A 72,089-nucleotide genomic window follows, 5' to 3' on the forward strand; every position below is an offset into this window, starting at 1 on the left:
CTAACCACTATGCTACCATGCTGCCCAAAGGGGTGCAATTGACTTTAAGGAGAGAAGCTGCAGCAGGGCTCTGTCGTGGGAGAGTTTGGGAGGACAGACAGGCTGCAGCTGTGGTTGCCGCTGTTATGGGTCTGCACAATATTTAAAGGTGCTTGAAGGATTCATAGACGCAAAGCCCCTCACCTCCCCCCCCCCTCCACCCCAGCCCAGGAGTGACCCTCGACCTGGAACGCTTCATCCCCCGACCAAGCCCAACCCCCCCCCCCCCGGACGGGTCCCCCGCAACCTCCCCACCCCCCCGCCCCAGAGCACTGGGGCAGCAGCTCCGATACCCTTGAGCTGCATGCCGAAAAATAGAAATGGCTACTCACCCCCTCACTCCCCCTCAGTAGCCATTGTGCCAGGTTTCCATTTTTGAAACAAAGTACTAAATGGCGCCCGCTTGACTTCCCGCTGGGGCGGGGGGGTGGGGGGGGGGGTCGGATAATCCCCGGGAAGCCACCGCATTCGACTTCAATCTCGTTAATGAGTTTGAAATGAATGCAAATGAGGGTTATCGATATTCTCGCAATTTTGGGGCGTGATCCGGAACTCGGCTTCGGGAGTGGGCCGGCAAATCGCAAAATGCTTCGTGCCCAGCGTGAATCTCGATTTGCCTTCTCCCAATAATCACCCGACACACCCCAATGTGCGCCAGGCTTAATGCGGTCGCTAAGTAGCGCGCTTAGTCACCCAAATGGAGAATCCCGGCCAATACGTGATGTATCTTATTAAACAAGAGGAACAGGTTGCTGATTTGAATAAATGTAATGTTAAGTACCTGAATATGGATTAGCTCCTGCACCGCTTCCTACCAGAGAAGGGAGTGGGGTGGGATTGAGGGTTGAGGGAGTGGGGCTGGGTGGGGCGGGGGCATTGGAGGAGGAAACCAAGTTATTCTTGAATGCCATCCTGTATTCCGAGCCAGGGGATGAGCATAAAAATCGTTTCCATAAGAAAGTGTGGAAAGAGAATGGAGAAGAAATGTATTCTGAATCATTCAATTAGTTCATATTAATCATAACTCTTTGTTACCAAGGCAATGAAATTTCATGTGGGTTAAATTTATATCTGATATTTTTCCCTCCAGTCTTTCTTCTTATTACTGCATCCTTGTAACCAGTAAGTCAGTGTAGAATATGATTCCAGACCCAAACAGGATCAGCAAATTTACTCATGTTAACTGCCCTTCACACCTGAGGAGTGTGAAAATTGGTGGATTGATTCTGTTCTTATTTACTGTCCATATATTTCCAGTTGGAGACCAGTTCAGGAGTGGGAACTTTGGCTTAGCTTTCTTCTTTCCCCACCATACTATTCGACTGGATCTTCAGCAATGGCCAACTATTTTAGCATAGACTGGGAAGTGAAGCCGGATCGTCCATGCCCATCAGAGCTCTCTCTGCTCTGGTGTATTCAATCTGCAAAAAACCAAATGTTCAGCACTCTGCGATAGGAGCTCATTTTCTATTTAGGATTAATTTCTTCAGGGTTCTACTCATCTCATGTCGGGAGATGATCGATGAAACTCTGGCAGAATGCCCATTTTTACCCATTCGGACAAGGGTTCTGCAAATGTGCCGCCAAAGTTCTGGCAACGCTTGAGGAGAACTCCCCATGAACATTGCAAACACATTCTTAAAATTCTCTCTGTGGGCCCCACTGGCTAGGTCAGCATTTATCGCCCATCCCTAAGTGCCCTTAAGGTGGCGGTGAGCCGCCTTCCTGAACTGTTGCAGTCCGTGTGGTGCAAGTACACCCACGGCACTGTGAGAAGGGAATTCCAGGATTTTGACCCACAAGCAGTGAAGGAATGATGATTTAGTTCCAAGTCGGGATGGAGTGTGGCTTGGAGAAGAACTTGCAGGCAGCGGTGTTCAGCAGATGCAAAGCTCACAGACGGTCTGGTGGACTAAATCCTTAACTCACAAGGTTTATGTTTTTATTTTCAACAATTTATGTTGACAAATAAATAGAAAAGATCAATCTCCACTCTCCTTTAAAATCTGTCCTTGATTTTGGCTCTTTGAGCTTTCCGGTTGATCAAGTTTACAGCGTTTCTCGAATCTCCAGTTCCACTCGTAAAGGAGCAGCACAGGGAACCACATTTCTTTCAGTGCATGGAAACTGCAGCATAAATAAAGCAACCATCGTCTCACCGTGCAAGAAGAGGACCCTTTCATTTGCGTGTGGCGGCCTGCAGAGGGCTCTGATGCACTACGGTGGAGTTCTGCCTTCACAGGGTGCGGCACCAGTCCTGCAGGTCAGGCCAGTAAAGTGCTCTCAGTGTAAATACACGCAACCTCAAAATACCTCCTATGAAATGAAGTAGAATGCCACGAGGCGTTTGTGTTTCTCCTCGGCAAATGAGCCATGCTTGCACATTTGGAAATTCTGTGCAAAGTATTCCCCTTCCTAATTTCAGTGGAAAATATGGCCGGGAGCATAATTTTGGAAAAATATTGCTTTTCACGCACATTTATTATTTAACTGAGATTCGGGGCAGGATTTTTTTCCCACAAAAATCAGGGGCTGGATTCTCCGTTTCAGGGACTGTGTCCCCACCCTGTCGTGAAAACAGTAGTCTTTTACGCCAGAAAAACTGGCGTCAAAAGGCTACAGATTCACAGCCCTGCAGGGGGCTAGCAGGCAGCTGTCATGGAGCTCACAGTGGTGCAACTGGGGACAAGCATCAATTCGGGCAATCTCTGGTGTTTCCTCACCCCAAGGCAAAAAAACCCTGATCCAGAGCAGTTTCCCAGACTTAGCCTCCATGACGCTGGTCATTATAGCTTGGCCCCCAATTGACCTTCGAGCATTCAGAATAATGGTACGTGGGGGTGGGGCGGGGGGGCGTGGTTGGAGCAGTGTGGGGTAGGTGTCTGCAGGATTTTACGTACATGCTTGTGGAGCCCACAGTACACCTGCAATCGATGCTACAGCAGCCGCTACAGAAACCCTGGATCTCAACTGTCAAGAAATAGGGACGCAACAGTGGCACAGTGGTTAGCACTGTTGCCTCACAGTGCCAGGGAACCGGGGTCAATCCCGGCCTTGGACGACTGTCTATGTGGAGTTGCATGTTCCTCCCATGTCTTCTTGGGTCTCCACCGGTTTCGACCCACAGTCCAAAGATGTGCAGGTTAGTGGATTGGCCATGCAAAATTGCCCCTTAGTGTCCAAAGGTTGGGTGGGGTTACAGAGTTACAGGGGAGTGTGCCTAGATGGGGATCTCTTTCAGAGAGTTGGTGCAGACTTGATGGGCTAAATTGCCTCCTTCTGCACTGGAGGGATTCTATGAAATAGGACAAACTCCTCACTTAGGGAATCCCACCCTTCCTCTCACCACCTGCCTGTCATTTGACTTGTAATGTTCAAATGAAAATTTTAACCTTTAGAAGTCGGTGACAAAACATCCAGAAACCTGGCAGAAAGCCTCTGGTATTTCAGCCCCAGGCAGTTTTTTTCTCTCAAAGTTTTGCTCTTTTGAGGGAGTGCCTACTGCCTCTTCAGGGTCACGTGCTAAAGATGGAAGTTGACAAATATTCGGAAAATTCAGGCCAGTGAGCCTGGCGGCAACAACAATTTGTGATTGCATTGCATTTGGATACGCAGTGTAACTCCACTGGGAATAAAGGAGTCAGCAGAATTACACAAATTAGGCCTGTTTTTGTTAGATGTTAGACGGCTAAGGGGTGATCTGATTGAAGATATTAACAGGAAAAGACAGGGTAGATGAAGATAAACTATTTCCACTGGTTGGAGATTCTAAAACTAAGGAGCATAGTCTAAGAATTAGGGCTGGACCGTTCAGGAGAGATGTTAGGGAGAACCTGTTCACTCAAAGGGTGGTGGAGGTTTGGAATTCTCTCCCACAAACAACAGTTGAAGCTCGAACAGTTAATTTAAAATCTGTGATAGATAGATTTTTGTCAAGCAAAGATATTAAGGGTTATGAAGTTGGACCACAGATCAGCCATAATCTCATTGAATGGTGGGACAGGCTCAAGGAGCTGAATGGCCTACACCTGTTGCTATGTTCCTAGAATGCCAGAATCTACATAAAGGTTGCCGATGAAGAATTTTGTGTTAATCCATCCACCTGATGAAACATATCTGGGTGTTGTTTTTAACCTTAATCTGACTAGTTTTAAAAAAGAAAACTTCATCCTCGCTTAATCTCAGGTGTCTCAGTTCCCTGCGTAATTGGAGTTTAAATCAGTTTTCTTTTGAATACTTTGGTGTTTGCTGTTATGAAATACTGATACAATGATAAAAGGCAAGAGATGTGTGACCCTACCCAAAAATTATACTTGCTAGGATAGTCCAATATATCTTCATATAAAACCTACAAAACAAAATTTCTGCAGTTATTACTACCAAATTCGAACTTACTGAGAAAAAAAGTCACAACGCTCACAGCAGACTTTCTTTTCAAGAAACTATTTGGAGATCTCATAATCATTAGGAGAACACTCATATTCCTTAATCTACCCTCTAATCATTAGGGGAGCTAATTGGTAAAAGTACCTCTTAGTGTACAGCTGGGGTTTTATAGACAAGTAAGATTTATAGTTTCTCCCTTTGAACTGTACAGAAGTCAGCATATGGATTATAGTTCAGAAAAGTTACCACCTTATAGGTCTGATCACCAACCAGTGATTCCTGTTGCACAGCAAAAATACGTTTAACAGTTTAATGAGGTCAGAGTTGGGGTTGGCGCTGATGAAGTGTGGTCAAAAAGCTACTGATACCTGCTGTCTAAAGACATATGTGAATTCTGGCCTTTGGACAAGGTATCAAATGGCGGATGGGAGTTTATTTTTAGGCTGGTGGTAGGAAGGAAATGAAATAAATTCTATCACCAGTTAATCATTAAAGTAGATTCAATTACTAATAACCCATAGTTTGTGTGACAGCTTTGCAATGCGACACAGAATAGAGGAATAGCTTGAGTCTCTAAGGGCCACGTTTTTCAAGATGATACACCGAGGGGCTCTGTAGTCTGATTACGATGTAATGTGGGTTAGTCATGTTCCCAATTATGACTGTCACTGAAACTGATCTTAGATTTTAAAAAATCTATGGAAGTTTCTGTCGCCCAGTGTCCTCAATGGTTCAAAGTACACAAAAAAAACTAGATATTTCCAGAAATAATGGTTGGATGACAGCCGGCTTAGACCTCCCAATACCATTGATTGTTGATCAATAAAAAGCTGAGGGATGAGAGGTGTCATAATATACTCCAGTATATCATGGTGCAGACACACACTGATGGACACACAGTGGGACCAACCAACACACACACAACATCGCAGCCAATCACCAGTGAGAGCACATGCACTATAAAACAGGGACACCACAGTTCCCGCTCACTCTACCAGGAGATAGCTCAGAGCACAGAGCTCACAGCGTGCCACTCAGACATACACCATGTGCTGAGTGCCTCACTAAGATAGTGCTAGGGCTGGGTCCACAGGTTAGCTGGTGAAGTACGAACCACAGCCAGAAGTTAATAGTTATTATTGTACAGAATAATAAAACAGAGTTGTACCATCTACAACCGTATTGGTTCGTTTGTGTATCGGAACACCCAACACGACAATGGCTTTGCCTGCCTTTATTTTCAATGGAGCCCTGTTCTTTGCTGATTACCCTGTTACCTTTTTTATCCCTTCATGTGTGCCCCCGACACTCCCTATGTCAAAGGACATTTGCATTTTCTGGCAAAGTTGTAACCAGTAGTCATTGGCGCAATGCCGAGTAGTCTGTGGATTTGACTTCAAGCAGCTCTTCATGCATTCAGAGTTCCCTTGTATCACAGTCAGCACTGTGGCCACTGCATGTACTGAGAATGCTGTTCAGAGAGTCACGTCTGGTGATGATCAGATCCAGCGGGTGTTAATGTCCTGACCTTGGGATATCTCCAGGGCACCCTGTGGCATGGTTTCTTCCGAAAGTTGGTGTTAGTCACACAAAGCCTGTGGTAGCAGCAAAGTTCAAGTGGTGTCTGTCCGTTCTCATTTCACTTTCCCAAGCCATGATGTCTGAGGCAGAAGGACCATGATCTGTGCCCGTGGTCAAATCCCCCAGCAGATAAAGATCTTCTGACTTTGGGGTACTATTGATAAAAGTCTCAAGCTCTGTCTTTCATCCCTATAGTAGAGCATAGTGTTAGAACATAGATACTCATGATGGGAACTGGCCCTGTCTGTGTGAGGCAGATGGAACAAACATATTCTGAAATATTTGTGAGGAGTTCAATGATTGAGAGTAGACAGTTCTGACAACAAACCTATGCTTTACTCACATGTTTCCTTGCTTCCCCTGCCAGTTGAACATGTACTTTTTTTCTTTTAGTGATCTGCTCACGATCGAGCCTTGCCTCTTGTAAGGAAACTATGTCAATTTTCAACCTTTCGCCTTTCACGATGATCCGTGTTAACGGACAGCTGCAAGTCATAGAATTCCTACAGTGCAGAAGGCGGCCATTCAGCCCATCAAGTCTGCACTGACCCTTTGAAAAAGCACCCTTACCGAGGCCCACTCACCCGTGACCCCACCTAACCTTTGAACATTAAGAGACAATTTAGCACGGTCAATAAACTGTGGAACTGTGGGAGGAAACCCACGCAGACACGGAGAGAACGTGCAAACTCCACACTGACATTGAATCTGAGTCCCTGGCTGTGAGGCAGCAGGGCTAACCACTGTGCCACCGTGCTGCCTTCATCTGTCAGTCTCATGCACATGGTCCTGACATTCCATTGAAGAGTTCTTTGTTTGATTTGTTTGTTTGCCTTGTGCAATTGATTCCATCCACTTAGAACATAAAATATAGGTGCAGAAGGAGGCCACTTGCCCTATCGATTCCGCTCTACCATTCAATGAGATCATGGCGATTCTAATATAATCCTCAACTCCAATTTCTCATCTTATTCCCATAAATCTTTATTCCCTAACTGGTTAAAAATACTTAAAGACGCCCAGCCTCTACAGCTCTCTGTAGTAAAGAATTCCACAGATTCACTATTCTCTGAGAGAATAAATTCCTCCTCATCTCTCTCTCAAAGGTTGACAAAGGTTGGTATAATGACCGGTACAGGATTGGAGAGCTGAAGAGCCTGTTCCTGTGCTGTATTGTTCTTTGTTCTTTGTTGTTCCAAATGAGTGACACCTTAATCTTTAATTACACCCTCTGGTCCCAGACATTCCTATGAGAGGGAACATCCTCTCAGCATCTACCCTGTCGACCCCCCAAGAATCCTATATGCCTCAATAAGGTTACCTCTCATTCTTCTAAACTCCAATGAGTACAGGTTCAATCTACTCAACCTCTCCTCTAAGAAAATCCCTCCATACCTGGGATCAGTTTTCTACAGTCTTCCTTCATTTAAATAATATTCAGCTCCTTTATTTTTCCTACCAAAGTGCATCACTTCACATTTTCCAACATTATATTCCATCTGCCAAGTTTTTGCCCACTCACCTAAACTGTCTATGTCCCTTTGTGGACTCTTTGTGTCATGCTCACCACTTGGCTTCCCACCTATTTTTGTGTCATCCACAAACTTGGCAATAGTGGGCTGAATTTGCTGCCGCATCAGGAACTCCACTACCGGTGGTGGGCAGTGGGAATACAGCATTGGGAAGACAATTATATTGGTGCCGAACACCCCCCCACAAGAGTCCCCCTAATTAAAGAGACCCCCTAATTGTAGAGACCCCTACCAGACACCCCAATTAAAGAGACCCCCCTCCACCAGAGCCCCCCAGAAGAGCAACTCCTGTCTGGAAGCCACTCAGAAGACAGACCTCTGTCTGCAAGCTAGACAGCAGTCCAGGCAGAGGCAGTGAAAAATATCACTGCTTTAACACACACCTGGACAATACACCTGCCGGCTCAGGTACAAGAAGCAGCGTCAATTTCCAGAAAGAGAAGACCAGTCAGCCGGGTTTAAACCCCCTCAAATCTTTGACCTGCAGGCCATTCATTCATTATGAAACTGATTGTGGTTGTGCTGTGATTGACAGCTTCCACATACACCCAGCTGTGTGCATTGTTTCATTCATCTCCCTTCATGATTGTGTGGCTTTGAAGTACTCAGTTGTGAAACTAACATAAAGCACTTAACCCTCTTTGATGTGGTCCAGGAATTGTCAATCATAGCTTGATGTTTATAAACATTGCGGTTAATTTCACAATGACTGAACAACCACCTTTCCTGCTAAATTCCTTTCCCAGTCCAATCCAGCCAACTCTGTCCACATTCCTTTATAATTACCCTTATTTAAGTGTAGCACAGTTGTTTCTGACCCCGGTTTCTCACTCTCAAAATGAATGTTAAACACTACCATGTTATCATCACAGAACCCTGGGGATCTTTTACTCTGAGATCATTTATTAAATTTGCCTTATTGCACATTACCAAATCCAAAATTGTCTGACTCCAGGGGCGACATTCTCCGACCCCCCCGCCAGGTCGGAGAATCGCCGGGGGCTGGCGTGTATCCCGCCCCCGCCGGTTGCTGAAGTCTCCGGCACCGGATATTCGGCGGGGGTTGGGAATTGCGCCGCGCCGGTTGGTGGGCCCCCCCCGCTCGATTCTCCGGCCCGGATGGGCCGAAGTCCCGCCGATAAATTGCCTGTCCCGCCGGCGTAAATTAAATCACCTACCTTACCGGCGGGACAAGGCGGCGTGGGCGGGCTCCGGGGTCCTGGGGGGGGGGGGGGGGCGCGGGGCGATCTGGCCCCAGGGGGTGCCCCCACGGTGGCCTGGCCCGCGATCGGGGCCCACCGATCCGCGGGCGGGCCTGTGCCGTGGGGGCACTCTTTCCCTTCCGCCTCCGCCACGGTCTCCACCATGGCAGAGGTGGAAGAGACTCCCTCCACTGCGCATGCATGGGAAACTGTCAGCGGCCGCTGACGCTCCCGCGCATGCACCGCCCGGAGATGTCATTTCCGCGCCAGCTGGCGGGGCAACAAAGGCCGTCCAAAACATCTTCGGTGGGATTCTCCCATCCCGCAGCAGAGTGTCCATGCCGTTGTAAACACCATCGCGTTTTACGATGGCTCCCAGGTGTAATTATGGCCTCTACAGGAGGCCAGCACGGCGCTGGAGTGGTTCATGCCACTCCAGCTGCCAATCCTGGCGCGAACTGGGCGCCGCGGGATCTGTGCATGCGCAGTGGCGCCGGCACCAACGCATGCATGCACTGTGGCCTCCTTCAACACTCCAGCCCCGATGCAACATGGCGCAGGAGTACAGGGGCCGGCGTGAAAGAAAAGAGGCCGGGGGACAGAGAGGCCGGCCTGCTGATCGGTGGGCCCAGATCGCAGGCCAGGCCGCATCGGACCCCCCCTCCCCCCCCGGGGTTGGAGCCCCCCTCTTCCCCAGCACAGGCTGCCACCCAACCCTTCCACGCAGAGTTCCCGCCAGCTGCGAGCAGGTGTGGACAGCGCCGGCGGGTCTCAGCATTTTCACTATGGCCGCTCGGCCCATCCCGGGCCGAGAATGGGCGGGCCGGCCACGTAGAGCGACCCGCGACTGGTGGCGCCGATTCTCGGCTCTGCTGAGAGAATCCCGCTCCTTATTCTACAAAACTCTCCCAAGCACACTCTATGAATTCTTGTTGATGGCCTCCTCTGCCAAATTGATTTTCCCAATCTACTGAAGATTCAAGTCACCCATGGTTAAAGTACTGCCTTTTTTAAATGCCTTTATTATCTTTGATTTATTCTCCACCCTACAGTATTGCTCCTGTTTGGGGGCCTAGAGATTACTCCCATCAGTGTCTCCTTCTTCTTGCTATCTTTTACCTCCACCCAGATGGATTCTGCATCTTCCGATCTAAGATAATTTCTTGCTATTGTTGAGAAGAGACTCTAAGCTCCACGTGCCCATTCAAGCAGCATCTCCGTGGTGGGTCAGCACCTTACTAGATGAGGGCTGTCTGACTTCAGATGGGTGGTAGCTGGCCAGCAGGCCAAACTAGTCCCTCTCACCATCGGAGCCAACCCATAGCACCCATTCTCTACGTCAATTGAGTTATGGCTATCGCTCGTAACTACTGTCCCCCATGTTGTATGAAAACTCTGCAGTGAAATTGAAGTTTCCTCTCGAGGGCGCAAGCCTACAAAAGATTTATGGCGATCCCGGGCTCCACTTGAGATTATTTTGTCAGGGTTACTCCTATAGCCTGGAACTCTCTCAGGGCATCCACAAAGCAGTGGAGCTATTTGATCATAGCTGGAAGTTTGGTGCATGAGTTCCAGGGTGTGCCCTCAATCCAGTTGCGCCCAAAGGTCAATACCTTCTTAAAATTTTCTTGAGACCTACTTTTTGATTTTCTGGGTTCTTTTATTATTCCCACTAATTGGAATCTTAGTATATGCAAAATGATTGCCTGTTTGTCTCTAAACCCCGTCACTGCGCCACAAGTACTTCACAGTAAGTGAAATGCTTTAAGATACTATAACACATAAATGTAAATCTTTATGAAATAAAACAGCTCAATATTAAATTATTCAATTAACAGTGTTCATTATATTACATTTTCCCCCATACAATAGCTCCTGGACTTAAGCCGCCTTAAGCTAGAGACTTCACATTAATTTGCAAGGAATTCATTACCTCAGTGACTTCAAATTTTCCTGGCTGCTATTTAGCTGAGTATTCCATTGAACACAGGTTTAAAATGGTTCTCTTGCCCTCATAACTCCTCTTCCCTTCGCAGCCTCTCTCATGTGCACACCATCTCTCCCCATTGCAACTTTTCTCCTCTCTCTCTTTTGAACCTGATGTGCGTCGGCCAGCAGGAGTGTTCATGAGCTGGTAGGTCCTTCAGTTGTGGTCACCTGCATCCAGCATCTCTCGTGCTGTGGAGGTTCACACCACACCCTCGCCATACTCAGCAAACAGACAATGTTGTACTAGCTGCTCAAGTAACCCAGAGCAAGCGAGTAGAATCCCTACAGAGTAAAAGGAGGCCATTTGGCTCATCGAGTCTGCACCAACCCTTCGATTGTGCACTCTACTCATGTCCACTCCACCCTCTCCCCATAACCCCGTTACCTAATCTGCACATCCCTGGACACTAAAGGACAATTTAGCATGGCCAATCCACCTAATCTGCACATCTTTGGACTGTGGGAGGAAACGGGAGCACCCGGAGGAAATCCTGCAGACATGGGGAGAATGTACAAGCTCCACAAAGACAATGACGCAAGGCCGGAATTGAACCCGGCGTTGTGAGGCAGCAGTGCTAGCCACTGCACCACCATGCCGCCCGATATGGGCAGCCTTTCCCCAATGCAGCATCTTCTCCCCACCACTCCCTGCCACCTATCTGTCCCTGTTGCAAACTCCTGCCTCCCTTTCAGTCTATCACCCCCATTGCAGCCTCTCTATTCCCCTCTGCCGCCTGTCTCCTGCTCTCCGAGCCTTTACATCTCGCATAGCCTCTCTCCAACTACATTCATCTCCCCATCACAACCTCTCTTTGCCCTCACAACCTCCCATCTTATAGCCTCTCATCCAGCAGTCTCTATCTCCTCCTTGCAGCCTCTTCACATCCCCCAAAGCCTCTCTGACCCCAACAGTTTATCTTTCCCATTAAAACCTCTCCCACCCCCACACAGAGCCTCTTTCCCCCTGAAGCTTCACTCCTTCTTGTAGCCTCTCTCACTCCCACAGCATCTCCCCACACCTGCAGCCTCTCTCCCCACCACAGACTCTCTCTCATCTGCAGCCTCTGCCCCGATGCCTTCCCCTCAAAGATTCTCAGTCATCTGTGTTTAAACCCCCTCAGATCTTTGAGCTGCAAGCCATTCATTCCTATCTCTTTAATATTAATTTTACAAGGCTGTGTTTGATAGCTTCCACCTACACATTGTTGTCAACTTTGCTCCATTCATCTCCCTTCATGGATGAGTAACTCTGAAATGCTCTAACTACAATGTTTATAAATATTACGTTCTGATTGACAACTTCAAAATCACTCAAACATGAAGGGAGCTGACTGGAAAGCACTTAATTCTGTTTGAAGTGGTCCAGGAGCTGTCAATGAAAGCTTGATGTTTATAAATGTTGAAGCAATGCTGATAACTCTGTGTGTGTTGAAGCTGTCAACCACAGCCTGGAAAAATCAATATCAAAGAGTAAGGGGTTTAAACACAGCATTGTCATAGAACATAGAACATACAGTGCAGAAGGAGGCCATTCGGCCCAACGAGTCTGCACCGACCCACTTAAGCCCTCACTTCCACCCTATCCCCATAACCCAATAACCTCTCCTAAACATTTTGGTCACTAAGGGCAATTTTATCATGGCCAATCCACCTAACCTGCACGTCTTTGGACTGTGGGAGGAAACTGGTGGACCCGGAGGAAACCCATGCAGGCACAAGGAGAACGTGCAGACCCCGCACAGACAGTGACCCAGCGGAGAATCAAACCTGGGACCCTGGCACTATGAAGCCACAGTGCTAACCGTGCTGCCCATGGTGGAGGGTGCCCCTCGAAGGCACTTTGGTGGCTACTCACTTAAAGAGATATCACCTTGGCGCCACCACAAGGTCCAGCACATCAGGGCCACGCTTGTCAAGACCTGTTGTGATTCTTGTCCAGAGTATCCCGGGCCAGAGAACTGGAGAATCATGCGGGCCCAGAGGATACGTTTCCCGGCCTACTAAATGGATGCAAATGGGTCTAAATGACCCGTTTGAATGTCCCATTTGCATCCTTCCGATGGTCCGTGATGTACACCTTGATCCCAACACCAGTGGAGGCCGGAGCATTGGAAACGGATTGGTATCCAGTTGGATTCTCCACCTCATTGGGAACTCCACTACCAGTGCCACGAGGCGGAAACTTTTGCCTATTAAATGGGACAGGATTATTCCTTTGGGAAACTATATTCGACCGCTGCATTTGAATTGCACCTGATTTGTCTTCATGATGGGAGCGCAAATCAGGAAGTGATTACCAATCCTTTGCCATGCAACTTTTTGCATGGCGAGAATTGTGTGGGATTCCCTGGAGAATCCCGCTAATGCGCTGCCATTTTGAGCGGATGGCCAGGTAGCAAAGACCGGCGGCTGGGACTCCCGCCACAGCACAATTCAGCCTCCCCCCCCCCCGAATTTTCTAGGTCACCTCCCACCCCCTCTCCCTTCCAGTAGGGGGTGACCCCGCCCCATCTACCAGAGAACCCCTAATTAAACAGACCCCATAATTAAAGAGACCCGCAGACACCGACAGAGATTCTCCAATTAAAGAGCCCCTCACTAGTGACCCCTGACTGCAAGGCCCTCCCACCCAGAAGAGACACACCTGTCTGGAAGTTAGAGAGCAGTCCAGACAGAAGCAGTAGAAAAAAATCACTGCCTTAAAAGTCATTTCTGCAATACACCTGCTGGCTCAGGCAGAGGGAGCAGCACCTGCCAATTCCCAGAAAGAGAAAACCAATCAGGTGGGTTTAAATGTTCTCAGATCTGGGGCTGGATTCTCTGACCCCCCGCCGGGTCGGAGAATCGGCGGAGGGGGGGGGGGGCGGCGTGAGTCCCGCTCCACCGCTCCGATGCCGTCTGCCAAATACTCCGGCACCGGTCTTCGGGCCACGTCGGTCGTGGGCCGTTGGCAGCAGCCCCCCCGGCAATTCTCCGGGCCCCGATGGGCCGAGCGGCCACCCATTCCTGGCCAGTCCCGCCGGTGTGAAATGGACATGGTCCATCCCGGCGGGACCTGGCTTGTGGGCCGTCTAGCGGGGTCCTTGGGGGGGAGGGTGTGCGGACGGATCTGGCCCGCGATCGGGGCCCACCGATCTGCGGGTGGGCCTGGGCCATCCATGAAACTAACAGAAAGCACTTAACCCGACTTGATGTGGTCCAGGAGCTGAAAGTCAAAGCTTGATGTTTGTAAACATTGCATTCGTTTCACAGCAGTTTTAAGGCAGTTATTTCTTTTCACTGCCTCACTCTGGACTGCTTGCAGCCAGGGTTCTCTCTTCTGGGGTGTCTCTGGGGGCTCTCTTTAATTACGGGGTCGCTGGGAGTGGTTTCTTTAATCAGGGGGTCCCAGATGTGGTTCTCTTTAATTAGTCGGTCTCTTAAATTAGGGGGTCTCTGGTGGGGGCGGTGTGGAGAGGTTTGGTGTGGGTGGCAGGTTTTGCATTGTTGGGGGCGAGTTGCCTTCCGATGGACTTTGGGGGCAACCCTCTTAAAGAGGTACTTCCTTGGCCCACTGCGAGGTCCACCGTGTCAGGTACACGCTTGCCAAGACCATCAATTCTTGCCCATGTCATTCCTGCCACAGAGGATCGGAGAATATGGTCCCCCGCCCGTTAAGAGGATGTAAATGGGTCTCACTGAGCCATTTTCATCCTCCTGCTGGCGCAAGGCATCAACCTCGATCCCGATGCCGGCTGGGGACTGGACCATCGGAACGGGTTCAGCACCCTGCGCCAATCCCGTTTTCTGCCCGATGCTGGATTCTCACCTGCCGCACCACTGGTAGTGGAGTTCCCGATGCAGCGGAGAATCCAGACTATGGACTCAAAACGTTAATTCTGTTTCTCTCTCCACCAATGCTATTAAACCGGCTGAATTTTCCCAGCATTTTCTGTTTTTTATTTCATGTAGAATAGAGATTGAAACCATTCCACAACCTTCTAGTTCAGAAGCAAGAGTACTCTTAGCTACAACAGACTGATGGTCAAAGTGAGAAAGGTGAGAGAAGGAAGAGTGGTTGCGACTGCATATTTTGGACCTTCGGATGAACAACAGGAGAAGGTTCTGAGGATTGAAGATGTGAGTAAGCTAAGGATATTCTATCTTAAGAACTTTTTCTCCCCCCTCTTTAATGGAAAAAAAACAAGACTTACCAAGTAGGCTTTTAGAGTCTGACAGCACTGTGGGTGTACCTGCACCATTTGAATTGAGTGATTCAAGAAGGTAGCTCACCACCACCTTCTCAAGGGAACTTTAATTTGGATGGGCAATAAATGCTGGCCTGGCCAGCAATGCTCACATCCCACGAATAAATATTAAAAAACTTTTAAGATTGAAAGCGCAGGTTTGTTACGTGGTGTAACTCAGGTTTAACATTATAGCTATTGCACTGAGAATCACACAAGTTATTCCCAGCATGTAAACCTCTTACAGAGGACAGGACAGTATTCTAAAACTATAGAGTGAATTCCAGAGTACTTTGTCTACCAGTCATCTCGTAAAATCAAAAGGTTCTTTAACTGTTGGATGCAAATTGAAGACTGGTCATAATCAAGCTTACTGACTGGTTTTTGTAGGTAATAACGTTTACATTGGCCACTTTGGTTAAGTACCTGCTGCACTAATCAATAAGAGGTTAATGTTGAAAGTCAAAAGACAAGTGCTTTCAGTTTTGCTTCAACGTACTAACGCAACAAGACCAAACAGCATAAAAGCATTCAAATGCATCAATACTTGTTTTTAACTAATGAACTACTAAAGTAGATTGATGACCTGTGTTCTATGCAAATGACTCTGAATCAGTTTTGATGAAACAAAATTCTGAACAAGTTTTCCAAATTATAACGTTGGTACACAATACCATTTTCTTGCTTAGCGAAAGCTGATCTTAGTTCTTATTGAATGTATTGTCCTAGATATTGATAATATCCCTTTGAAAATGTTTTAGGACCATTTTATACAGGCTACCTGCTAAAGCGACAATGCACAGATTTATCTAAAAGCATAAGCAGTGGAAATGAGATCAGGATGATAAAGTGAGTATTAAGATGCAGTGAGCACATAATCCAGACTCCATGACTTACAGCCACTGTATAGTTTCTTTATTTGCCTATAAAAGGCATACACACAAACACAAAGACAGACATTACACTTACCCGGTGTCTGAATAAGACATGTTGTCACTGAGTATAAATAGATATTTTTCCTACCATACCAGAAAACTATGTGAAAACCTCAATATTTTGGCTTGTTTCAAAACTTTTGGCCCTCTTGTTTTGAAACGATCATTATAATTCTTCACAGTGCCTGCATATAATTCTTTACTGTGGCTTGAATGAGACAATCAAATCTAAATCCTTTAAGCCAGCTGTTTAATTTGCTGGTAACCATATACAGAAAGTAACCAAATGTTTAAGGGAAATGCAATCTGCTATTAAAACCCACAGCTTTTTGTTGAAGTTGTATTCATCTGGAACAGAAAACTAAATGCATTTAGGAATACTGAATTCAATTAAAAGGTGATTTTGTTTTTCATTTTCCTATTCCGCTATCAATATTTAAAATCGATTGAACTGCCAATTGTGCAAAGAAAAAATGCCTTGCGCATCAACTCAACAATACCGATTTCTTTTCAGTTGCTGTCTGTTGTGTTATGCTGCTTCGGATAACACAGGCGGCTACTAGATGCAGTCTTAATTAAAGGATGCTCCAGACTCTGAAATGAGTGCAACGTGTTTATTGAACTATTAACACAGTTCTCAAATGAGTTTGACTCTCTGCTAATCTAACTGTAGTAACTCAGTCTAACTGTACCAGCTTGCTCTAAGCCACGTGCTGGGGTGTGATGCTGCTGATCAACCCTGTCGAACTCTCTAGATGTCTGTCTGTGGAAAGAGGCAGGGTGTGAGTGCCTCATCCCTTTTATAGTGTTTATGTCATGCCCCCTTGTGGTGATGCCACCTCTGAGTGTCCTGACTGCCCATTGGTTGTGTCCTGTTCTGAGTGTTCATTGGTTGCATGTTTGCATATCATGACATCTCCCCTTTTATTTTTAGATGTATATACATGTGAATGTGTCTGTCTAATGTGACTGACTGAGGAATACAGAACAGAACAAACAAAACAAATGCTCGTAAGTCCAGTCTCTGAGGCTTGCGCCTGATCCTCGTCGACCGCCGGAGAGGTGGTGGAGGGGATGGCGGTGTCTTGACAGGTGAGTGGGAGGCATGACTGGTGGCCTCATGGTTTGAGGTGTCTGGAGGTGGCAATTCGACATGTGGAAATGGAGGGGAAAGTGGTTGTGGGCAAGCAACTTTTCGTAGTGCCCTTCGATTCCTTCGCACAATGGAGCCATCAGCCATACGTATGACATAGGATCTGGGGGCCTGTCGAACAACGACAGCTGGAGCAGACGACCCATCATCTGGTATCTTGATCCTGACCGTGTCTGCCGGGGATAGCACGTCCAGATCGGTGGCATGTGCTGTCGCGAAGCTGCTGCATCTTCTGCAGCACCGCTAGGTGATCAAGCTTGGGTAGGTGTATGGCTGGAAGCGTCGTCCGCAGGTCCCTGCTCATCAGCAGTTGAGCTGGCGACAAGCCAGTGGACAAGGTAGTCGCCCGGTACGCAAGTAGTGCAAGGTGTATGTCGGAAGTGGAGTCAGAGGCCTTGTGGATGAGCTGCTTAACGATGTGCACCCCCTTTTTCAACTTTGCCATTGGACGGCGGATAGTGCGGACTGGAGGTGACATGCCTGAAATTGTAGCTCTTGGCAAACGTGGACCATTCTCGACTGTGGAAGCACGGGCCATTGTCGCTCATGACGGTGTTCGGGATGCCATGCCGTGAGAATATCTCTTTACACGCTTTGATGACGGTCTGTGAGGTGAGATCTGGCAGCTTCAGCACCTCAGGATAGTTCGAAAAGTAATCGATGATTAAGATATAGTCGCGACCATTCGCGTGGAATAGGTCAATGCCAACCTTGGACCAGGGAGAGGTCTCTAGGTCATGTGGTTGGAGCGTCTCCTTGCTCTGCACTGGCTGGAACCTCTGACAGGTTTTGCAGTTCAGGACCATGTCCGTGATGTCCTGGTTGATGCCGGGCAAGTAGACAGCTTGCCGGGCCCTGCGTTTGCACTTTTCTACGCCCAGGTGTCCTTTATGAATCTGCCACAGCACCATGCTCTGCAGATGTAGCGGGATGACTATCCTGTCCAGCTTGAGCAGGATGCCGTCGATCAGCGTCAGGTCATCCTTGATGTTGTAGAATTGAGGGCATTACTCTTTCTGCCAGCCATTGCTGAGGTTGTGGATGACTCGCTGCAACAGGGGGTCTTTGGCAGCCTCTTCTCGGATGAGAACGATTTTCTCATCTGTTGCCGGGAGAGTGCTTGCACACAGTTGTACCTGCAATTCAATGTGCTGGATGATCTCCAGTGGTTCACTGGGCGAGGTGACGGAACAGGACAATGCATCGGCGATGATGAGCTCCTTGCCAGGTGTGTACACCAAATTGAAATCATACCTTGGAGTTTGAGCAGAATTCTCTGCAAACGAGGCGCCATGTCATTCAGATCCTTTTGGATGATGTGGACCAGAGGCCTATGATCCGTCTCAACAGTAAATGTTGGCAAGCCGTAGACATAATCATGAAATTTGAGGATGCTGGTGAGAAGACCTAAACACTCCTTCTCAATCTGCGCATATCTGGTCTCAGTGGGTGTTGCCCGTGACGCATATGGTACTGGTACCCAGGATGACGTGTCGTCTCTTTGAAGCAACACCGCTCCAATGCCATCCTGACTCGCATCTGTGGATATCTTGGTCTCTCGGTCTAGGTCAAAGAATGCAAGGACTGGTGCAGTGGTGAACTTGGCTTTCAGCTCCAGCCACTCTGTTCGGTGCTCCGCCTTCCATCAAAGGCGGTTGATTTTATCACCAGGTTGCGTCGGGCCGTGGTGTGGCCAAATTCTGGATGAACTTGACAAGGAAATTGACCATTCCCAGGTAATGCAGTACTGCCTTCTTGTCCTTGGGGACTTTCATTGCCTCGATGGCTTTAATTTTGTCTGTGTCCAGCGCACACCGTATCACAAAATCTGATCGCCCAGGAACTTCAGCGTGGATGTCCCAAAACAGCACTTGGACCTGTTTAGCTTGAGGCCATTTTCATGTATGCGTCGGAATACTTTCTTGAGTCGTGATACATGTTCCTCTGGGGTTGTGGACCAGATTATGATATCGTCAACGTAGACACGAACCCCTTCTATTCCCTCCATCATCTGTTCCATGATGCGATGGAAAATCTCTGATGCCGAGATGATTTCAAATGGAATTCAGTTGTAGCAGAATCTGCCAAAAGGCGTGTTGAAGGTGCAGAGCCTTCTGCTGGATTCTTCAAGTTGGATTTGCCAAAATCCTTGGGATGCGTCCAATTTTGTGAAGAAACGCGCGTGTGCCATCTCACTCGTGATTTTCTCCCTCTTCGGGATGGGTAATGTTCCCGCGTAATGTTTTTGTTTAGATCCTTGGGGTCAATGCAGATGCATGGGTCCCCTGAAGGCTTCTTTACCATCGAGCTTACCCAGTCGGTTGGTTCAGTGACCTTGGAGATGATGCCTTTTTGTTGTAGATTCGTGAGCTCTGCCTTCAGGCGCTCTCTCAGTGGAGCAGAGACACGTCGTGGTGCGTGGACCATTGGCTTGGCATCAGGCCGCAGTAGAATCTTGTACTCGTACGGCAGCGTGCCCATCCCGCTAAATTCATCTGGGTATTGGGTTAGGATGTCGTCAATGCTGGCCTGAAGATCTGAATGGGACGGCGTCATGGTGTAGACCCTTTGAATGAGGTTCAGTTGCTTGCAGGCGTGCGCACCTAGCAGGGACGCCCTGTCTGGTTTAACAATCTAGAGGGCGTAAGCTTGCTTGTGTGTGTTGGCTAGACACCTGCAGATGGCAGGACCCCAGTGCCTTGATTGCGTTTCGATTGTAGTCCAGGAGTTTGCAGGCAGCTGGAAAGACTGTGGGGGGCTTCTTGATTCGCTTGAAGTCCACCTGCGAAATCAGGTTGGCGGAGGCACCTGTGTCCAGTTTGAACTGGATGGGGCAGTTGTTGACCTTCATCACTGCATGCCATTCGTCCTCGGAATCCACGGGCAGGATTGATTGGACGCGCGATGTGTCCGGTGTGGCATATTCGCACTTCGTAATAATGCCCACTCGGTAAGTGTTGTCCAGATATTCATCATCTGGATCCATCGCACTGCCTGGATCAGAGTCATGCATTCGGTGTTGCACACTTCTGATGCGCCGCTGTCGGAATTGGGAGCACTGGCTCTTGACTGGTGGTGCAGATCTGCACAGAGCTGCATAGTGGTTTGGTTTCCCACAGTTTAAACAGCGTTTGCCTCTTGCAGGGCAGTTTAAAGAAAAATGGGCGGTGCCGCAGTTCGCACATGTCATGACGTCGGCGTCATGACGCTCAGTGCGTCGTTGCGCATGCGCGGTGCGGTTCTCGGATGTCCGCACCTGCGCAGTGCGGTTTCCGGCCGCTTCTTGTTCCTGATCGCATTGCGCATGCTTTGGGCCCCGGGAAGAGCACGCGAAAAGGCCGCTTTCATCAATGTGGAGGCGCTGCATCCGGGAGTTGGCCTGAACATTCCACCTCGTGGGAGACTTGTTTTTCGCTTTCTGCCGTTTTGTACTGTGAATAGCGATTTTCTGAGTGCTCATGCACAGTACACGTTTCAATCGCGACTGGCAGGGTCATGTGCTTGATTTTCAACACTTGCTCTCGCAGAGGATCAGAGCGGACTCCAAAAACGATTTGGTCTCTGATCATGGAGTCAGTGATATAACCGAAGTTGCAGGATTGCGCTAGCAGTCTAAGGTTAGTTAATTAGGAGTTGAAGGATTCGTCTTTACCTTGCATCCTCTGCTTGAAGATGTAGCGCTCGAAGATTTTGTTGGTGTCCACCTCGCAGTGGCTGTCGAATTTGTCCAGGATGGTTTGGTACTTCGTTTTGTCCTGCCCTTCGGAAAAGTGAAAGGAGTTGAAGATCTCTATCGCATGGTCACCCGCTGTGGTGAGTAGAGGAGCTATCTTCCGCGCATCAGTCACACCATTGAGGTCGGATGCTTCCACGTATAGTTGAAATTTCTGCTTGAATGATCGCCAGTTGGCACTAAGAGTGCCGGTGAGGAGCCTGAATCTTGTCCATTGTGCCTGTATTCAGTAGCTGGTTGTTACGGATCTTGCTGAGTTGAACTAAATAGATTGAACAGTCACTCCAGGTATCATGTTGTGTTATGCTGCTTCGGATAACACAGGCTGCTACTTGATGCAGTCTTAAGTAAAGGATGCTCCTGAATCTGAAATGAGTTCAACGTGTTTATTGAACTATTAACACAGTTCTCAAATGAGTTCGACTCTCTGCTAATCTAACTGTAGCAACTCAGTCTAACTGTACCAGCCTGCTCTAAGCCACGTGCTGGGGTGTGATGCTGCTGATCAACCCTGTCTAACTCTCTAGATGTTTGTCTGTGGAAAGAGACAGGGTGTGAGTGCCGCATCCCTTTTATAGTGTTTATGTCATGCCCCCTTGTGGTGATGCCACCTCTGAGTCCCCTGACTGCCCATTGGTTGTGTCCTGTTCTGAGTGTTCATTGGTTGCATGTTTGCATATCATGATACTGTCAGCTCTCACTCGCTTCCCTCTTCCTTTGGAGGTGTCGATGGACATTGGGACATGATACTGTAAGTGCAAACCACCTCTTATAGTTCACGTATTCTTAATAAATAAGTTTGGACAGTTGGTCTTGTCAGGATATCTGGCCAGGAGTTGCACAGTTGGAGTCTGCATTTGGCCTCATTTAACACCTATGTTGGATCCCTTTCCGTCTGAGGCTACTAGATAGTAATTGGAGTTGGGGTCATCGACTAATGGTTCCCTTCCCTACTTCTGATGTTAATTAGTGCAGTTCAGAAGTTTATTGCAGTGGCCTTAGTACAGCATCATTATATATTGATTAAAACTGAGTTGTGGAAAGACAAATGTAACATGCAATGAAAATTGAAGTAACTTAGCTCATCATTTTTTTATCCCACATAAATTCAGATATACTGATTGAATCACTATTTTTGGACTGAGTTGCTTTGCAGATTTCAGGATGTAGCACCTCCCGGTTTTAAAGGGTTTTTGAAAGTAATAGGTTAATCAGATATGCCTCTTTTGAGTGGGAATGCTGTGTTTCCTTGCATCGCGTTACACAAATCACCAAGCCTGGCAGGCATTGGACTGGATTCTTCGTTTTGAAGGCTAAGTATACTCGCTGGAACTGAATGGCGTGCGATTCGAGTTCCCAATGGGGTGCTATTTGTGAATTGGAAGCAATTCCCAGACCAGTGGGTGGTGTAACCGCTGGAGGCGGAATTAGTGCGAAAGACCCTGACAAGCTGGAGCTGCTTACAAACGCTCCACTCACTATTGGTACTGATCCGCACAAACGTGGACCAGGCTTCACAGGACCTGAGGGGACCCCCAGGCCATTGGAGATCCCTGGATGGTCAGAGACAGGGCAGGGTGGAACCCTAGCTCTCCCTCTTGCACCCAGGAACCTTGACACTGCCAGACTGGCACCTTGGCTCTGTCACCCTAGCACTGCCAATGTGCCTGGCTGGCAGTGATAGGCTGGCAGGGGCTCTGCCAGGATGCCATTGTGGCAGTGCCATGGAACCCGGTGCGAGGGTGGCCCTGCCAAGAGCCAGGACCTGAGAGGGGCCATGCCCATGAAAGGAGGAAAGGGATGGGGGTATTTCGGGTGTGGGGGTGAAGGGCTGCTATGAATGGGCCTCCAGAAGGTTTGAAGAGCGGGAGGTGAAGGGGGGTGCTGGTGGTGAAGGATGGTGTCCTGAACCAGAAGGGGGGTGAAAGGGAATGTGGGAAAGCCTGAAAAGGGGAGGCACTCAGTGACCCCATAGTGTGGTGTCCCCACATGGGGGTCTTGTAGTGTAATGGCCATGTGTGTGTGTGGGGGTGACATTGCATGGGTGGGGGCTGTGGGGAACCCTCAAGCTCACTTAGAGATCAGGACACCCTTTCAAACTGGTGGTCCGATATCTGAGGAGCCGGCCTGGCCAGTGGGTTCAGCTCCCAGTGATGAAAATAATTCTAAGTGTGGGCTAGCCCGGAGGGGAATGCCCCAGGGCGCAGAGAATTTACTAAGTGTGATTGGATAGCAGTGTGGAACTCGCCGATAGAGCCAGGGAGAAATTCCCAGACAAGCACGCCTGAAATGACAATTAGAAACTTTTCTGTTGGATCGCGCATAGCATCTCAGATAACATAGTTCTTTCTCATTTCAACACTATGGGCGGGATTCTCAAGCGTAGGGTGAGGGTGGTGTGGGTGCGGGGGGGTGGGGGGGGGGGGGGGGTTGACACACGTTTCATGGGCAACCGCAACTAAGTGGGGTCTCACTTGCTCGCCCGCAGCCGAGCTCCACCTCGGCGAATTCCCTTTCTTCCATGTGGTGACCACGTCCAGAGCCCTCGGCTCCGTCACAGTGAGGGGCCATCGGTCCCCCTCCTGTATTCTCCCACTCCCAGCAGTTGTGCGCGGTCTTCTCCTGCGGGGTGGGGGATGGAGCAGAAAATGCACAGTTCAATGCATGCAGCCCAGAGGGTAGGCAGCTGGTGGCCTCAGTGGCCAGGTCACCCATCCATGGGGGGCGGTTTGGGTGACGGCATGTGGGGCAGGGTGGGGTTCGGCCACCCTCCGGGTAGGGGTGGGGTTGGGATATGGATGTGTGGGACATGGGCTAATGCCAGGGGCCACAGTGTTGTCTACTCACCCTGGCTACCCTGAGGAGATCATGCAGTTTCTTCCGGCACTCCTGTCCGGTCCAGGCGGTGTTGCTGCTGGCGCTGCCACCTGCGCCCAGGCACGATGAATGGCAGCAGCTGGCGGCCTTTTCCCTGGGTTGGGATACAGGGTCACCCTCCTCTCCTCCATGGTGTCCAGGAGGGTCTCCAGCTCACTGTTGATGAAACGGGGTGCCTCTCTCCTTGCTGCCATCTTGTTGGCCGGGATAGTGTGTGTGGGAGTGAAGTGTGTATATGTGGCTACAACTTGTCAGCCTCATGAGTGTCAATTGCGAAACCGGCGAATCAAGCAACATTTCTCATTCAAATCGATTGTGTTCCATGTGCCGCCGGTGCTTACCTCTGAGCGGTAGCGGAATTGGACCAGGTGTGGCACAAGGTTTTCTGTTGTGAAAGTCCACAGATTCTGCATTGACGTCAGCACTTAGTCTCAAAAATGGAAAATCCCACCCAATGTTTGGGATCTTTTCTCCTTTCAGCTGGAGACCTGTGTCCATTTCCCTTGTCTTGTGAAATGATATATGGCTGAGGAGAAGGCAGCTCTTGTTGCTGGTGCTCCTGCTGTGTTGGCGTTGATGCTGCACTCCTCTTGTTCCTCATTGGAGGTCTAAGATAGCGATGTGTTAGCTTCTCCCATGTTATAGTGAAGTTAACAGTGGGGCAAGATCAGGGGCGAAATTCTCCGGTATCAGCGCGATGTCCGCCGACTGGCGCCCAAAACGGCGCAAATCAGTCGGGCATCGTGCCGCCCCAAAGGTGCGGAATGCTCCGCATCTTGGGGGGCTGAGCCCCAACCGTATGGGGCTAGGCCCACGCCGGACGAATCTCCGCCCCGCCAGCTGGCGGAAAAGGCCTTTGGTGCCCCGCCAGCTGGCGAAGAAATGACATCTCCGGGCAGCGCATGCGCGGGAGTGTTAGCGGCCGCTGACGGAGTGCCCCCACGGCACGGATCGGTGGGCCCCGATCGCGGGCCAGGCCACCGTGGGGGCACCCCCCCGGGGCCAGATCGCCCCGCGTCCCCCCCCCAGGACCCCGGAGCCCGCCCGCGCCGCCTTGTCCCGCCGATAAGGTAGGTGGTTTAATCTATGCCGGCGGGGCAGGCATTTTAGCAGCAGGACTTCGGCCCATCCGGGCCGGAGGATCTCGCGGGGGGGCCCGCCAACCGGCGCAGCGCGATTCCCGCCCCCGCCGAATATCCGGTGCCGGAGAATTCGGCAACCGGCGGGGGCGGGATTCACGCCAGCCCCCGGCGATTCTCCGACCCGGCGGGGGGTCGGAGAACCTCGCCCCAGATAGTGAAGCACCAGACGAGTGAACTGACTTCCAAGATGTTGAAAACCACCTGTCAATCAATGAGAACAGAAGAAATATTGTGAGCCTCAGCCTCTCACCTGGACATAGCTGCAGCTCTTCAAATTCATACTTTGAAGGCTTCCCAACCTGTCAGTTTTGTTGCATACACACTCCCCATTAGCTCTCATCTAGTTGAATATGGTGCGTTTCACACAGTTCAGGAAACCTTGCGCTTGGCTGGTGAAGCCAGATTGCTGGGTTAGATCTTGAGTTAATTCGATATTTAAATGTTTCAAGTTACCTCAGGGGTTTCCCCCCTCACCTGTAAACCCCGGCCCTACCCCACGCCCTCCCGCCAGTTAAAACCCAAAAGTGTGCCGAATTATATTAAGCTCTTGATGTGATGTTACTTTTCAAGGCTCAAGCTCCTGCCATCCAAAATATTCAGGCCCAAGGTTGTGATTCAACCCGTCCAGGTGGAGAAAATGATCAAGTCTCACAGCTGTTCTTTTTAATGGTTTATTTTAACATTCATAAACTCCCGTTTTGGCAGCAGAGAGAGCCAGACTGAAATTCTTCTACCTTTCTATCTGTAATCAGTGTAGTTTTGTGTGTGATCCATTTTTACAAAGTCACAAGCAGCAGACTTTCATGGATTTTTAAACCAGGGGCATTATTTATTCACACATACTTTTCCCCAGAAAGATTGATCACCACTTCACACACTCCGCATATACACTAGAAAAATACAGTAAAAGAAAGGAGTTTCACTTTTACTGATAATAAAACCAAGCGGAATAGCTAACAGGCCACGTATTCGTAAGAGTTCAGCGAGCGGTGCTTTTCCACTGTCCTGCTGATGTTCAGATGAGTCCAGATAGCTGAAGACAGGATTTTGAGGAGTTTCTTTGGAATAAGAGGTATGCAGCAAGCAGAGTAGACAGCCTTGATGCTAATTGTAGCCAAAGGACCAGTTTCTCTTTTCCAGGCAAACTTGGGATCTTTCAGAATTAGGCTCTCAAGGAAACTTTAAAACTTTAAGCCTCGTGGTTTAGTAGAAGGCTGGATGTTATAGCTTGATTTCAGCAGTGATATTTCTTCTGATGTCACCCCTGCATTCTGTTGCCTCCTGTCTAAATTAACAAGCACGACTTAGAATAAAAGGCTTTCAAAAATCAAAGAGTTTTGGTGATGTGATGATTATCCATTGATACATGATGGAAAACAATTGATTGTCTATTCCTGTTAGCAAAGGAGTTCCCACCTCACACGGTCCAAAGACACTGACATATTTTAGAAACAAATACGGGTCCTTAGCACTTTCCTTGTGCAAAGTTGTGAGTTTTCCTTAGTTAACAGGTAGTCATGGAGACAGGTCATCTGAGGCTTTATTGTCAAGACTGTCGTGGTGTAAGTGTGACATTCCACAAAGGTGTGGTCAGAGCATGTTCATTGTAATCCACTCTTAGAAGCTTCCAGAAGCTTAATCAATTTGCAGTTCCAAAAGTCAGTTGGCCTATGGCAGCCATCTTAAAGATCGGCAGTGTCCTTTTTAAAACAAGATTTTAAGATTTTTAAAGTCAGAAGGTCCACATATCTGCTCGGCATGGCACTTAAAAACGTCACCACCCTCCTCCTCTTAAATTAGATCAATACTTACAAATGCTGCTTTCCATCTATAACTTAACATCAGTACCCTGCTCCCCTTTAAAGTTAAATCAGTATCATGCTCATAAACATTGTTCTCATAACTTCTGAGATGCACCCACACTGTTAACCCTTGAATTCCTGTATCTAAAATGATATTGATTCTGTTCCTTTAGCTTAGTTGATCTGTTTTAGTTCATCCAATTCCCATATTTTCTGTTCTATACTGTACAGTACTGCCACTGATGTCAGCTGTTGCCTTTTCACTTGCCTGCTACATGCCACTACCGACACCGTATTTACTATGAATTACTTATGTGTTATCTTACATATTGTAACAATCCTGGTTCATGAACTGTCTATTAACATATGAAGGGGATTTTAATGGGGAACAGCCTTGTTAGCATACTAAGTTGGCTTTGCTTTAATCAGAAATTTTCTCTGGATTTAGCATTTCCAAATAATTAGGGGTGCTTTCAAACGCAGTGACTCCAAATCTGAAGTATTATTTACAGTTCTATGGTTTGTAAATGCATACCCATTGCATTGTCTGATGGCTTGGTTCTAATAATAATCTTTATTATTGTCACAAGTAGGCTTACATTAACACTGCAATGATGTTACTGTGAAAAAACCACCAAGAAAGCACAACAGCGCCTATACTTCCTCAGGAAACTAAGGAAATTCGGCATATCCACATTGACTCTTACCAACTTTTACAGATGCACCATAGAAAACATCCTATCAGGCTGCATCACAGCCTGGTATGGCAACTGCTCTGCCCAGGACCGCAAGAAACTTCAGAGAGTCGTGAACACCGCCCAGTCCATCACACGAACCTGCCTCCCATCCATTGACTCCATCTACACCTCCCGCTGCCTGGGGAAAGCGGGCAGTATAATCAAAGATCCCTCCCACCCGGCTTACTCACTCTTCCAACTTCTTCCATCGGGCAGGAGATACAGAAGTCTGAGAACACACACGAACAGACTCAAAAACAACTTCTTCCCCACTGTCACCAGACTCCTAAATGACCCTCTTATAGACTGACTTCATTAACCCTACACCCTGTATGCTTCTTATGTAGTTACATTGTATATGTTGTGTTGCCCTATTATGTATTTTCTTTTATTCCTTTTTCTTCTCATGTACTTAATGATCTGTTGAGCTGCTCGCAGAAAAATACTTTTCACTGTACCTCGGTACACGTGACAATAAACAAATCCAATCCAAATACCCTCGTCGCCACATTCCAGCACCTGTTCGGGTACACTGGGGTAGAATTCAGATTGTCCAATTCACCAAACAAGCACATCTTTCAGGACTTGTGGGAGGAAACCGGAGCACCCGGAGGAAACCCAAGCAGACACGGGTAGAACATGCAGACTCCACACAGACAGTGATCCAAGCAGAAATTAAACCTGGGACCCTGATGCTGTGAAGCAACAGTGCTACCCACTGTGCTGTCTCTTGACTAGTATATCAGAAAAATATCACTCATAGGCCGTAATTCTCCAGCCATTCTTGCTGGAAGGATCTTCCCGTCCCGCCAACAGCAAACCTCCACCTTGGACCAAGCTGAAGATCCCACCGCCGGCCATAACGGCTGTCTCCACTTCCACGAAAAATGCCATGGGGGTGGGGGGCATGGTAAATCCCCCCACTGTGTCTATGTCAGGTTTTCATCCTGTGGAATGCTGAGAGGTAGAGTTTGGCCAATTTCTGAAAATTGTCCACCACAAACAGCCTTTTTGCAGCACCTTTTTCTTGATTTTACATGTTAGCTTCTTTGAAGTTGAACGTGTTCTTGCTGAAGGACCAGCTAGCTACATAACCTTGGCTGCAATCAACTAAATCTGTACAAATCAGGGATTGATTCAGTTAGTCCCCAAATAAGCTCTATTTAATGGGTTCTATTTATCTGTATCAAACCTTGCTTTTTTTTATTGCCGGTCCTTTCCTGGTTTCTTTTGAAGAAAAATTAATGCCTGCATTTGCTTTCTTTAATTGTGTTACTTCTACACACTAAGGAACAAATTTGCAAACGGCTCCTTCGAAACAAAGAATGAAATCTAAACTTTCATGAAATGGGAACATCAGTTAAGGCGAACAGTAGCAATCTGTTTAATGGTCATATTATTGTAAAATAGCTCATTTTGGTATTTAATGAAGAAACATTATATCAAGCTAAAAGCCTGCCAAAGTCATTTAGCGTACGTTGGGACATTGTTTTTAGCAGTAACAGAAAGTAACACAATCAAGAGCTTCCTATCTATATTTAAAAAAAACAATGGACAACCTCATATGTTCCATTATTAAAATTACAATGTGCCAGACATTCATATGTGTTGAAGACTACACATTGAAGGGCTACCATTAGTATTAGAGTTCTTTACAGTATCACATTTAAATTATGTCTAATCAAACACTTCCTTAAATCACCCTATTTTACTGATTCACATAAAGATTTTCTTTGCAATTTTAATGCTTTTCATGCGGGATTTGTTAAATATTGTACAGTTTTGTTTTTAAATGAGCTGCCACCTAGTTATGCCTCTTCTAAAAATCAATAAAATGTAATGGTTCACGATAATAATTTGCAAGAAGAAAATTCAACAGAAGTTAATGGGAGTTGCACTTGAATAAGGGAGCTTTTTATTCCATTAGTAAAACTAAGTTCAAATATGTTTTTAAAATGACCAGCAGAGATTTTTTGTAGCAGTTAGAAAGTGACGACATGCCCAGCATTGCTTTGCCCAACCCTAGTTGCGGTGGGTCTTCATGTTAAATAGCAATAGTGAGTGTGGTGAAGATACTCCCATTGTGGGCGGGATTCTCTGATCCTGAGGCTAAGTGTTGACGCCGTCGTAAATGCCGTCGCGTTTCACGACGACGTCAACAGGCCCCGAGGAGCAGCGATCCTGCGCCGCACAGGGGGCGAGCAAGGCACTGGAGCGCTTCACGCAGCTCCAGCTGCCGATACCGCCATCAGATCAGGCGCCGTGGTTCCACACATGCGCGCCATGGTCGGCGCGAATTCGCGCATGTGCATGGGCTGCCTTCTCCGCGCCGGCCCCAACGTAACATGGCGGAGAGCTACAGGGGCCCGGCGCAGAGGAACATAGGCCCCCACCAGGACAAGCCGCCCCCTGATCGGTAGGCCCCGATCGCCGGCCAGGCCACCGTGGAGGTCCCCCTGGGGTCAGATCCCCCTCCATCTCACCAGGCCGCCCCCTGCAGGATGAACGCCGAGGTCCCGCCGGGTAGGACCATACGTGAACGGTGCTGGCGGGACTTGGCCTATCTCGATTGCCACTCGGCCCATCACGCACGGAGAATCGCTGGGTGGGGCCGCGTTGAGCCCCACGCCGACCGCTCCGGCGCCAATGGCACCGATTCTCTGGTCACCGGAGAATCGGCGGACCGGCATCGGAGCGGCGTCGTGTGAATCGCGCCCCCCCCCCCCGCGATTCTCTGACCTTCTTCAGTAAGAAGTTCCAGGATTCTGAGCCATCAAGGTACATACCTCTTCATTCACCTGAGGAAGGAGCAGTGCTCCGAAAGCTAGTGATTTGAAACAAACCTGTTGGACTTTAACCTGATGTTGTAAGACTTCTTACTGTGCCCACCCCAGTCCAACGCCAGCATCTCCACATCATCAAAGATGAAGTAATGATACATTTCCAAATTGGGTTGCTGTGTGACTTGGAGGAGAACTTGCAAGGGATGGTGGTGCAATGCATATTGTTGTTCTTGTCCATCCAGGTATTGGCGGTCATGGGTCTAGATGTTCACATTTGAATGTTAAATGTGCTTTTGTTGTTATTATTAGGTAGGCCTTGCTGTGCTTATTTGGAATGGATCAATGCCAAAGTAAACATACGGCAAAGAGGAATTTCCAGCAAACATGTTAAACAATCAATTTTGCCATATGCCACACAAAAAATGCAATTATGCTGAATAAACAAAAAAATACTAGGTTAAGAAAGGGAAAGATAAAAAGATTTGAATTCATCTTGCGCCTTTCATGTCTTTGGGATATCCTGAAGCGTATCAGAAAAGTTGAAGTGCTTTTGAAGTAGTCACGGTAATATCCCATAATCATAAAATCATATCACAGAATCATAGACTCTCTACAGTGCAGAAGGAGGCCATTCAGCCCATCAAATCTGCACTGACCCTTCGAAAGAGCACTCTACACATGTCCATTCACCCGTCCACACTACCCTGTCTCCGTAACTGAACCTGCACATCCCTGGACACTAAGGGGCAATTTATCATGGTCAATCTACCTAACCTGCACATCTTTGGACTGTGGGAGGAAACTGGAGCACCCGGAGGAAACCCACGCAGACACGAGGAGCAAACTTCACACAGACTGTCACCCAAGGCTGGAATTGAACCCGGGTCCCTGGTGCCGTAAGGCAGCAGTGCTAACCACTGATGAAGAGGTAATCTTTTTTAGTGTTGTTGGCGAGGGTTGCAATTTGGGCAGGATTACTCCCCTGCCCTTCTTTGAAGAGTGCTATGGAACTTTTTCTGTTCACCTTAAAGCACAGATGGGGCCTCGGTTTAAAGTCTCACCCGAGAGGCTGCATCTCTGACAGTGCAGCATTATCTCAGCACTGCGGGAATGTGTCAGGCCAGATTATGTGCTCAAGTCTCCAGCGTGAGAACCTAAGGCCTTCTATCTCAGAGAAGAGAGTGCCACCAAAGAGCCAAGGATGATACAAATGTTTTAATTTTTAATCCTCTAATGGATGATAAAAACTTACTGATGTCTATCTTGCCATTTCCTGTTTCCATCAGCCACTCTCAGGACTCAGTGAGTCATTCCCATTGGTGGTTAGGAGCCCATCATGGAACTGCTGAACTGACACACTCCTGTAACCTCAAATTGTCAGGAACCTTGCCGATATGATTGAAATACCATTATGGGGAAGAATTACTAATTTTTCTATTTGTAACAACACAATGTAGTAGAAATATACCTTTGGTGGCAGCGGCAATATCACATTGATTACTTGTTATGTGCCCGGTCTGATATTCTGAAATCAATGGAACTGATTATTGTGCAGCAGATACAGTCCTGTCCCGGAAGATTTTATTTCCTTGAATTCAGACAATCATCTGCCCATCTGCAGCTCACATAGAACAGAAAATTGATCAGACTGCTTAATGGATGCACAGTCCTTCCGATCCAGTGTCCTGTCAAGTGCTGCTCTGCGCCAATCATGCAAAAGCAGGGAATTTACTTTCATCTTCACAATATTGCCATATAAAGTAGTCAAATCAATTGCATCAACCCACCCCCCAGACAAATTTGATAATGTCATAAAATAGAAAAATATATGCAGATGTACAACAATATTGAGGGGTTTGTTTTATAAATTAAGATTTTTCTTTTCCCCAAACCACAGTATGATGGATGGAGCCTGTGCAAATATACATTGTAACAACGATCCTACTATTTTTCACAGGAGAACTGAAAAGATTTACTGCCACTATTGGGACCAGAATTAACTCCAAAGGTTCAGTGCTTACATTCCTCATATTCTATAATCAGGGCAGGATTGTGAAAGTCATGATACATACTTAGTGTTTACAAACACTGAGCAGACCCACCCAACTATGAGGCGTATGTATGGAATGCAAAATATGCTTAATATGTGTTTTTTTTAATGTTTAGGTTTGTATGTTTAGTTAAAATCCAGAAATGAATAGACTGAAACTTCCCAAACCACAAAGATAATTTTGCCACTGTTCAAGGTACGTTAATGTAGAGGGGCGCAACTTTGAGCGAAAGGTCAATGGATTGGACGGCAAGTTGGGGTTGAGAGGTGGGTGATGGTGGTAGCGGTTAAGGAAACTAGTGGAATGAATCTTCGAGCATCCAGGAGCTATACTGGCTGAAGCAGCTACTGATGAGATTTTCCGAACCTAAAAGATTAGGGAATTCATAGCTGAAGTGTAATCTTATACAAATCCAATTTAGAATTGCGGAAGTTTGATATCTTTGTTCTCTATCCTCGTCGGCCTGTACTTGGAGAGGTAAAATAGAAAAGTTGCCAAGTCCTCTGCAAATAATTTGTCCCATTTTCCTCAGACAGGAAACATTGACATTACAGAACCTAGATATCTATTATAAGTAAACCTTTTCTATATCAAGTAGATGGATTCAGTATAAATATTTGAAATTACATCATACAAAAAACATTCCTTAATATTTGCAAGATATTTTAAATTAGATTCCCAATCTCAAGGTATAAATTAGGATTGAGTTTGTTGTGTCGTTCCAAAACAATAGACAGAGGAGTTGGTTTGGTAATTATTTTGTTTTTGATGTTAACATATAACTCTGAAAAATTACAATTAAATATCGTATTAGGTTTCCCAAAGCGTTATGCATCATTCTTCATCGGAAAAAAATGCAAACAATCTGAGGTGTGCCTATCATAATTATTGTAATTAAGTTGAAAATCCTGGCTGTACAAACAGGGTAGGATTTAAGATCATGTAATGAATTTATGTCTGGAGCAATTATCTTGATGAGGAGCCATAAACATTGTGTTCAATTGAACGAGAGAGACACACAGGGCACTTTTAAGGTAAAAGTACGATAGCTGTCATGGGCCCCTTCTTGTTTCTAAATTAATTTTCCTGCTGCTTATTGTCATATGGATCTATGGACTTTTAAGTGCTGCACTGCTTGATAAGCGATGTATTAAATACTGAAGCCTGGACTCTGGGAACTGTCTAACCGGATCCCACACAAGCTGGTGATGTTACTTCAAAAGAATGTTTGGCTTGCCGGAGTCTGCCCTGCCTCTCAAAGAGTATACCACCCACCAGGATTCTGCAGACACAGGAGGGATTATGGCGGGAAGTAGCGAGAGAAAAGATTAAATGTGAGTCTCAAACTGGAAAACTCAGGGAAAATGTTTCTGCACAAATTGTGCAGAACACACTGAACAAAGTGGGCCATCTGAAATGCATGTGAAAGCGGAGTCACTGAAGAAGAATGGGTTAGATTCTATTCTGTTACATATCGTAAAAGGCTTTGGGGCAGAAAACAAAATTATTTTGTGATCATGCCTCTCCAAAACTCATCAGGGGCCTCTATCAGCATGGGTGACAGCCTTACCAGGGCCTTGTGCAAATTAAGGTTCGGGTTAGGACCCTTATATTTTACGGGACAATGCTTAGCCAATACTATCAACTTTTAATTGGCTGTCAAATGCACAAATACATCCATGAAAAGACAAGTGTGTGATCGGTAATGTAAAAACAGTTTATGAAGTGATCAGGGATCACCCACTTCCACGGTGCAGCAGTCGCTGGATCTGTTCGAGACCCATCACCGATTCTGCATTTGCCTCTCAACCTGTAGGTGACAGTTTCCACAGTCGTTGCCAAGTAGTTGTAGCAGAACCTGCAGAAATAGTTAGTATCACCTTGGTAGATATCGTCAATGTGCCAACCTAGCTGCCAATTACCCTGGCATGCCTTTTGCTCATGCTGTGCCACTAAAATCACAAGGTTCTGTTGTTTGGGTGTTCCTGGGGAGGCAATTGACTCTGTTTTCCCAGAAAGCTTTGGGAATATTATTCAGCAAAGTATCTTTACCATTGTCTGCAGATGATGGTCTGTGCGTATCGGTGGAAGAGGGTGAGCATCTCTTGTATAGTCTGGCTTGCTGAGCATACTTCATCGTCATCCCTCCTCTTTTTCAAAACAGAACAGATAGGCCCATTAAACCGGTAGTCATATGGCAAAACTTAAGAAGTAGTATAAAGCTTTGGAAGAATTTCAGTGACAGCAGGGAAGGAAACAAAAATAAAATGAAAAGTAGTTAAGCAATGTTTGAAATACATTTATCTTGATAACACTGCCATTTTCTATGACTGCCAGTGTACTTAATGCTGTCTATCAACATTGGATGTGCATATCAAATGGACCTGACAAACATGTGATAGATAGCATGCACACTGAAAATTGAAAGGCGCCATGCTGGAGAATCTAGGTGGAGCCCACCAGGGTTCCAATACAATACATGGAAGGAGATCATATTACCATTCCCTGGCCATAGGCCACAGTACTATGCAGACAACTTATATTATGGTGAATACATTCACCACACTTTTTCCTCTCACTGCCCAAGGTGAGTAAGTTTGTGTAAGAGGGTGTGTTTTGTTTTTACTTTCAGGTGAGATTCCCAATTTAAAAATATCCAGCAACAAACTTTTTGTGGATTTGAAATGAAGATTATTTAATATCACCTCAAAATTTAAAACACCGCATCTCACACACACTGTAGCTGTAATTTTACCCCCACATTTGCCATGGACACAAACGGTGACACAGACGCAAAATCCCACAAGACTCAAAAAACGAGAATCTAGCCGGCAAGATGTCATAGAATGACATGATGAGGATCCTCATTTACATAAATTATTAATACCATTAAAGCGTTTCCCCACCATGCCATTCCCCCCACATTGGGGTCTTCCCCTTTGCCGATGGGACGCCACGTTGGCGAAGTTTAATATAAGTTTTTATAAATGGAAACCAGACAAAGGAAAGACACCGGAGGGGGAGAGGGTCATGGCTGGCAGTACCTGACACTGCCTCCTGGCAACCTGGCTCTTCCCACGGCACCTTGGCACTGCACCTTGGCACTACTACCTGGGACAGTGCCACAAGGCAGTTCTGCAGTGGGACGATGCCTCCCGTGGGGGAGTGGGGTGGTGGTTGCTCATGTGCCTGTGGGGGTGGGGGGAGGCTTCATATTTTCTTTATTTGGAGATCCTGGGCGAAATTCTCCCCCAACGGCGCGATGTCTGCCGACTGGCGCCAAAAACGGCGCCAATCAGACGGGCATCGCGCCGGCCCAAAGGTGCGGAATGCTCCACATCTTTGGGGGCCGAGCCCCAACATTGAGGGGCTAGGTCGGCGCCGGAGGGATTTCCGCCCCGCCAGCTGGCGGAAATGGCGTTTGTTGCCCCGCCAGCTGGCGGAAATGGCGTTTGTTGCCCCGCCATCTGGCGCGGAAATGCGGCGCATGCGTGGGAGCGTCAGCGGCCGCCGACAGTTTCCCGCGCATGCGCAGTGGCGGAGGCGGAAGGGAAAGAATGCCCCCACGGCACAGGCCTGCCCGCGGATCGGTGGGCCACGATCGCGGGCCAGGCCACCGTGGGGGCACCCCCCGGGGTCAGATCGCCCCGCGCCCCCCCCAGGACCCCGGAGCCCACCCAGGCCGCCTGGTCCCGCCGGTAAATACCAGCTTTGATTTACGCCGGCGGGACAGGCAATTTCTGGGCGGGACTTCGGCCCATCCGGGCCGGAGAATTGAGCGGGGGGTCCCGCCAACTGGCGCGGCCCGATTCCCGCACCCGCCCAATCTCCGGTACCGGAGACTTCGGCGGGGGCGGGATTCACGGTGGCCAACGGTCATGTGACCTTCGACATGTTCAAAGTCCTTTTCCAAATAATCAGGGTAGTTAGGTGGATTATACATCCTGGCCGGGATTGAGTGTTGACGCCGGCATAAACACCGGAGTGGTGCACGCTGACGTCAACAGGCCTCCTGACCCAGCGATTCAGCGGTCCTCAGGAAGCCAGCATGACGCCGGCGCATTCGAGTGGTGCCCACCTCCGCGCCGGCGTAGCGCAACATGGCGGAGATCTACAGCGGGCCCGCGCGGAAGGAGGTAGGCCCCCTCCAGATCGTGGGTGCCCACCAATCAGTAGCCCCCGATCGCGGACCTGGATGCCATGGAGGCCCCCACTGGCGTCAGAACCCCTGCCCCCCCCCCAACCAGGATGGCAACCGCGGCCGTGGGTCCGAGCTACCGCCGGGTGGTACCACTTTGGAACCACGCCGCGGGACTCATCGGAACTTGGCGGGAATTCGGCCGGTCGACCGCTGGAAATCGCCACGGGGGCCTCTTTCAGCGGCCTCCAACCAGCGCGCGTCGACTGCGCGGGCGCGATTGCCGCCAATTCTCCGGTCGCCGGAGAATCGCGTCCCGGCGTCGGAGCGGCATGATGGGAATTTCCCACGTCACCGGCGATTCTCCGACCCGGCGCGGGCTCGGAGAATCCCGGCCCCTGTGTTGTGAGTTACACAATTTGAGAGATTGGGAGAGCCAGTGTCTGTGTTTATAAAGACCCATTCAATTGTTCATAGCCTTTTAAATTATTATCAGGAAAAATCATTGTTTCAAAACCGATCCGGAAGGTTCCTTGTGGTTCCCGCTTGAGGCAGGAGAGCGGCTTCAATCCACAAAATAAATCAGGCAGTCATCCTTTGCAGCCTTCTGTAATCAGCTTTAAAATATCAAAATTAGTTTGAAGTTCAGAATATACTGGAGAATGACATATACTCCTCCAAAGTGCCTCAGATGTTTCATATTGTTAAAGGTGCTGTATAAATATAAGTTGTTGTTGTTGTATATCCCTTGATATCACGGGTTCTCCTCACCTCTGGAACTCAGCTATTTTATTGTCTTTTGTCCAGCAAGGCTGCAATGAGGTCTGGAATCGAGTGAAAACTGCTTTCTTTTGCTGATTGACCTCAAATCCACCACTACTTTAGAATGTCAAAAGGTCACAGAGCTGAAACATGGGCTGGACTTTCCATGCTGTCAGTTTGGCACACCCTTCGGAGAGGCAACTTCCTGATTGGCCAACTTCGCACTCACCATCCTATTGGTGGGTGGGCTCCCAATGCTGGAAGTCTATCTGCAAGAATGTCAGGCTGGCAGCTCCACTCGGAAGGCACTGGGCACTGTCAATGCAGGTAGGCCTGCATGATGGTACCTTGACTTTGAGCCCTTGGCTGCCTCCGTAGAGTGTTAAATTAAAAAGACCAAGCCAATAGAGGCTATTGGGTTGGAGGGGAAATCCCTCCACAAGAGGCATGTGACCTTTCATTCCTGTAGGGTTGGCATTGGGACACAGAGGCTCAGTATCTGATGGGTCACTGAACTGTCGCCATGAGGCCTACTAGAATGAGCTAGTGGCCTTCACCCATGCCATCACTAAGAAACCTCGATTTGAGGCCTTAATTGCACCAATTGGCTACCTGCCTCCTGGATCAGGCAACCAATCTGGTTCACAGTTTGCCCCTTGGAAAATTCCTCATTGCTGGGAATGAGTCAGGGAGCTTTCCTGACATCGTTTGCCCATATGTTCTGAACCCTAACCTTGCCAACCCCAAATCCAAACCTCTGCCCATGGGATCAGGAAAACAGCCTGTTAAACTCTTCTTCTCGCCCTACAGATGCTGCTTGGCCTGCTGAATATGTCCAGCATTTTTTGTCCTGATATATTTGTATTTTGGGGCAACATAATTTACGGCAGCACGGTGGCAAAGTGGTTAGCACTGCTGGTACAATTTTTGAGCGTTGGGTTTGCTCCGGTTTCCTCCCACAGTCCAAAGACATGCAGGTTAGGTGGATTGGCCATGCTAAATTGCCCCTTCATGTCCAAAGATGTGCAGGTTAGTTGGGGTTACAGGTATGGGTGCATTTTCAGAGGGTTGGTGAAATGAAATGAGAATGAAAATCGCTTATTGTCACGAGTAGGCTTCAATGAAGTTACTGTGAAAAGCCCCTAGGCACAACATTCCGGCGCCTGTTCGGGGAGGCTGGTGCGGACTCGATCGGCTGAACGGTCTCCTTCTGCACTATCGGGATTCTATGGAATAATGTGTACACATACGAGCAGGATTTTCTGGCCATTCCCACTGGCGTGATCTGACAGTCCTGCTGAAGGGAATTCCCTGCTGCAGGTTCCACCAGTGGCGGAAAGGGCGCGCCTTGCAAAATGCCATAGACATCGACGGGATCAGAAAATCCTGCCAACAGCCAATGGCGAACTATCCCTGCCACCAGAAAACACACCACAGGGGGCCAGAAAATCCGCCCTTACGTATGTGTCACAGGATGAACATTTTGATGGTCACGAGGAATAAAGGGTGTCATTCTCCGCCGGCGAGAGTCTCCGTTTTGCCGGCGCCCGGGGGTTTCCCGACGGCGTGGGGCTGCCCCACAATGGGAAACCCCATTGACCGGCCGGTGTAACGGAGACTCCCGCCGGCGGGTCGGGGCAGAAATGTGGCGGGGCGGGATGGAGAATTTCGCTCAAAATCTTTGGTGTAAATCGGTTTCTTGAACTAATTTCTAAGCTTTTTTTTTTACCTTTCTAGAATTAAGTGCCATCACACTCCTATCTGACCATGGATAAATATTCTTATGTTTTGTTATGCTTATAGATCAGCTTGCAGAATGTTTCTGTGTATGTATCTGCTCAGAATGAAGACATGAGATAGCTAAACTGGTCAGTTATATAAATACAGTTTCGATATCAGGGCAAGATCAATAGGAATTCCTCTGGAATGATGGAATGTACAGAAGCAAAGAGAGGTCAGGATTTCCGATGTAGAGGTTTAGTGCTATTGTTTCAATGCTCCACATATTGCTAACATGTTTGGATTTAGATGTTACATTGACTTAGATTTCTTGTTTCACTGATAGGCTTCTGCAGTCCCAAATTAACGGAGAAGACCTGTGAAATTTATAATCAGCTTGCAGCTATGCCATTTATTCTATCACATTGTTCCCATTGTTGAAAAATGTTGGGCAGGATTCTTCAACCCCGCGCCGGGTCGCAGAATTGCCGAGAGGGCGTGAGAATCGCGCTCCGCCGATTCTCCATCGCAGGCGCCCGCGGGATCACCGCCGCGCCGTTCGGGGGTCGTTGAAAGTGGCCCCCCGGCGATTCTCCGGGCCTCGACGGGCCGAGAGCCCGCCGGGTTCGGCCGAGTCCCGCCAGCGTGGGTTACGTATGGTCCCACCCGTTCAGTCTGCGGGGACCGTCCTGGTGGGGGGGCGGGGGGATCCGATCCTGGGAGGGGCCTCCACGGTGGCCTGGCCCGCGATCGGGGCCTACCGATCAGCGGGCGGGCTCGTTCCGTGGGGGTCCTATGTTCCTCCGCGCCAGGTCCCTGTAGGGCTCCGCCATGTTGCCCGGGGGCCAGCGTGGAGATGGGAACCCACGCGCATGCGCGGACCCGCGCTGGCCATGGCACGCATGCGTGGACTCGCGCAGGCCATGGCGCACCGGCTTTCGGGCGCTGGAGCTGCAGACACCACTCCGGCGCCATACTAGCCCCCTAGGAAGGGGTGAATACCTGCCACTTGAGGCCGGATGACGTCAGAGTGGCTCGTACCGCTTTCCACGCCGGCGTCAGAACTGGGCAGCGCGATTGGAGAATCCCAGCCGTTGTATCCTGCACTGTTTTGGTCTCTTCAAACTCCAACTGACACTTTGTTTAATGGACGTTTAACAGTGAACTTGTTGCAATGGTCTTTTACATTGGTTATTCTTTACAGTGAACAGTCTGTTGTTAAATGTCTATAAAATGCATTTTGGTCATCTTTAAGAAGGATTTCTGTTGCTGCCCTCCAACAATGGGGTGAGCCAGTTATTTGGTGAGTAAACTCTCCTGCTTAAGGTGAAATGTGGGCAGATGAACAGGCCAATGTACTAAAATGAACTGTCTTTCCCCTTACTTCCACTTCAATTCTTCCAATTTTCATTTCTGTAAACAATGGGCGGGATTCTCCGGCCACTCTCGCCCAGGGACTGAAAATTCCCGCCTGTTGTCAATGGACCTTTACATGGTCCACGTCCCGCCCGTGATGACCTTGCAGTGGGCGGGGCAGAAGAATCCGGGAAACTATATAAGGCGGAATTCTCCGACCCCTCGCTGGTTTGGAGAATTGGCGCCGCGCCGCGCGAATCGCGCCACGCCGCCGCGATGCCGGGACGCAATCGGCACCGGCACCGCTGGTGTGGTCGGCGCGGCGCCAGTTGCGGTATGTGCCGTCTCTCCGGCCCGGGCCGGCGTCCCGATTCTCCGGGCCAGATGGGCCGTGCGGCCGTCAACAAAAAGCCAAGTCCCTCCGGCGCCGTTCTAACATCTTCTGAGCCGGCGGGACCTCGGCATTGAGGGTCCGGGTGCGGCCCGTGGGGGGGGAGGGGAGTCTGACCCCGGCGGGAGGCCTCTGTAGTGGTCTGGCCCACGATTGGGGCGCACCAATCGGCGAGCTGGCTGCTCTTCCCCCTGGCCTCCTTTCCTCCGCACTGGCTCCTGTAGCCCTCCGCCATTTGGCGTCGGGGCCGCCGCGGGGAAGAAGGCCACTGCGCATGTGTTAGTTGGCGTCGGCTCAACAGCGCATGCGCAGACCCCGCGGTGCCAGGTTCAGACTGGGATCGGCAGCTGGTGCGGCGGAGACCGCTCCAGCGCCGTCTTAGCCCCCTGTGGGCTGCAGAATGGGGTCCCAGAATGGGCGCCGACGCCGGAGTAAAACACTCCCGTTTTTACTCCGGTGTCGGCACTTAGCCGCCTGTTGGGAGAATCCCTCCCATATTTTTGACCGTCATTGAAAGATTGTGAGAATAAACTTAACATTTGTAATTGATGCTCTCTTAGCCTAATACGTCTCCTGTGGAAACTTTAAACCTCGATTTAAAACGGTCAGTTTACCACCAGCAAATCATTGCTTCTGACTGAACCAGAATGAAGAGCAATGAAAAACCTGCTTCACCGTATTGGGATGTTGATAAAAAAGACAAGATAAATTTTTCCACCCATTGAGATGTAAAAACATGATGCTGCTTGATACTCTGTTTAGATTTAAATGGATAAGCCAGTAAGTAGTGTTTGATCAAGGAATAATTGAAACCCAGGCAATACTATTATTTATTTGCTGTACGAGACAATCTTTAAGTTTTAAGCTCTGGGAGAAAAACTCTATTTCAGTGTCGCCAGATATTTATGAAGTTAAATGCTCGTCTACTGTCAATTATTAAATTAGGAATTTATTTGAAAGGACATTCTCAACTTCCGATCATTACATATTTGCTCAGGTGTAACTTTATAATCCTACCGAAAATCCTTTTCCTGAGTAACGGTATTCATTTTCTTTCAAATTACATGAAAGTTCCTGACTAATCATCAACTGTTTCTGAGTCTCTCATTGCTTCAGCTCAGGGACTTTTTAAAAAATCCTTTGTCTACAGTTAAAGAAAGAAGTTGAAATAATTGGAATTATTCAAAGAATGATGTCAGTGTTTTGGAGGAAAACTTGTTTAGTTTTTCAGTTGGCTTTCAAATGATGTTTTGTATTGTAGGAGTTACTCAGTGGTTGGACCTCAGTCAAGCTTCTCTCTCGCTTTGCCCAGGAAAGGAAAAACGTTACAGCTGATTGTGAAGCCTTTCTGTTCCGATCACAAAAGACCCCCTTTCTTTGGGTAAAACTAAGTTTCCGGTATGAGATCATCAAGTTCAAGAAGAGGAAAAACTCCTTTCAGTTTGAGCAGACGGCAGTGCAGGAATCACTGATTATTTGGCAGCCGCTCAGTGGCTCTGTCACAGACTGGCTCAATGATGACAGCCTCCACAGCTGCAGAAAAGGAGAGACTAAACACTGAGCATTTATCAGCAACTGACAGGATACAGACAATATGACAGGAACAATGTGGTCCTCACAGAAATATATTTATTAGATTTGCCTTGTAAGGTATTTATATGTACCTAGTAAAAAAACTACAAAATGTAGTTGTCTTTGCAAATAAACTGCAAGTTGGCTGCTTGTCGAGGCCAATTTTACTGCAAATGACATTAAAACGTTTACTGTCCTCAATACCAAGCAAACACAATATTGGTCTGATGACAAAATGGAAAATGTGTAGTTAAACTCACACCACAAGTAAATTAATACACAGTGTTACCTCTGGGTTGTGGTGGGGGGGATTGGTAGTGGTGGGTGGCAAAGGAGACTTTGAATTGAGCAATTGTGTAAAATAGTTGCTATCAGACTAACCAGCTTTATATTTGTCTCCTCGTTTAAGGGCTCCAGCATCTGGATGAGGCTGTCACTGTAAAACGTGGATTGATGGATGGAGTTTAACCCCAAGAGAAACCGTTCTGCTAAGTTAATTTCCAGCCTACCTTGGCTGCAGGAGCCCTTAGCATTTTAAGTTTAAGGGCCTTGGTTTACGCCACTGGTCAACTTCCTGCACAGAATGGATGCTGGCAGCGGACAAATCGACGGCACGCTTCCTTGTTCAAAGGAAAGGCTTTGACATACAAAGAGGGCTTATTTTTCCTTTCAACCAACTGCAAACCTGCATTAAGCTGGTGAGAAAGCCCAGTGAAACACTGCTGAGATCTACTGGAATAATGCGAACATGCAACTTAGAAGCAGGCGTGGGCCACTCGGCCCCTCCAGCCTACTCTGCTATTCAATAAGATCATAACTGAGCTGCAAGTAAGTTAAACACCGGGGGCGACATTCTCCGACGTCCCGCCGGGTCGGAGAATCGCCGGGGGCTGGCGTGAATCCCGCCCCCGCCGGTTGCCGAAGTCTCCGGCACCAGAGATTCGGCGGGGGCGGGAATCGGGCCGCGCCGGTTGGCAGGCCCCCCCGCTCAATTCTCCGGCCCAGATGGGCCGAAGTTCCGCCGATAAATTGCCTGTCCCGCCGGCGTAAATTAAATCACCTACCTTACCGGCGGGACAAGGCAGCGCGGGCGGGCTCTGGGGTCCTGGGGGGGGCGGGGGGCGATCTGGCCCCGGGGGGTGCCCCCACGGTGGCCTGGCCCACGATCGGGGCCCACCGATCCGCGGGCGGGCCTGTGCCGTGGGGGCACTCTTTCCCTTCCGCCTCCGCCACGGTCTCCACCATGGCGGAGGCGGAAGAGACTACCTCCACTGCGCATGCATGGGAAACTGTCAGCGGCCGCTGACGCTCCCGCGCATGCGCCGCCCCGAGATGTCATTTCCGCGCCAGCTGGCGGGGCACCAAAGGCCGTTTCCGCCAGCTGGCGGGGCGGAAATTCCTCCGGCGTCGGCCTAGCCCCTCAATGTTGAGGCTCGGCCCCCAAAGATGCGGAGCATTCCGCACCTTTGGGGCGGCGCGATGCCCGTCTGATTGGCGCCGTTTTGGGCGCCAGTCGGCGGACATCGCGCCGTTTCGGGAGAATTTCGCCCCATATTCCTGCCTACTGATAACCTGTCACCCCCTTGTTAATCAAGAATCTATCAAGACTCTGCTTCCAAGCCCTTTTGAGGAAGAGAGTTCCAAAGACTCACGATCCTCTGAGAGACAAAAAGTATCCTCATTTTCGTCTGAAATTAGCAAAACCTTAATTTTAAACAGTGGCCCCTCGGTCTAGATTCTATGACAAGGGGAAATAACCTCACCACTTCCACCCTATCAATACCCTTCAAGATCTTAAAGGTTTTGATCAAGTTGCCTCTTACTCTTCTAAACTCTAGTGGATACAAACCTAGCTTCTCCAAATTTTCCTCATAAGACAACGTGCCTATTCCTGGCATTAGTCTAGTAAAACACCTCTGAACAGTATCTAATAGAATAGAATCCATACAGTGCAGAAGGAGGCCATTCGGCCCATCGAGTCTGCACCGGCCCTCCGACCTTGCCTAGGCCCAAACCACACACCATCTCTGTCACCCCACCGAGGGACAATTTAGCATATCCAATCCAGCTAACTTGCACATCTTTGGACTGTGGGAGGAAACCAGAGCACCCAGTGGAAACCCACACAGACACGGGGAGAAATCGCATTCTGCGATCGGCTGGAGAAACCCCGTTCACGACCGAATTGGGGGCGGTGCCGCTTTCGCGATGCTCCGCCCCCTCCAAAGTGGCGTAATCAGAGAGTACACAGCATGCCGTATCAACAGCCTCAAGACATTGTCTGAGACCCATCCCTCGATGATCCGCCCCCAACCGGCCGAGTTTATGGAAATTTTGGAAAACTAAACCAATGTATCAATTATCGCATTCGCTACTTTTTTTCCAAGGCCTCAGGGTGAAGCTCATCTGGACACAGGGATTTATCAGGCTGCAGACCTAACAATTTACTCAATGCACTTCCCTGGTTATTATAACTTTCTTCAGTTTCTCCTTCCCTTCTATTTACTGTAAGAAGTCTTACAACACCAGGTTAAAGTCCAACAGGTTTGTTTCAAACACTAGCTTTCAGGAGGAGCAGTGCTCCGAAAGCTAGTGATTCTAAACAAAGCTGTTGGACTTTAACCTGGTGTTGTAAGACTTCTTACTGTGCTCACCCCAGTCCAACGCCGGCATCTCCACATCATGGCTTCTATTTACTGATTTACAGCTATTTCTGGGATGATATTTGTGTTTTAGCAAAGTCAAGCCTCGCAGTAACAAAGGCATGAATGGAGGCTAAAATTAATGAGAGTTCAAATAAAATCAGGATGAATGGAAAGAGACAAAGGCCAATATCCCAATGATTGTCAATATTTTCTTGTGCTAGCATTGCAGTTGCCCATTACCAGGTGACTGTAACTGGGCCACCTCTAACATGTGCCACTGATTCATGGAGGAGTGGAGTGCGACCCTTGGTGAAGGAAAGGCTACCAAAAAAAGATGAGCTATTTTTAAAAATAAATTTTGCGCACCCAATCATAAATTTTTTGCCAATTGAGGGGCAATTTAGCATGGCCAATCCATCAAGCCTGCACGTCTTCAGGTTGTGGGGGGTGAGACCCACGCAGACACGGGGGGAATGTGCAAACTCCACACGGACAGTGACCCGAGGCTGGGGTCGAACCCGCATCCTCAGCGCCGTGAGACACAGATGAGCTGTTCGAACTAAGGCTTATGGAGAACGGGCAGGATGGTGGAGTTGAAGCCAGGATGGGATCAGCCATGATCACATTGAAGGTATTTAAGCTCGGGAGGCTAAATTGCCTATTCCTGCTCCTAGGTCATGTGTCCTTGGGAGGAGATGCTCTGGCTGATTTTGCAATTTAGCTCTTGGTCTGGAACATTGTAGGTAGCAGATGAGGAATATATCAGCCATGATAGAATGGTTGAATTCTATGGGCCGAATGGTCTAATTCTGCTCCTATACCTTATGAACTTATGAACCAATAACATTTACAACATGTAAAAGCATGGTGTAGCTGCAGTTCACAAGTCAATGATAAGGCAACAATGGACAGTTGGAATCCACACCAGCGTGCATGTCTCGAGGTATGAAGGACAATCATGGGAGCTGGGAGATTAGTTGGCTGATGATGGCGAATATTAAAACATCAACAGTTTTGTCATAAGAAAACTTACATATTCAAATGAATGGGTATTTTTGCATTGCACTGTGCTTGCATTTCACAAGGTAGAGGCATTTTTGATCAATTCTCGTTCGTTAAAATACTGCACAAATTATTTTGATAAAAGGTTTCAAAATCACGTTTAAAAAGAAAACAGTTATGTAGTTAAAAGAGCTGCAGGGCACATTGTTAAGATGCTTTACTATTGACTTTGTTTTACAGTATGAATGGAGCTTGAACTACTTAGAACCACATATACAAGGCATTCTATGATATTCATTGCATCAGATTCTTTTTTTAGCCTATTGCAGCAACTGAAACAATCCACTTTATTTGTGTATTGTGGATGTATTCTAAGTGCCCTATAGTTAAGAACCCTGCTCAGCTGCAATTGTGCAGGCTTCACTGACTGCCAGCCAAACGTTTTACATTCAGCGGAATACTTTTGTAACCACAGCTAAATGCATGTCTCTATTCTGGTTTGAGTGAGGTTGGATTGATCAGATAGATACGCAAACGTATAGATAGGTGCATGGAGAACTCGGCAACACACTGTTATTCCGATGCAGACTCTCCCTGGTAGTATCAATGATAGTGGGAGGTGTTGAAAAAAGTGGAGCATAGAAATCCCAGAGACATTCTCCTTGTTTTCTGGAGGGAAGAAGCTGGCAGATATCCATTAGGACCCTCCGCCAATGTGCAGCAGATTGTTTAACCCCAATTAAATTAGGGAACATATCGGAAATTAAATGGGTAGGAATTAGTTGGTAGCCAAACCATTCAGCCCAGCTTCCTTTGAATCAGCTGTATCCATTTCTCCCTTAAAGCTTGTAATTTAAATGGAGGGAAAGCTGAACAGCCCTGTTTGTGGGTATGTTACCCATTCACACCATCCCTACCCTTCACCCTTAGATCCAGATTACGTATTTGAAAATTTATCCTGACACTTTGCATGAAAAACCGAGCACTGGCAAGAGCATCTTGTCATGATATTCAAACACACATCACAACACACACATCATGATAGACAGACCAACAGATCAATTAGCACACATAACACGACAGCCAATCACAGACAAGAGCAGACACAGTATAAGACAAGAAACACGACACCTCCTGGTCAGTCCATCTGGAGACAGGACCTCATTAACAAGACACTCACACAGTCACCACGTGCTGAGTACCAAGTCAGATGTGTAAATAACTAGTTAGAATAAAACTGCGTTGTACCAATCGCAACCATGTTGGTTCGTCTGTACCTCAGAGCACCGAACACCACATGGTACCAGTGAGTGAATCGATACTTACCGGCAAATCTGCCATCCTGAGCCATGGACACCCACAACAAACCGCAGCCGTTGCAAGTCGCTGGGAACCTGGGCACCAATTGGAAGCTCTTCAAGCAGCGATTCGAACTGTTCATGCGAGCCAACGAAAAACAGGGCGCCTCGGACGAAACAAAGATTGCCATGCTCCTCACTACCGCAGGTCAGCACGCCATCGATGTATACAACTCCTTGGTGTTCGCGGAAGGGGAGAACAAATCTAAATATCACACGGTCCTCCTCAAGCTCGACCAGCACTTCAACGTTGAGGTCAATGAAAGCTTTGAGAGGTATATCTTTCAGCAGCGCCTACAAGGTAAGGATGAACTCTTTCAGTCCTTCCTGACGCACCTCCGCATACTCGCGCAGTCCTGCGGTTACGGCACCACCTCAGAGTCCATGATCCGGGACCAGATCGTTTTTGGCGTTGCCTCCAGTGGCCTACGCCAGCAGCTTCTAAAAATGAAAGGCCTGACCTTAGCATCTGCAGTTGAAGCCTGTGTCCTGCATGAAAATGCGACCAGCCGCTATGCCCAATTTCAGGTGACCGAATCGGCACGGAGGAGGTCCCAAGCGGTCGAATCGGCAAGCCAGGCCGCCCACGAGGCCGAACGCATCCAGGCAATCGAGTTTCTCCTGGCCCGCGGCCCGGACGAGGGCGGCCGTTTCGCGCGCTTTTTGAGGCCTCCCGCGTTTGTGCGCGCCAAAACCTACGGCAACACTGAGGGACGTGCTGTACAGGCGCGCCCGACGCAAGACCGAACTGCGCATGCGCAGTGGCGTAACGAAAGCCATGACGTCATGACGTGCGACAACTGTGGAGCTGCACATTTAAAAGGGCAATGTCCTGCAAAAACCCGACAATGCCTACGCTGTGGCAAGATGGGCCACTACGCTGCCTACTGTCGAGCGGCTCAACCTGTGGATCTTCCACATCTCCGACAACCTCGCAGACACGTGCGGACCATCCAGCCTCCACATCACGACATCCAAACCGACGACACAGATGACCAAGACGCCTTCCGGGTTGCGGTCATTGATGTGAACCGGGTCAACACCATCAATCTGGCCGATGAATGGAGTGCCACCCTAACGGTCAACCGATCGCCGATCACTTTCCGCCTGGACACTGGCGCCTCCGCCAACCTCATAGCATGGTCAGCATTCTATGCCATGAAGGTCAGACCACCAATCCAGCCATCCCGGTGCAAGATGGTCGACTACAACGGGAACGTTATCCCGGCCATGGGATCCTGCCAGCTCCAGGTGACACACAAAACACACACGGCCACACTATCGTTCAAGATATTTGGGTCATCGAAGGACTCCCTGCTGGGCGCACAGGCATGTAAGGCTCTCCACCTTATGCAACGAATTCTCTCTCTCTCTCCAGACGGCACGTCTGACTTCCCGGATGCAGAGTTCAACGCACAGCTCCAATCGCTCCTCGCCCACAACCAGGAGGCATTCGAGGCATGGGAACACTGCCATACACCTACCGAATTCGCCTCAAACCGGACGCCATCCCGGTCGTTCACGCACCTCGCAGGATTCCTGCGCCACTTAAAGACAGCCTCAAGCTGCAGCTGCAGGATCTCCAGGACCAAAGGGTCCTATCCAGGGTCATGGAGCCGACGCCATGGGTCAGCTCCATGGTGTGTGTCAAGAATCCCTCTGGCGAGCTCCGCATCTGTATAGACCCCAAAGACCTCAATAATAACATTATGCGGGAACATTATCCCATACCCAAACGGGAGGAGATCACCAGTGAAATTGCGCAAGCGAAGATATTCACGAAACTGGGTGCTTCTAAAGGATTTTGTCAGATCCAATTGGACCCGTCCAGCCGAAAGCTATGTACCTTCAACACCCCTTTCGGCAGATTCTGCTACAACCGGATGCCATTTGGCATCATCTCGGCATCTGAGGTCTTCCACAGAATCATGGAGCAGATGATGGAAGGCATCGAAGGGGTGCGCGTATATGTGGACGATGTCATCATCTGGTCCACCACACCGCAGGAGCACATACATCGTCTCCAACGCGTTTTTGCCTGCATACGGGAAAACGGCCTGCGCCTCAACCGAGCCAAGTGCGCCTTTGGCCAGACCGAATTGAAGTTCCTGGGGGACCATATCTCCCGGTCAGGGGTCCGTCCGGATGCAGACAAGGTGAGCGCCATCACAGCCATGCCGCAGCCAGCCGACAAGAAGGCTGTCCTACGCTTCCTTGGCATGGTCAACTTCCTAGGGAAATTCATTCCCAACCTTGCCTCCCACACAACGACTCTGCGCCACCTCGTCAAAAAATCTACAGAGTTCCAGTGGCAACACACACACCAGCTGGAATGGGAGGAGCTCAAACGCAAACTCACCACGGCACCAGTGTTGGCGTTCTTCGACACGTCTCGTCCCACCAAAATCTCAACTGGTGCCAGCCAATCCGGCATTGGAGCAGTGCTCCTGCAGAGGGATGACACGTCGTCATGGGCCCCGGTTGCCTCTGCATCGCGGGCCATGACCCCCCACAGAGCAGCGCTACGAGCAAATCGAAAAAGAATGCCTGGGCTTGCTAACCGGTTTGGACAAGTTCCACGATTACGTCTATGGTCTTCCACGGTTCACGGTCGAAACTGACCACCGCCCCCTGGTCAGCATAATAAACCAGGACCTGAACGAGATGACCCCTCACATCCCGCGCATCCTACTTAAACTCAGGAGGTACGACTTCCAACTGGTCTACACTCCAGGGAAGGACCTCATCGTGGCGGATGCCCTATCCAGAGCAGTGAGCACGCCGCCAGATGCGGAGGGGTTCGTATGTCAGGTCGAGGCACAGGTGGCCTTGACAGCGGCAAATCTGCCGGCTGACGACTCCAGTCTAGCCCGCATCCGCCGAGAGACAGCGGCCGACCCCCTTTTACAGCGAGTGATGCGCCACATGACGGGAGGATGGCTCAAAGGGCAGTGCCCGCAGTTCTATAATGTACGAGACGACCTAGCCATCATTGATGGGATCCTTCTGAAGCTGGACCGGATTGTGATTCCGCACAGTATGCGCCAACTGGTTCTCGATCAAATACACGAAGGCCACTTGGGGATCGAGAAGTGCAGACGGAGAGCCCGAGAGGCGGTATACTGGCCGGGCATCAGTGACGATATTGCCAACATGGTGATCAACTGAACAACCTGCCAAAGGTTTCAGCCAGCGCAACCTCCTGAGACGCTTCTGCCCCATGAGCTGGTGACGTCCCCCTGGGCGAAGTTGGGTGTCGACCTATTTCACGCGCTTGGCATAGACTATGTTATCATAGTGGACTACTTCTCCAATTACCCAGAAGTCATATGCCTGCACGATCTCACGTCGTCTGCTGTCATCAGGGCCTGCAAAGACACCTTTGCTCGCCACGGCATTCCGATGACTGTCATGTCGGACAATGGGCCCTGTTTTGCCAGCCATGAATGGTCGTCCTTTGCGGCCTCGTATGGCTTCACACACGTGACGTCCAGCCCTCTGCATCCCCAGTCCAATGGAAAGGCGGAGAAGGGCGTTCACATTGCCAAGCGGCTCCTCTGCAAGGCTGCTGCTGCCGGATCGGACTTCTACCTCGCCCTGCTGGCCTATCGCTCGTCCCCACTAGCCACGGGTCTCTCGCCAGCACAGCTGCTGATGGGTCGCGCCCTCAGAACCACTGTGTCTTCCATCCTGGCACCAACAATAGACCATGCTCCGGTACTGCACAGGATGCAACTGCAGCGCGATCGCCAGAAGAGATCGTACGACACAAGGGCAACAGATCTTCCCTCCCTGGCCCCTGGAGACAACGTCCGCATTCACCTACCAGACGGTGGCTGGTCAGCACCTGCCGAAGTTCTCCGACGCGTGGCTCCCCGCTCGTTCCTGGTTCGCATGCCGGATGGATCCGTGCGTAGGCGCAATCGCCGAGCCCTTCGCCTACTTCCACGCTCGCAACGGAACCATACACAGACGCCGTGTCCTCCACTGGTTCCTGATAGCGACTTCGTGGAGCTGCCATATACCATGCCCCGTCTGTCGCCGCCCGCGGCCAGGCTCACACCTCAGCCGGTGGTTCTCGACCCACCCTTGAGGCGGTCAACCCGAATTCGTCGCCCACCTACTAGACTGGACTTATGAGACTGTTCACACATCAAATTTTAGCAACTACTGTATTGTAACATGTCACTGTTTTATTGTTCCAGGCCTCGTTTGATCGTTCTTCATCTTTTGTTATGGTACAACCTCGTTAGCATGTCACACCTGACATCGCCCCTTGTATATAGTTACGCCACATGTACATGCTGTAAATATCACGCACACACACCTTTAGCTGCACTCAGGACACATTTATATTTATAACCACGTAGGCACATAATCTTGTAAAAAGGGGGGGATGTCATGATAGTCAAACACACATCACAACACACACATCATGATAGACAGACCAACAGACCAATTAGCACACATAACACGACAGCCAATCACAGACAAGAGCAGACACAGTATAAGACAAGAAACACGACACCTCCTGGTCAGTCCATCTGGAGACAGGACAAGGCCAGGACCTCATTAACAAGACACTCGCTGAGTACCAAGTCAGATGTGTAAATAACTAGTTGGAATAAAACTGCGTTGTACCAATCGCAACCGTGTTGGTTCGTCTGTACCTCAGAGCACCCAACACCACACATCTCTAGATTAACGACGTGAGTGTCCTGGATCGGAACTTTATGGCCGTGATTTAACCACCAGGTTGCGCCCGGCGCGGATCTGGGCACACCAGTTAAGTAGCGGGAGAGGCCAAAATCAAGATTCGCTCTGGGCACAAATCAGTTTGTTATCTAATTGGCCCGCTCCCGTTGGCGAGTTCCGGATCTTGCTCAAATATGGCGAGCATAACATTAACCCTCATTTGCATTCAGTCCCAGCTCCTCAGCAAGACTGAAGTCAAATGCAACGGCCTCTTGGGAATTACCCAACTCCCCAATGGGAAGTTACTGCAGCCATCTAAGATGGCCACCTGCAAAGGACCATGGGAATTATGGCCAACCCAGGACTCAGACAGATACACAGCCTATGTGTACCTGAAACACAGGTAACCAGACCTGATCAAAACCCCTGCTCGTTTGCATTTTAATAGCCCGTTTCCCAGGACAATAGAACTCCAATCAAGAAACCGGTACAGCCACAGGCTGATCAGCGCCACTCCCCTTACTCAGAAAGCACAATTGCCAAGGTCAATGACCGTGAAGGACCCGCCCAGCCACCAGACACCCGCGCTTTTATTGGCCGAAATCGAAGACAGTGATTAGAGCCCTGTCGAACTATTGGGTCCAAGATTAAGGACCGCCCCAAATAGCGTGAAATCCCAGAGGGATAAAAGAGAGCACAGCTATGTGTTCTATCTTTTTTGGATCCGGCCTGTGCCATCCCAATTGCAGCAGGAACAGCCAGCCAAGTTCAAGACCAACGATCGCTACCTGATGGCTGAGCCCAGCAGAGACAGAGCCACTTTCTTTGAACCAGCCAAGTGAAATCCAGATAAAGGCCTCATCCATTTACATACTGCCGGTCACCCTGAAGTTAAGTATAGGTTATTGTAGCTGATAGATGTAGTAAATATTATGTTTGCATGTTGAGATAACTCTCGTGTATGTAAATAAACCATCTTTTGAACTAACTAACTGGTTGTGTGGTCATTTGATCGATATAAGGGAAGGCTTGTGGTTCACTGAGATGAATAAATAGAGCAACATTATGCAGGCGTTGTTTAGTACTGGCAGGGGTCAGGAGTCTAGGGGCTCCTGTTGTGGCCGGGGATGATTGTGCAGAGCAAGGTTTACCAGCAAAACTGCCTCAGTGGATGACACTCAGAGAAGGCTGGACACATATGGGTGGGGGAGGCCTTTGGGATTTGAGGGACCCGGGATGGAAGCCCGAACTGATTGTTGGTCTCTCGCCTTCTCCAATTTCTTACAGATATAACAATATGGCTGGTGTTGTCAGTCCCACAGCGGCTGCCATCCCAGTGCTGGTGCAAACCCAGGCAGCCAGATGCTGGAGAAAGCAGCAGCGTTGATGCAGGCGGGAGGCTGCACTCCACGTGCAGGGGGCTGGCGCACACCCTGAAGACCTAGCGCATATCAGGCTGAGGAGGAAGCCAAAGGGGGACTCTAGCGACTGCCCAAGCTGTACAAGCATCATTGGTCTATCGAGGAGATGAAGGACAACATGTACCACATGACACTCTCTGTCTCGTGGACATGCAACCCGTGGAGGAGGAGGGCACCCACTCCCGTTGGCCGTGAAGGTCACCGCAGCCCTGAACGTATATGCAACCCAATCATTCCAAGCTTGAGCGGGGACTTGTGCGGCATTTCACAAGCTACAGTTGATGTCATGGATGCCGTTTATGCAAACTTTATCAACTTTGAGCTGGACCAGATCACCAAGATGTCTGGGCTCAAAATTCTCCGGCATTACCGGGATGTCCCGGGTCTAAGGACAATGGATGGCATGTGTGCTGCCTTGCCGTGTACTGGGGCATCAGGGAACCTTGCATGTGTTGGGGCATCAGGGAGTGCCCTTCATTAACAGGAAGGGGTTCCACTCCCTGAATGTTCAACTAGTGCGATCACCGCCTCCGGATCATGCATGTGTGTGCACACTTCACAGGGAGCATGCATGGCAGCTACATCCTGGGACACTCGGAGATCCCCGGCATCTTTGAGGACTTCTACACGATGATAGGTTGGCTCTTGGGATATCCACTGAGGTCCTGTCTGATGATGCTGGTGCAGAGGCTGGAGACCAAGGCGGAGACCCGACATAATGAGGCCCATGTTGCCACCATGCTGTCATTGAGCAGTGCATTGGACTGCTCTAAATGTGGTTCCGATGCCTGGACCACTCTGGTGGTGCACTGCACCCCCCAGAGGGTCTTCCGCTTTGGGATGGCCCACCACAACCAGGCACAACAGTGGGCCAACATGCTGGAGAAGGAAGAGGGGGGAACATGCGGCCTCATCTGAGGAGGAGGAGGAGGCAGGCCGGGAGATGATGGAGGACAGGTCTGGGGAGGACCCACAGGAGGAGCCGGGGGATGGAAGACAGATGGCGATTTAAAGGACACAGGGCACAGATAGCAGCAGGCTAACTCCATCTCTGATGTGTATCCTAGGCAGTAGACCACGAAAGATCAAGATGAGAGAGGAGCACTGAGTGGCCACGGGGGGGAGGAGGTGCACTATCTGAGCTGGGGGAATGAATACGTCAAATGTTCACTATTAAAGCATGTTGCACCGGAAAAATGTGATGCCTCTGACATGATAATCTTCACAGCAGGCTGACCTGCACCCCCATCCCCTGTTGCCCTCCATTACCCACACCCCCTGGACCTGGTGGTCCAAGATCATACGCCCCTGATGCAGCACTGTTCAGAACATGAGTGTGAGGGCACTGTCAGCAGAAAGACGGGAGTCAGATTTTGGCACAAACTGAGGAGAACCAGGGCTAACCGCACAGTGAGTTGGCATCACTCTCCCACCTTGTATATTGACAACTGACAGTGCCAAAACAGGCCAATTACCTTGGGGTGATGTTACAAAGACCTTTGGAGGGGAGAACAAGGTGGTCAGGGGGGGAGGGGTAGTGAGTGGGATGGAGAATGAGGGGAGGGAGAGTTTGGTGGAAAGAGGGATTGGGAAGAGGAGGGGATTGAGGGGCAAGGAGGGATGGAGGGAAATGGGGGGAGGGGGGATTGGGGGAAAGGATGGATTGGGGGGAGTGGGGCAATTGGGAGGAAGGAGAGATTGTGGAGGAGGAGGTGAGAATAGGGTGAAGATGAGGGTCTCCTTGGTTCAATGACAGATGGTGGTATAATGGGAAATTGAGTAGTCGTGTTTAAGCGGCAATTGTAAGCTGTTTTCGGGTGTGAAGTTCAAAAGTTTAATATTGTATTCATAATAAAGTTTTGTTTCAAACATAATCAAGCCCTATTTCTTCATGCAATGACTCTTGAAGCGAATCATTCTTTCCACACAGTCTTACAAATAAATTAAAGTATTGGTGCTGGGCCTCTGACCCCTCAGGGAACAGGGGGTGGGATTCTATGCAATCAGCGCGATGTCCGCCGACCGGCGCCAAAAACGGCGCGAATCAGTCCGGCATCACGCCGCCCCAAAGGTGCGGAATTCTCCACATCTTGAGGGGCCGAGCCCTCACTTTGAGGGGCTCGGCCCGCGCCGGAGTGATTTCCGCCCCGCCGGCTGGCGGGAAAGGCCTTTGGCGTCCCGCCAGCTGGCGCGGAAATGACTTTGCTGTGCGATGCATGCGCGGGAGCGTCAGTGGCCGCTCACGGCATCCTCGCGCATCTGCAGTGGAGGGGGTCTCTTCCGCCTCCGCCATAGTGAAGACCATGGCGAAGGCGGAAGGAAAAGAGTGCCCCCATGGCACAGGCCCACCCGCAGATCGGTGGGCCCCGATCGCGGGCCAGGCCACCGTGGGGGCCAGATCGCCCCGCACACCCCCCCCCCAGGACCCCGGAGCCCGCCCGTTCGAAAGGTGGTTCAATCCACGCCGGCTGGCGTGGGTTGACAGCGACGGAACTTCGGCCCATCGCGGAACGGAGAATCGCCGGGGGTGGGCCCGCCGCCCGGCTCAATTTCCGCCGACCGGCGCGGCACGATTCCCGCCCCCGCCGAATCTCTGGCGGGGAGAATTCGGGACACGGCGGGGGCGGGATTCACGCTAGCCCCCGGTGATTCTTCGACCCGGTGGGGGGGTCGGAGAATCGCGCCCAGGATGTCCCACCTTGCATCGACGATGTCAGGAAGTCCTGTAAGGTCAGCATCACGAGGAGCAGGTCTGTGCGCTGCCGTGCTTGTGTGTTGACCGGGAGTGAGTGATGAGGGAGCATTTAAAAGCAGCTCCTCCTTGTTAGCGGCTAGATGCTGAGGTGCAAAACTGGCAATTCAGATGGCGAGACAGCTAGTAATGGTGAGAAGGTCATGGGGCTCATTTCTGGCACTAAGTGATGTTAAAATCAGGCCACGATCTCGCCAAGGTGGCCGTCGAGAAACATTGTGTCAAATCCGTTAAATCACGCCTCATACCTAAGTGCCATGTTTAGATCACTAGTCCTAAACAACCAGTGGGACATGAACATGGCTAGTTTAATGCCAATCTCCGACAATAATAGACATTACTGGCCTCGTTGCACCCGACCTTGTGGCCCGATGAGGCTGATGAATCTCTCGAAGGCCTCTCGTGGATTCCCAATGCTCGAGACATCTCGCGAGATTCAGATGAATCTCGTGAGATGTCGCAATCTGGATCTCACCCGCGTTGGGCGAGATCCAGATATACATATTCAATGGCTCATTTAAATATATCTGTACCATTTTCTCCGGCGGCCCAGGAACTCACGGCCTCCCCAGCGAGGCCTGGACCTGTGCCATTTAGTACTGGCCCACACAAACATGGACCAGAGCTAACGGTACCTGGGGGATTTCTCAGGCCTTTAGAAACCCCTGGGTGGTCGGGACAGGGAAGGATAGTCTCCTGGCTCACTCCTGGCATCTGGGCACCTTAGCACTGTCAGCCTAGCACCTCGGCACTGCCTCCCTGACACTGCCGGTGCCTGGGTTGTACTGCCAGGCTGGCAGGGACACTACCAAGCCTGAGAGGGGCCATGCCCATTTGTAATTTATTTGCCCATTAATGGGGGATGAGGGGGTGTATGAAGGGTGGTGGGTGGGTGGTGAACAGCATGTATAAAGGGACCTAAGAAAGATTGGGAGGGTGAAGGGTAGGGGTCCTGAATAGGGCGGGGGTGGGGAGCAAAAGGCGGGGTGGGGAGGCTGAAAAATGGAGGGGCTAAGTGTACTGCTACCATTTTTGAAATCTGCTGCCGTTCCATTTATGCCAGGTTGACTGAGTTAACATTGACTCTTGTAAATCTGGGCAGTGCCACATTGGATTCAACACATGAAATCTGAATTTGTAAGTTAAGAATACAGTAATGCTTATCTTCACATAGAACACATAGTGACATTTTAGATAAACAACAGTAAAAATATTTTAGCAGAGTTAATTGAGCAAGAGCAAAATGTTATCAAAAATAAATACTGTTTCAAAAACTACATCACGATTCCAGGATAATGAGCAAACTGAAGTAAAATTTCTTTTTTATTGTATAATATTTAACTTTACTAAATAGGAGACAAAGATATATTATTTCAGTGTGTATTTACATTATTGCCACAATATTTCATCATGGTTATTCCCCACATCTTACAAGTCTTCATTGAAGAGACACTTTCATTTTATTCATTCATGGGATGTGAAAATTTCAGTATTCATTGCCCATCTCTACATGCCCTTCAGAAGTTAGTAATGAGCCACCTTCTTGAATTGCTGTATTCTGTGTGGTGAAGTTATTCTTACAAAGTAGAGTGTAAGGATTTGACCCAGCGATGATGAAGGCACAGCTTCTAAGCAGATATATTTTGAACTCAGGATCGACAGGTTAATTGAATGGGCAACAAGGTGACAGATGGGTACTATATGGAGAAGTGTAAGGGTTTTCACTTTGGACCCAAAAATAGAAAAGCAGAATATTTTTTGAAAGGCATGAAGAAGTCTGTAAATGTTGATGTTCAGAGATTCTTGGGTGTACTTGTACAAGGGACACTAAGTTAGCAAGCAGATAAGCAGGCAATAAGGAAAGCAAATGGCATGTTAGCCTTTAGTGAATTGAAGTACAGGAATAAAGAGGTCTTGTTACTATTGTACCGGGTTTTGGTGAAACCGTACTGATCAGATTGTGTGCAATTTTGGTCTCCATATTTAAGGAAGGATACAGTTGCATTGGAGGCAATAGAGTGAAGGTTCACTGGATTGGTCCCTGCATTGGAGGCAGTACAGTGACGTTTCACTGGATTGGACCCTGGGATGAGAGGGTTGTCCAGTGATGAGAGGCTGATTGAAGTGTGTTTATCATCTTTGAGTTTGGAAGAATGGGAGGTGATTTGATTGAAACATTTAAGATTACAAAGAGGCTTAATAGAGTAGATACTCAGATGGTGTTTCCCCTGGTTGAGGAATCTGGAACAAGAATCTAGACAAGTCTCAGGATAAGGGGCCGATGATTCAGGGCTGAGATGAGAGAAACTTTCTTCTCAAAGGATTGCGCATCTTTGGAATTCTCTACCCCAGAGAGCAGTGGATGTGCTATCATTGAATATATTTAAGCCTGAGATAGGCAGATTTTTGGTCTTTCAAGGGATGTAGTAAGTGGGCAGGATAGAGAAGTTGAAGTGCATCATATTGAATGGCAAAGCAGGCTCGATAAACTATATGATGTTTTTCTGCTCCTACTTTTAATGTTCTTATGTGTACTTGAAGGAGAACTTTGAGGTGGTCGAGTTCCCTTGCGCCAGTGTAAGTGACCCTTGATAACTCTGTCTATAACACCTCTATCACTTTGCTATTTCATTTTTGGTAGCCCACCCTTTGGCAAATACTCACATTGTTGGGTCAATGCCAGTGTTGTAGTTGTACAGGAACAACTTTGCTGAAGGATGGCTAGTTCTGCTGCACTACAGTGGCGATGTTCTTGGGAATCGTAGCCTTTATGACCAGTGTGCTCTGCGTTCCTTGATATTGCGTGGAGTGAATCAAGTTGGCTGAACACTGATTTTCTTTTGATGGTGGGGCCTCAGGAGGAGGCTAAGATGGATTATCCAAATGGCAGTTCTAACGGAAAATGGTTGCAAACTTTTCAGTCTTGTCTTTGGCACTCACATGCAGAGCTCCACCGTTATTCAGGTTAAGGGTGTTCATGGAGCTTTCTCCTCCTTTCAGTTTATTTAAGAATTGTCCATCGTAATTGATGACTGGATGTGACAGTACTGAAGAGTTTTAAATATGATCTGTTTTTTGTGACGTCATTCAACTCTGTATGTGGCAAGCTGTTTCTGCTGTTTTGTACGCATTTGCTCTGTGAGACAGCTCCCCCAATTTTGGCACAAATCCCAGATATCAGCAAATGGATTTTGCAGGGTCACCTGGGCTGTGCGTGCCTTTGCTACGTCCAAATTCAGTGTCTAGGTTGGTGCTGAGTGGTCCATCTGGTTTCATTCTTATAATGCTTTTTCAAGCGGTTTTATATAATTGAGTGGCTTGCAAGGCCGATTCAGAGGTTAGTTAAATGTCAACCACATTCTTGTGGGCCTGCAGTCACATACAGGCCAAAGCAGGTAAGGACAGTATATCTTCTTCCCAAAAGCACATTAGTGAATCTGGTGGCCTTTCATAGCAATCTGATGCTTTCATGGTCATCATTACTGATGTTAACTTCTTATTCCCGACTCAGCTTGAGGCCTTGGGACGATATTCCCTCAGGTCTGGATTCAATATTGAGGACATTCAGGGTCAGTCCCTCCTGACCTGTATACAACTGTTAGAATAAAATACATTTTAGTAAATCATATTCTAACCATTCCTTCATTAACAACATATAAAGAGGGCAGGAAGCATCCTAATCAACCACTGTGCCGAGTAAATGACTTTAGAAGTAATTTATTGGAGTCATGGATAAGCTGAGAAAGGAATATTAAAGTTGAATCAATCAAAACTGGGTGAGCTTAGATTTATTTTGTCCCAGTGTGACTGACTCCGAATGGTGGATCTTTTTCAGTGTACAGTAAGAGGGGTGCTATTTAAGATAGTGGGTTTTGTTGCAGTTAGTTTCTCTGTCCCCCAGCAGAAGTAAAAGAGCTTATGCTAATTGTGGAGGAAGGCATATGATAGAATCATAGAACCATAGAATCCCTATAGTGCAGAAGGAGGCCATTTGGCCCATCAAGTCTACACCGACCCTCTGAAAGAGCACTCTACCTAGGCCCATTCCCTTGCAAACTTGTAACCTCCCTGTCCTTTGGATACTAAGGGGCAATTTAGCATGGTCATTCCACCTAACCTGCACATCTTTAGACTGTGGGAGGAAACTGGAGCACCCGGAGGAAACCCACGCAGACATGGGGAGAAAGTGCCACCCGAATCTGGAATTGAATCCGGGTCCCTGGAGCTGTTTGGTCAGCAGTGCTAACCACTGTGCCACCGTGTCGCCTGGACAAAGCATATCCGGACTGCACCATACCAACCAGCATCCAATGGGCTGGCTAAGCGAGCAATCCAGACTTTCAAAGCAGGTCTTAAAAAACAATCAGTGGCAACTCTGGAAACCGGAATGTCTCCATTTCTTCCAGGATGCCAGACAACGCACCATTTTATGACAGGACTGCCGTCAGCGGCATCTTAGGACCAAACAAAATCTGGTGTTTCCGAATTTGGCTGGGAGGGTAGCGGCCTGTCAGAGCAGTCAGAAGAAAGACTATGATTCAGGCAAAGCAGCAAGGTGGTTTGCAATGGATGAACCAGAGTACGTCAGAAATTTCGGAAGCAGCCCAAACTGGGTCCCAGGAGCTGTTATAGTAAAGACAGGCCCGCCGTCTTATAAAGTGAATGTACAAGATAGAACTGTCAGGAAACATGTGGACCACTTACATGGACATGAGTTGTCCCAGCAGCCAGTACTACAGCCTGAAATCATGTTGTCAGCTGGAAAATTTGTTGGTTGTCCAAATAGTGAAGTACCGAGTCAACCTGTGGCAGGAGAGCCTGCTGTCACCACAGAAACGGATGAGGCCGAGATGCCAGTACCGAGCAGATACCAGGTTCAGCAGTTTCTGCAGAAGTAACCCAGCAGAAGCACCCAAGTTGGTGGAGTTGCATCGCTCTGCCACAAAGCGGAAACCACCAGAGAGACTAATTCTATGGTAAACTGGTTGAATGGGTTGAATGGTAAATTTTTGGGGCACTGTATAGTTTCACTTTTATCATTGCATAAAAGGACTTAGAGAGGTAGGGAAGAGGTGCCTGGCGGAAGAGGTGCCTGGCCCCTTTAAGGGGCAACCGGCCGATCGGAATCTCTGGGTCATGTGGACCCTATCAGGGGACCAGAGTGGGGGCAGAGTTCACCCTCACAACCGCGAGCTTTTGCCGCAGATCAATTCTGGATGCTGACTGACAGCAACGAGGCTCAAGGCTCTGAAAGGTATGTTGTAAATAAATGTCAGTTGTTTCATACATAGCTGGTGAGCCAAAGTTATAACATAGTCCTTTACAAATAACATAACAATATAACAGTCTGTGCCATATTGAAGCAATGACAGTGCCTGTTCTTCCCACCACATACCATAAAAATCACATTCAGCACATAAATGGGTATTCTTAAAAATGGTATATCGATCGTATTCTGATAGCATAGTGAGCCTGCAATACTACTCATGAGGGTTCTCTCAACAGTAAAATAGAGATTTATATTTACATTAAAAAGTAATTAAATTAAAAGTCAAATTAGCAAGAAAACGCAATAGATCTGAGGATTGGGAAAAGTTTAAACTTCAGCTAAGGCGGATCAAGGGATCAATTAAGAAGGGGAAAATATAAGCAAGTGGGGAACATAAAAACTGACTGTAAAAGTTTCTACAGGTGTGTAAAGAGAAAAAGATTGACGAATCGAATGTATGCCCCTTACAGTCAAAGAAATGGTTGAGGAACTAAATTTGTTCTTTGCTTCTGTCTTCACAGCGGAAGACATGAACATAGAACATAGAACGATACAGTGCAGTACAGGCCTTTCGGCCCACGATGTTGCACCGACATGGGAAGTCAAAAAACAAAAGCCATCTAACCTACACTATGCCACTATGAATAATGTACTGCCAGTTCTGAGTAACACACATTTTAGTGAGGAGCTGATGGAAATTAGTATTAGTAGAAAAATGGTTTGGGGGAAATTAAAAGGATTGAGGTGGATAAACCTCCAGGGCCTGATAATCTTCACCCCAGAGTACTTAAGGAAATGGCCCTAGAAATAGTGGATTTATTGGTGGCCATTTTCCCAAATTCTTTATAATCTGGAGTGGTTCCTACAGATTGCAGGGAAGCTAATATAACCTCGCTGTTCAAAAAGGCAGGTAAAGGGTAAACCATTTAAGACTGAGGTGAGGAGAAATGTCTTTACCCAGAGAGTAGTGAATCTGGGGAATTCACTACCACAGAAAGTAGTTGAGCCCAAAACATTGGGCTGGATTCTCCGTTATTGGGACTATGTCCCCGCGCCGGCACCAAAACTGTGGGGTTTCACGCCAGAAAAACTGGCATGTAAGGGCCACAAATTTCTAGCCCTGCAGGGGGCTAGCAGGGACCTAGCATAGATCTAGCAGCCTTTGCTGCAGATACGAGCCCCCGCACTTCTGGGTCGGAGGCCGCGCATGCGCATGGCGGCGGCCTCCAGCGGCCACGCCGTGCTCCATGGCGGACTCAGACCGCGGAGCTGGACATCCTAAATAGTGCCCCCGATGGGCCGCGCGCCCGACCCGGACCACCCGCCCCAAAATAGCCCGGTCCCGTTTGAGGCCCCATTGCCCTCTGATTGGCCCGCCTCCGACCAAGACGGCCGCAGGCTGAGTCCGCAGCCGCCACGCGAGTATCCCGACTGGCTGAACCCCATTAGATCCACGCCGTCGGGACTTCGGATGGTCGGGGGCAGAAAATGGCGGAGCGGGCCTCTGGCCCCGAGTACACCGTTTTTCGGGGCCAGCAGAATCTGGGACTGGCGCCGTCCCGATTCCTTGCAGGAAAATGGATTGTCCGCCCCCGCGCCGGCCGCCATTTCGGCGTCAGGGTGAGGAGAATCCAACCCATTGTGACATTTCAAGAAGTTGGATATAGCTCTTGAGTCAAAAGAGATCAAGGGATATGGGGGGAGAAGGCTGGATCAGGGTATTGAACTTGATGATCAGCCATAATCATAATGAATGGTAGAGCAGGCTCTAAGGGTGGAATGGCCTGCTCCAGCTTCTATTTTCTATGTATATTTCCATGTAATTGTTTTTTGAATGCATATTTACGGACAGCAACCAGTCCAGAGAAGTGCAGTTTTATAACAAATAAGGTCCTCTGCAAAGCTGAATCAGAGATGAATCAAAATGATAATTATATCAGAGACAGGGACAGGAATGAGATGAAAGGTTTGGAGGCACATGAAACAAGCCTGGAAAAAGCAGGAACTTCACTTTTGATCTCAATGCACAGAGCACCATTGAACACAGTAATAGCAGGCATGGTAGAAATGCAATCTGTTTAAATTCACGAACAATACCATGGGAAATTATAGAATGATATATGATTAGTGATGATAAACAAATGAATAGTCAGTATTTATCCACCTTTGACTGCACCGAACATCATGGCCACCTTTCATAGATTATCATAGAATTTACAGTGCAGAAGGAGGCCATTCGGCCCTTCGAGTCTGCACTAGCTCTTGGAAAGAGCACTCTACCCAAGGTCAACACCTACACCCTATCCCCATAACCCAGTAACCCCACCCAACACTAAGGGCAATTTTGGACACTAAGGGCAATTTAGCATGGCCAATCCACCTAACCTGCACATCTTTGGACTGTGGGAGAAAATCGGAGTACCCGGAGGAAACCCACGCACACACGGGGAGGATGTGCAGACTCCGCACAGACAGTGACCCAAGCCGGAATCGAACCTGGGACCTTGGAGCTGTGAAGCAATTGTGCTATCCACAATGCTACCGTGCTGCCCCTTCGGCATACGGCTGGTTTTTGGGGCAATAAGCGGACTGCCTGCCACCATCGTTCTCTGTGATGTACAGTCAGCATCGGTCCAGTCACAATGTAAATCAATGCAAAAATTGAAACAGAGCCTACAAATTCTAACTGTACTCCTAAACCTTCAGTGTGATGCCAGGAAATGTATGCATATTACATTCAAGTAGAGTGTTGCTTGCCATATTGGTAAAAATAACAAGGGCTGAAACAGGTCTTAGGCCCTTCGAACATTCAACTAAGAAGCCCAACACCTGGCTGAAGCCCTTTTTGAAATGTTCCTGCCTGATGTGGAAATAAAAAATGAGCAGGGGGCAGCACGTGGCGCAGTGGTTAGCACTGCTGCTTCACGGCGCCGTGGTCCCAGATTTGATCTCGGCCCTGAGTCACTGTCCGTGTGGAGTTTGCTCATTCTCCCCATGTTTGTGTGGGTTTCGCCCCCACAACCCAAAGGTGTGCAGGGTAGGTGAATTGGCCACGCTAAATTGCCCCTTAATTGGAAAAATGAATTGGGTATTCTAAATTTTTTTTTGAGAGAAAGGTGAGCAGGAGTGCTCTTCCTATCCCAACATTCAAACAATGTGAGTCACTGCCAGCCACACTGCTCTCCTCCTCAATTGTCATTACTGCATCCCCTCTATGGTGATATGCCTGTCGATAATATTCCATGTATGCAGCAGTGTGACCTCCCGCCAGCAGGTGGTGTCACATATGAGTCAGGGCAGATCCGGTGGTCCTCAGAAGGTTGTAAGACGTTCATGAGGACAGTCGTGCTTAGGGGTAGTTCCAGAGGACTCTAAAGAAACTCCATGATAACTTGCTCTGTATCTGATCGTTACCATACCACGTGTGCATTAATATAAATCCTGGTTTGGACAAGTCACCAGCAGTTCTGTAGATTCCTTGCTAGACAACGAACACCGAACACAACACCCTCCATCCCAGAACCTGGCCCCGTCCACTACTTGCCCCCCCTTCCCCCGCGCCGTACTCCCCGACCCCAAAGCAGCGCTACCCAATCCCCTGCTGACCGTTGCTGGTCTCCTGACCCATTACGCTCCTTCCCGCCCAGTTTTTCCTCTTCCTAGCCCCCTTTAATAACTTGGCCCAGTAAACAGATGATTCGCCAGCAAACCTATCTCCAGAATGCAACTACTTGAAGACCGGGGTCCAATATCGCATGCATCTTGGGCTATCTGATCAGACATGGAGATTGACCCCTGCACCCACTGTGTGTAGGTACAAAAAACTTATATACTGGGAATTGAATTTGAAAGGTAATTTTTGTCCTGATTTAACATGGGCTGGTTTAGCGCAGTGGGCTAAACAGCTGGCTTGAAATGCAGAATAAGGCCAGCAGCGCGGGTTCAATTCCCGTACCGGCCACCCTGAACAGGTGCCAGAATATGGTGACTAGAATGTGGCTTTTCACAGTAATTTAATTGAAGCCTACTTGTGACAATAAGCAATTATTATTATTGAATTAATAATTAGCTATCTCCCAGTGCAATTAGAGAACAAACCAACATTTATTCAAAAATAAATAAACAGCATTTAGTTCTTGAGATTAATGAGTTGCAAGGGTTGGTCTATAATATCACAATGCGAATGATAGTTTATCCTTACTATAAGGCCTTTGTATTAGAAAACTGGACAAAAGAATAGAAGAATTACTCACTGACCTGTTCCTTTCCACTAGAGGAGACCAGAACATTAGGGAGCTATTTCTAGGCATCAGAGGAGCAATAACACAGTTCCAGCACAACATTGATTCTATGCAGACACTGCTTCCATCAGCAAAAAGCGTCTTCAAGTGACCTTGCCCAGTAACAGATCAGCGTGTTTGAATAAGTATCTGACATTCTGGATATATTGCTCATTATTTGATTATTTCATGGAAAATCGACATCGCTGGTAATTGCTCACCCCTAATTGCTCTTGAGAAGGTGGTGATGAGCCACCTTGCTGAACCGCTGCTGGCCATGTGGTATAGGTGCACCCACGGTGCTGTTATATGATTAGGGTATTGGAGGGTGGGAACATAGTTCAGACATAACCTGGCTGCTCCTGACATCATTGCATGCACATTTTCCCGTGATCAGAATTGGAATCCTGAAGGACTGCTTTCCCAGCATCTAAGGAAGGGGGGGGGGACCCAGGTCAGTGACAGTACCCCAAATGTAAATCTGCTAACTCCACACGATTTCAGAACCTTATCTGAGGCCAGGTTAATGGCTGCAGAGTATTTACTAAGCAGGGAAACCTTGACTTGTGTTTAAAATTAACCTGTGCTTTAACCATTCATTTATTGTCACAACTATTATTAGGCTTCTTAATGGGGCCTAAATTTCTGCCTCTGAAATTTCCCAGTCTCCAATATAAAAGAGATGGCCAATCTGAATGTGTCAGCTCCCTTCCAGGCAGCTGTGGTTAAAATTACCCACACCTTCTTAAACTGTGCAAGAGAAGACAGGGCCTGAATTTTACGTTCGGGGTGTGACCGAAGTTAGCGGATCGAAAGCTCACTCCTAGCCGAGACAGTGTTGTTCATGCAATGTTATGCCTGGTGGCCAATTAAGACCCACCCAGCATTAAATGCCTCTGTCGGTTGGGCTAGCAGTGTGCAGGACTGGGATGCACATACCGGTTCCAATGGGGACCCGATTAGAAACAGAGGAGGCAGCTCCCTGAATGCTGCCAGGAGTTGTGGCAGCTGAGGGAGCTGTCTGCAACCATTAAAATAACATTCCTGTTGTCCCGTAATCAGACCATAAGACCATAAGACATAGGAGCAGAATTAGGCCACTCGGCCCATTGAGTCTGCTCCACGATTCAATCATGGCTGATATTTTCTCATCCCCATTCTCCTGCCTTCTCCCCATAACCCCTGACCTCTTTATTAATCAAGAACCTATCTAACTCTGTCTTAAAGACACTCAATGATTTGGCCTCCACAGCCTTCTTCTGTAAACAGTTCCACAGATTCACCACCCTTTGGCTGAAAAAATTCCTCCTCAGCTCAGTTTTAAAGGATCGTCCCTTTAGTCTGAGATGGTGTCCTCTGATTCTAGTTTTTCCTACAAGTGGCAACATCCTCTTCACGTCCACTCTATCCAGGCCCTGCAGTATCCTGTAAGTTTCAATAAGATTCCCCCTCATTCTTCTAAACTCTAATGAGTACAGACCCAGAGTCCTCAATCATTCTTCATACGACAAGCTCCTCATTCCAGGGATCATTCTTGTGAACCTCCTCTGGACCTTTTCCATGGCCAGCACATCCTTCCTTAGATACGGGGCCCAAAACAGCTCATAATACTCTAAATGGGGTCTGACCAGAGCCTTATACAGCCTCAGAAGTACATCCCTGGTCCTGTATTCTATCCCTCTTGACATGAATGCTAACATTGCATTTGTCTTCTTAACTGCCGACTGAACCTCAACATTAACCTTAAGAGAATCATGAACAAAGGACTCCCAAGTCCCTTTGTGCTTCTGATTTCCTAAGCATTTCCCCATTTAAAAAATAGTCTCTGCCTAAATTCCTCCTTCCAAAGTGCATAACCTCACACTTTTCCACATTGTATTTCATTTGTCACTTCATTGCCCACTCTCCTAGCTTGTCCAAATCCTTCTGCAGTCCCCTTCCTCAATACTACCTGTCCCTCTACAGATCTTTGCATCATCTGCAAACTTAGCAACAGTCCTTCAGTTCCTTCTTCCAGATCATTTATGTATATTGTGAAAAGTTGTGGTCCCAGCACCGACCCCTGAGGCACACCACTAGTCACCGGCTGCCATCCTGAAAATCCCCTTTATCCCCACTCTTTGACTTCTGCCAGTCAGCCAATCCTCTATCCATGCCAGGATCTTACCCTAAACACCATGGGCTTTTAACTTATTTAACAGTCTCCTGTGCAGCACCTTGTCAAAGGCCTTCTGGAAAGCTAAATAACCTCTGGTTCGCCTTTGTCTCACTTCCTTGTTACCTTCTCAAAGAACTCCAACAGATTTGTCAGACAAGACCTTCCTTTGACAAAACCGTGCTGACTCAGTCCTATTTTACCATGCACTTCCAAGTACTTCGCGATCTCATCTTTAATAATAGACTCTAAAATCTTACCAATGACCGAAGTCAGGCTAACCGGCCTATAATTTCCAGTCTTTTGCCTCCCTCCCTTCTTAAACATGGGTGTTACATTAGTTACTGTCCAGTCTTCTGGGACCCTTCCTACCTCCAGTGATTCCTGAAAGATTATCACCAATGCCTCCACAATTTCCTCAGCTATCTCTTTTAGGACCCTGGGGGGTAGTCCATCCGGTCCAGGTGACTTACCCACTTTCAGACCTTTTAGTTTCCCCAGAACCTTCTCCTTAGTAATGACCTCAGCCCTGGTGGGCATGGAAGGTGGGAGGCAAGTTGTGTGGGTACTCTGTGTCCTGTTTCTCCAACGAGTGCCTGAGAGTCCTGATGTAGGAGGTCAGTGCCAGCCAGCAGAGAGAGAGAGAAGGCCACCCCACCTGACCAAAAAGGCCTGGACCGAGATCGCCGCCCAGATCAGTGGGCATGATGTTGTGCACCACATGTGGCTCCAGTGCTGCAGAAATTTCAGTGATCCTTTGCAGATGACTAGGGTAAGAGCAGAGATGGCATGGACCCCTGCAGAGCAGTGGGGTTGGGTGCCAATTCTGCTGTACACTCAGGGCCTGAGTGTATATGCCAGTTGGCACTGAAGCATGTCCTGCCAAGGGTAGAATGTCAGCACAATAGTCCGCAGTATATTGGAGGGGATCTGGAATGAATCTTCAGGGAGACAGAGGACTGATGAGGGTTTGTAGTGTTCCCTGTCCCATAGAACCATAGAATTTCTATAGTGCAGAAGGAGACCATTCGGCCCATTGAGTTTGCACTGACCCTCTGAAAGAGCACCCTACCTAGGCCCACTTCCCCGCCCTGTCCCCGTAACGTCACCTAACCTACAAATCTTTGGACTAAGGGGCAATTTAGCATGACTGATCCACTTAACCTGCACTTTTTTGGACTGTGGGAGGAAACCGGAGTACCCGGAGGAAACCCACGCAGTTGGAGCGTTCTAAAATTTTGTACGGAAATTGAATCACCAGTGGACACTAAAGAGCTGACAAATAAAGTTTCAAATAACTTTGCCAAAAAGTACAGTCTGGAATCTCTGTTATTTGGGAACTAAGAAGGGATAATGCATATCCAGGGTTCTGAATAGATACAGAGATCCATCAATTGGCCAGCCAGCCAGCTAATCTATCAGTTGCGATTATAACGGACAGCTTTGGGAGTTTCTGAACAAACAATTGAATAAAACCCAAAGACACCGTTGCTCCAAGGTGCATTCCTGCCACAGCCTGTTTTTGAGGGTGGAGCTTCAGAAAAACATGCAAGAAAGTGTCTACAGTGGCACTCATCCAAGGTACTGCAGAGGGAGGTGGTCAAAGAGACATTGTCAGAATGCCCACAATATTCCCCAGTTTGAATTGAGATGAAGCTGACCTATTATCCACTGTATGAACTATGCAACTGGATTCTCCGGTCCCCCAGCCGCATGTTTATTGTCAGCACTTCATTCGCTGGTGGCAGGATTCTCTATTCCTGACGCTTGTTAATAGGATTTCCCATTGAAGCCGCCCCATTCCGCCGGGAAACCCGCAGGCTGGGGTGCGTGGCAGTGGGGGAAAGAGAATCGCAACAGCTGGAGAATTCCAGCCATGGTTTCTTGACTCAGGTGTGTCTCAACCAGACAAGCAAGCCAAAAACATTTGCCCACAATTGGTGATGAAGGATGGGAAAGGCTGAAAGCATTAGGATTAACAGAAGAGATAAAGGATCCCCAAAAGATGGAGACGACATTGGACGATAGGTTCAGATTCAGGTTAAACTTCTATATTCGTCGACTAGAGTTCATGCCATTTTGACAACAGCCTACAAAATCCAACCACTTCCTTATCTGATGATGAAAAAAGGGTATGAAGTGTGACTTTCCAAATGTCGAGCTAGCAGACAGAATTGTTGAATTGATGATCGCCTCCACTGCCATGGAAGCATTCCAGCAAGTGTGACAAGCTCAAAACATATAGCTTTGGAAACCTACTCAAGGATGGATGTAAATATGAAATGATTCTCTTAGGATGACAAAACTTACTATTTCTAAGTATAGCCCACATTGTTGACAGACTCACTCGAACACCCCAACCTAACAGGACATGTGGCGTTGTGCATACACCAAACAAATGCCAAGCTTTTCTTCAATTCTGCAAGGCATCTGACAGAAAGGGCCATTGGCAACAGCACTGCGTTCGAGCTGATGAAGATACAGAGAGCAGAGCACTGATCCAAACAAACCCTACACAACAGGTACATTGAAGCAACCTAAATGACTATCCAGTATCCCACCGAAACATATATATGAGGCGACTGAAGGATAAGGAAATGACGACCATGTACACAAGGAGATAAAGAGCAGTGAGCACATGTTTCACACCATCAATCTAGTGGAAAACATTTATGCTATCTCACTGTCTGAAGTGTTTGCTAAGATTTGAATTATCTTCCGTATGAAAGTTGGTAACTATTTATTATTGGCCAAGACTAATACAGGGCCAAGTGGCAACATGTTATCTCTACGAATTTTAAAAGTCATGTATCAAATACGAGGAAGGCCATGATGAAATATACTGCTGTGAAATTTCCACTAACTCCATTTGCAGGATCCATAGTCCTGAACTGCAAGTACAATCAATCCTCCTGTGTGTCACAGATATTCTCTATCGTGGAAATTAAAATCCCAGTGATTACAGGTCAACTGCAATGCCATGACCTCATATCACAGTAATACTGTATGGAATCCATTGGACATCACAAGGCAGAGTTACCTCAGAAACAACTCAATCACCTCACTTCATGACCCAACATCGAAGTATCTGGAATGTTTCAACAAAATTGGCAGTTTCAAGGGAGCTGCAATATTACACTGGTAGGAGAATGCAAATCTGTCAATTGATCTACCTCATAAATACACCATCCACAAACAAGACAAACTTTTGGTCAAACTATACAAAATGGAGAAAGTCGGAATCATTGGTAGAGTACAAGAGCATATATATTGATGCAGTTCAAATCATGTGTCATAAAGAAGGATGGATCATTGTAGGCAATTCCAAGGGGGTTTATTTGATCGACACTTGGAATGTGTGGGTTGTTTTATGGTTGAAAGCTTGGGCTTGTTTCCACTAGAGTTAAGAGCGTGAAATGACTTGATAGGCGTATGTAAGATCCTCAATAAATATCTGAAGGATAGATGCAGAAATTATGTTCTCACTTATGGGTGAGTCCAGAACTAAGGGTCACCATCATAGGACAGAGATGAAGATATTTTTTTCTTTGAGGATGGTTCGACTTTGGACCACTTCACAGAATATTTTCAAGGCAGAGTTAGATAGATTCTTGTTATGCTTGTTGAATTCAGGCTTGCATTTCGAGAGAATGATGGAAAACAACTTCTAAGATCTGTGTGGTGATAACACTTGGAATTTGGAGCCACCGAGTTATCTCACTGCTCAATGGGCAGGGTCAAACAAACAAAGAACAAAGAAATGTACAGCACAGGAACAGGCCCTTCGGCCCTCCAAGCCCGTGCAGACCATACTGCCCGACTAAACTACAATCTTCTACACTTCCTGGGTCCGTATCCTTCTATTCCCATCCTATTCATATATTTGTCAAGATGCCCCTTAAATGTCCCTATCGTCCCTGCTTCCACTACCTCCTCCGGTAGTGAGTTCCAGGCACCCACTACCCTCTGCGTAAAAAACTTGCCTCGTACATCTACTCTAAACCTTGCCCCTCTCACCTTAAACCTATGCCCCCTAGTAATTGACCCCTCTACCCTGGGGAAAAGCCTCTGACTATCCACTCTGTCTATGCCCCTCATAATTTTGTATACCTCTATCAGGTCGCCCCTCAACCTCATTCGTTCCAGTGAGAACAAACCGAGTTTATTCAATCGCTCCTCATAGCTTATGCCCTCCATACCAGGCAACATTCTGGTAAATCTCTTCTGCACCCTCTCTAAAGCCTCCACATCCTTCTGGTAGTGTGGCGACCAGAATTGAACACTATACTCCAAGTGTGGCCTAACTAAGGTTCTATACAGCTGCAACATGACTTGCCAATTCTTATACTCAATGCCCCGGCCAATGAAGGCAAGCATGCCGTATGCCTTCTTGACTACCTTCTCCA

The 72,089-nt window shown here is 48.4% G+C and overlaps 1 long non-coding RNA gene across 1 annotated transcript; it reads left to right on the forward strand.

The window, feature by feature from the left end:
• The first annotated feature begins 14,692 nt into the window (after window positions 1-14,692).
• On the forward strand, window positions 14,693-27,828 carry LOC140387684 (uncharacterized). Its single transcript, XR_011933940.1, has 3 exons — window positions 14,693-14,848; window positions 15,717-15,804; window positions 27,191-27,828. It is a non-coding gene; the product is annotated as an uncharacterized lncRNA (long non-coding RNA).
• Window positions 27,829-72,089: the final 44,261 nt, after the last annotated feature.

This window comes from Scyliorhinus torazame, chromosome 13, assembly GCF_047496885.1.
Source record: "Scyliorhinus torazame isolate Kashiwa2021f chromosome 13, sScyTor2.1, whole genome shotgun sequence".
Classification (NCBI taxonomy): Eukaryota; Metazoa; Chordata; class Chondrichthyes; order Carcharhiniformes; family Scyliorhinidae; genus Scyliorhinus; species Scyliorhinus torazame.